The sequence below is a fragment of the Pseudorca crassidens genome, chromosome 17 (assembly GCF_039906515.1).
Source record: "Pseudorca crassidens isolate mPseCra1 chromosome 17, mPseCra1.hap1, whole genome shotgun sequence".
Lineage (NCBI taxonomy): Eukaryota > Metazoa > Chordata > Mammalia > Artiodactyla > Delphinidae > Pseudorca > Pseudorca crassidens.
In genome coordinates, this window is record NC_090312.1 from 49,693,517 (window position 1) to 49,764,420 (window position 70,904).

Below are 70,904 nucleotides of genomic sequence, written 5' to 3' on the forward strand. Positions count from 1 at the left end.
GGCAGACCACAACCGCGGCCACGGAAGCATCTGGCTCAGACAGAACAGACTCATACTTTTCAGCGAAGCATTCTTACAGGGTTGACAGGCCTGTCAAGAGCAGGGAATGTCAGGTAGCTTCAAGGCAGCATGAATGCAGCCTTCAAAATGGGAAAGCAAGGCTAGTTCCAGCAGGCCCCCGTTTCCATGGGCACATGCAGCAAACACCCGTGTGGTTTCTACCAAGTCTAAAGAGACACAGGTTACCCTGTGTTTCCTCCCCTGAATCAACTTCTCGAAGTAGGGTGTTCTGCATCAAGCGAACTGCCTCAACCAAGGAACGCCGCAGCTGCTCCTCTGGGCCTGTGGCTATCCAAAAGCCTGCAGTGTCACAGGAAGAGCAGGACTGTCTTAAATGGCAGTTAGAACGCACGCCCACTATCTCTGGGAGGCACGGTGACTTCAGGCAGGAGCTCCTAGATGGAATGCGAAGCCGAGGGTTACTCTGAGTTCAGCTCAGACTAGGGCAATGCGTCAGACTTCGACGCCATGAGGGAAGTGCCACAACGGTGTTCCTGAACGTGTGCGAGTGGTGAGGAAATTAAGCTGCTCCCAAAGAGAGTGCAGTGCGTTTCCCTACGCTCGGCATACACAGAGGGGCTGTAAAGGGCTACGGGCCTGAATGTTACTTAGCAGACCCAGGTGGGCCTGGGGGTACTCAGTGTTCCTGCCGGGAGCAGGGTGCCCACGCTAGCCTCCTAGGTGTCCAGAAAACTGTGCTGCCGTGGAAGTTACCCAGAGCAGAGGCCACCGCCTCATGGAAACTGCTGCACGCCTCCACTTCTGCACGGCAGGTCAGGGCCTTACTTCCAGGCATCTGTTCAGGCTGGGTGTGCCGTTAGCGACAACGCATGGTGAGATGCTGACTTTCTCCTCAGGCAGAGTGACTTCGGGTACGAGGTCCTCGAAGTACTCAAAGCACACTGTTTTCTCACGGAAGCTCACACAAGGGCCATGACAAAGTCGGACTCGCCATAAATGTTGTCCTGAGGCTGTTCGAAGACTGTGGAAATGTACCTCTCCTCAAGGAACGTACAGGGTGTTGCCCATCACGCGGCATGCACAGAGGGCCTCCGAGGGATCAACCAACGGGTCTCGAAGTGGCTCAGCAGGCCCACGGGGGTGTGGAGGTACTCAGTGAACTTGGAGGAAAGTGATACGTACCCGAGAGGCCTACAAGTCCTCAAAAGTGTACTTCCTTTCACATCAAGCATGTAAGCGACTAAGAACTGATGGAAACAGCTGCCTGCCTCCCTTTCTGCACGGCTACTAGTGACCTAACCTGGAGGCAAGTTTTCACGTTGAGATTCCCTTTAGCTCTAGAGCTTGTCAGGCAGACCACAACCGCGGCCACGGAAGCATCTGGCTCAGACAGAACAGACTCATACTTTTCAGCGAAGCATTCTTACAGGGTTGACAGGCCTGTCAAGAGCAGGGAATGTCAGGTAGCTTCAAGGCAGCATGAATGCAGCCTTCAAAATGGGAAAGCAAGGCTAGTTCCAGCAGGCCCCCGTTTCCATGGGCACATGCAGCAAACACCCGTGTGGTTTCTACCAAGTCTAAAGAGACACAGGTTACCCTGTGTTTCCTCCCCTGAATCAACTTCTCGAAGTAGGGTGTTCTGCATCAAGCGAACTGCCTCAACCAAGGAACGCCGCAGCTGCTCCTCTGGGCCTGTGGCTATCCAAAAGCCTGCAGTGTCACAGGAAGAGCAGGACTGTCTTAAATGGCAGTTAGAACGCACGCCCACTATCTCTGGGAGGCACGGTGACTTCAGGCAGGAGCTCCTAGATGGAATGCGAAGCCGAGGGTTACTCTGAGTTCAGCTCAGACTAGGGCAATGCGTCAGACTTCGACGCCATGAGGGAAGTGCCACAACGGTGTTCCTGAACGTGTGCGAGTGGTGAGGAAATTAAGCTGCTCCCAAAGAGAGTGCAGTGCGTTTCCCTACGCTCGGCATACACAGAGGGGCTGTAAAGGGCTACGGGCCTGAATGTTACTTAGCAGACCCAGGTGGGCCTGGGGGTACTCAGTGTTCCTGCCGGGAGCAGGGTGCCCACGCTAGCCTCCTAGGTGTCCAGAAAACTGTGCTGCCGTGGAAGTTACCCAGAGCAGAGGCCACCGCCTCATGGAAACTGCTGCACGCCTCCGCTTCTGCACGGCAGGTCAGGGCCTTACTTCCAGGCATCTGTTCAGGCTGGGTGTGCCGTTAGCGACACCGCATGGTGAGATGCTGACTTTCTCCTCAGGCAGAGTGACTTCGGGTACGAGGTCCTCGAAGTACTCAAAGCACACTCTTTTCTCACGGAAGTTCACACAAGGGCCATGACAAAGTCGGACTCGCCATAAATGTTGTCCTGAGGCTGTTCGAGGACTCCGGAAATGTAGCTCTCCTCAAGGAACATACAGGGTGTTGCCCATCAATCGGCAGGCACAGAGGGCCTCCGAGGGTTCAAGCAACGGGTCTCGAAGTGGCTCAGCCGGCCCACGGGGGTGTGGAGGTAGTCAGTGAACTTGGAGCGAAAGTGATGCATACCGGAGAGGCCTAAGAGTCCTCAAAAGTGTACTTCCTTTCACATCAAGCATATAAGCGACTAAGAACTCATGGAAACAGCTGCCCGCTTCCCTTTCTGCACGGCTACTAGGGGCCAAACCTGGAGGCAAGTTTTCACGTTGAGATTCCCTATAGCGCTAGAGCTTGTCAGGCGGACCACAACCGCGGCCACGGAAGCACCTGGTTCAGACAGAACGGACGCCTACTTTTCCGCAAAGCATTCTTACAGGGTTGACAGGCCTGTCAAGAGCAGGGAATGTCAGGTAGCTTCAAGGCAGCATGAATGCAGCCTTCAAAATGGGACAGCAAGGCTAGTTCCAGCAGGAACCCGTTTCCATGGGCACACTCAGCATACACTCCTGTGGTTTCTACCAAGTCTAAAGAGACACAGGTTACCCTGTGTTTCCTCCCCTGAATCAACTTCTCGAAGTAGGGTGTTCTGCATCAAGCGAACTGCCTCAACCAAGGAACGCCGCAGCTGCTCCTCTGGGCCTGTGGCTATCCAAAAGCCTGCAGTGTCACAGGAAGAGCAGGACTGTCTTAAATGGCAGTTAGAACGCACGCCCACTATCTCTGGGAGGCACGGTGACTTCAGGCAGGAGCTCCTGGATGGAATGCGAAGCCGAGGGTTACTCTGAGTTCAGGTCAGACTAGGGCAATGCGTCAGACTTCGACGCCATGAGGGACGTGCCACAACGGTGTTCGTGAACGTGTGCGAGTGCTGAGGAAATTAAGCTGCTCCCAAAGAGAGTGCAGTGCGTTTCCCTACTCTCGGCATACACAGAGGGGCTCTAAAGGGCTACGGGCCTGGATGTTGCTTAGCAGACCCAGGTGGGCCTGGGGGTACTCAGTGTTCCTGCCGGGAGCAGGGTGCCCACGCTAGCCTCCTAGGTGTCCAGAAAACTGTGCTGCCGTGGAAGTTACCCAGAGCAGAGGCCACCGCCTCATGGAAACTGCTGCACGCCTCCGCTTCTGCACGGCAAGTCAGGGCCTTACTTCCAGGCATCTGTTCAGGCTGGGTGTGCCGTTAGCGACACCGCATGGTGAGATGCTGACTTTCTCCTCAGGCAGAGTGACTTCGGGTACGAGGTCCTCGAAGTACTCAAAGCACACTGTTTTCTCACGGAAGCTCACACAAGGGCCATGACAAAGTCGGACTCGCCATAAATGTTGTCCTGAGGCTGTTCGAAGACTGTGGAAATGTACCTCTCCTCAAGGAACGTACAGGGTGTTGCCCATCACGCGGCATGCACAGAGGGCCTCCGAGGGATCAACCAACGGGTCTCGAAGTGGCTCAGCAGGCCCACGGGGGTGTGGAGGTACTCAGTGAACTTGGAGGAAAGTGATACGTACCCGAGAGGCCTACAAGTCCTCAAAAGTGTACTTCCTTTCACATCAAGCATGTAAGCGACTAAGAACTGATGGAAACAGCTGCCTGCCTCCCTTTCTGCACGGCTACTAGTGACCTAACCTGGAGGCAAGTTTTCACGTTGAGATTCCCTTTAGCTCTAGAGCTTGTCAGGCAGACCACAACCGCGGCCACGGAAGCATCTGGCTCAGACAGAACAGACTCATACTTTTCAGCGAAGCATTCTTACAGGGTTGACAGGCCTGTCAAGAGCAGGGAATGTCAGGTAGCTTCAAGGCAGCATGAATGCAGCCTTCAAAATGGGAAAGCAAGGCTAGTTCCAGCAGGCCCCCGTTTCCATGGGCACATGCAGCAAACACCCGTGTGGTTTCTACCAAGTCTAAAGAGACACAGGTTACCCTGTGTTTCCTCCCCTGAATCAACTTCTCGAAGTAGGGTGTTCTGCATCAAGCGAACTGCCTCAACCAAGGAACGCCGCAGCTGCTCCTCTGGGCCTGTGGCTATCCAAAAGCCTGCAGTGTCACAGGAAGAGCAGGACTGTCTTAAATGGCAGTTAGAACGCACGCCCACTATCTCTGGGAGGCACGGTGACTTCAGGCAGGAGCTCCTAGATGGAATGCGAAGCCGAGGGTTACTCTGAGTTCAGCTCAGACTAGGGCAATGCGTCAGACTTCGACGCCATGAGGGAAGTGCCACAACGGTGTTCCTGAACGTGTGCGAGTGGTGAGGAAATTAAGCTGCTCCCAAAGAGAGTGCAGTGCGTTTCCCTACGCTCGGCATACACAGAGGGGCTGTAAAGGGCTACGGGCCTGAATGTTACTTAGCAGACCCAGGTGGGCCTGGGGGTACTCAGTGTTCCTGCCGGGAGCAGGGTGCCCACGCTAGCCTCCTAGGTGTCCAGAAAACTGTGCTGCCGTGGAAGTTACCCAGAGCAGAGGCCACCGCCTCATGGAAACTGCTGCACGCCTCCGCTTCTGCACGGCAGGTCAGGGCCTTACTTCCAGGCATCTGTTCAGGCTGGGTGTGCCGTTAGCGACACCGCATGGTGAGATGCTGACTTTCTCCTCAGGCAGAGTGACTTCGGGTACGAGGTCCTCGAAGTACTCAAAGCACACTCTTTTCTCACGGAAGCTCACACAAGGGCCATGACAAAGTCGGACTCGCCATAAATGTTGTCCTGAGGCTGTTCGAGGACTCCGGAAATGTAGCTCTCCTCAAGGAACATACAGGGTGTTGCCCATCAATCGGCAGGCACAGAGGGCCTCCGAGGGTTCAAGCAACGGGTCTCGAAGTGGCTCAGCCGGCCCACGGGGGTGTGGAGGTAGTCAGTGAACTTGGAGCGAAAGTGATGCATACCGGAGAGGCCTAAGAGTCCTCAAAAGTGTACTTCCTTTCACATCAAGCATATAAGCGACTAAGAACTCATGGAAACAGCTGCCCGCTTCCCTTTCTGCACGGCTACTAGGGGCCAAACCTGGAGGCAAGTTTTCACGTTGAGATTCCCTATAGCGCTAGAGCTTGTCAGGCGGACCACAACCGCGGCCACGGAAGCACCTGGTTCAGACAGAACGGACGCCTACTTTTCCGCAAAGCATTCTTACAGGGTTGACAGGCCTGTCAAGAGCAGGGAATGTCAGGTAGCTTCAAGGCAGCATGAATGCAGCCTTCAAAATGGGACAGCAAGGCTAGTTCCAGCAGGAACCCGTTTCCATGGGCACACTCAGCATACACTCCTGTGGTTTCTACCAAGTCTAAAGAGACACAGGTTACCCTGTGTTTCCTCCCCTGAATCAACTTCTCGAAGTAGGGTGTTCTGCATCAAGCGAACTGCCTCAACCAAGGAACGCCGCAGCTGCTCCTCTGGGCCTGTGGCTATCCAAAAGCCTGCAGTGTCACAGGAAGAGCAGGACTGTCTTAAATGGCAGTTAGAACGCACGCCCACTATCTCTGGGAGGCACGGTGACTTCAGGCAGGAGCTCCTGGATGGAATGCGAAGCCGAGGGTTACTCTGAGTTCAGGTCAGACTAGGGCAATGCGTCAGACTTCGACGCCATGAGGGACGTGCCACAACGGTGTTCGTGAACGTGTGCGAGTGCTGAGGAAATTAAGCTGCTCCCAAAGAGAGTGCAGTGCGTTTCCCTACTCTCGGCATACACAGAGGGGCTCTAAAGGGCTACGGGCCTGGATGTTGCTTAGCAGACCCAGGTGGGCCTGGGGGTACTCAGTGTTCCTGCCGGGAGCAGGGTGCCCACGCTAGCCTCCTAGGTGTCCAGAAAACTGTGCTGCCGTGGAAGTTACCCAGAGCAGAGGCCACCGCCTCATGGAAACTGCTGCACGCCTCCGCTTCTGCACGGCAGGTCAGGGCCTTACTTCCAGGCATCTGTTCAGGCTGGGTGTGCCGTTAGCGACACCGCATGGTGAGATGCTGACTTTCTCCTCAGGCAGAGTGACTTCGGGTACGAGGTCCTCGAAGTACTCAAAGCACACTGTTTTCTCACGGAAGCTCACACAAGGGCCATGACAAAGTCGGACTCGCCATAAATGTTGTCCTGAGGCTGTTCGAAGACTGTGGAAATGTACCTCTCCTCAAGGAACGTACAGGGTGTTGCCCATCACGCGGCATGCACAGAGGGCCTCCGAGGGATCAACCAACGGGTCTCGAAGTGGCTCAGCAGGCCCACGGGGGTGTGGAGGTACTCAGTGAACTTGGAGGAAAGTGATACGTACCCGAGAGGCCTACAAGTCCTCAAAAGTGTACTTCCTTTCACATCAAGCATGTAAGCGACTAAGAACTGATGGAAACAGCTGCCTGCCTCCCTTTCTGCACGGCTACTAGTGACCTAACCTGGAGGCAAGTTTTCACGTTGAGATTCCCTTTAGCTCTAGAGCTTGTCAGGCAGACCACAACCGCGGCCACGGAAGCATCTGGCTCAGACAGAACAGACTCATACTTTTCAGCGAAGCATTCTTACAGGGTTGACAGGCCTGTCAAGAGCAGGGAATGTCAGGTAGCTTCAAGGCAGCATGAATGCAGCCTTCAAAATGGGAAAGCAAGGCTAGTTCCAGCAGGCCCCCGTTTCCATGGGCACATGCAGCAAACACCCGTGTGGTTTCTACCAAGTCTAAAGAGACACAGGTTACCCTGTGTTTCCTCCCCTGAATCAACTTCTCGAAGTAGGGTGTTCTGCATCAAGCGAACTGCCTCAACCAAGGAACGCCGCAGCTGCTCCTCTGGGCCTGTGGCTATCCAAAAGCCTGCAGTGTCACAGGAAGAGCAGGACTGTCTTAAATGGCAGTTAGAACGCACGCCCACTATCTCTGGGAGGCACGGTGACTTCAGGCAGGAGCTCCTAGATGGAATGCGAAGCCGAGGGTTACTCTGAGTTCAGCTCAGACTAGGGCAATGCGTCAGACTTCGACGCCATGAGGGAAGTGCCACAACGGTGTTCCTGAACGTGTGCGAGTGGTGAGGAAATTAAGCTGCTCCCAAAGAGAGTGCAGTGCGTTTCCCTACGCTCGGCATACACAGAGGGGCTGTAAAGGGCTACGGGCCTGAATGTTACTTAGCAGACCCAGGTGGGCCTGGGGGTACTCAGTGTTCCTGCCGGGAGCAGGGTGCCCACGCTAGCCTCCTAGGTGTCCAGAAAACTGTGCTGCCGTGGAAGTTACCCAGAGCAGAGGCCACCGCCTCATGGAAACTGCTGCACGCCTCCGCTTCTGCACGGCAGGTCAGGGCCTTACTTCCAGGCATCTGTTCAGGCTGGGTGTGCCGTTAGCGACACCGCATGGTGAGATGCTGACTTTCTCCTCAGGCAGAGTGACTTCGGGTACGAGGTCCTCGAAGTACTCAAAGCACACTCTTTTCTCACGGAAGCTCACACAAGGGCCATGACAAAGTCGGACTCGCCATAAATGTTGTCCTGAGGCTGTTCGAGGACTCCGGAAATGTAGCTCTCCTCAAGGAACATACAGGGTGTTGCCCATCAATCGGCAGGCACAGAGGGCCTCCGAGGGTTCAAGCAACGGGTCTCGAAGTGGCTCAGCCGGCCCACGGGGGTGTGGAGGTAGTCAGTGAACTTGGAGCGAAAGTGATGCATACCGGAGAGGCCTAAGAGTCCTCAAAAGTGTACTTCCTTTCACATCAAGCATATAAGCGACTAAGAACTCATGGAAACAGCTGCCCGCTTCCCTTTCTGCACGGCTACTAGGGGCCAAACCTGGAGGCAAGTTTTCACGTTGAGATTCCCTATAGCGCTAGAGCTTGTCAGGCGGACCACAACCGCGGCCACGGAAGCACCTGGTTCAGACAGAACGGACGCCTACTTTTCCGCAAAGCATTCTTACAGGGTTGACAGGCCTGTCAAGAGCAGGGAATGTCAGGTAGCTTCAAGGCAGCATGAATGCAGCCTTCAAAATGGGACAGCAAGGCTAGTTCCAGCAGGAACCCGTTTCCATGGGCACACTCAGCATACACTCCTGTGGTTTCTACCAAGTCTAAAGAGACACAGGTTACCCTGTGTTTCCTCCCCTGAATCAACTTCTCGAAGTAGGGTGTTCTGCATCAAGCGAACTGCCTCAACCAAGGAACGCCGCAGCTGCTCCTCTGGGCCTGTGGCTATCCAAAAGCCTGCAGTGTCACAGGAAGAGCAGGACTGTCTTAAATGGCAGTTAGAACGCACGCCCACTATCTCTGGGAGGCACGGTGACTTCAGGCAGGAGCTCCTGGATGGAATGCGAAGCCGAGGGTTACTCTGAGTTCAGGTCAGACTAGGGCAATGCGTCAGACTTCGACGCCATGAGGGACGTGCCACAACGGTGTTCGTGAACGTGTGCGAGTGCTGAGGAAATTAAGCTGCTCCCAAAGAGAGTGCAGTGCGTTTCCCTACTCTCGGCATACACAGAGGGGCTCTAAAGGGCTACGGGCCTGGATGTTGCTTAGCAGACCCAGGTGGGCCTGGGGGTACTCAGTGTTCCTGCCGGGAGCAGGGTGCCCACGCTAGCCTCCTAGGTGTCCAGAAAACTGTGCTGCCGTGGAAGTTACCCAGAGCAGAGGCCACCGCCTCATGGAAACTGCTGCACGCCTCCGCTTCTGCACGGCAAGTCAGGGCCTTACTTCCAGGCATCTGTTCAGGCTGGGTGTGCCGTTAGCGACACCGCATGGTGAGATGCTGACTTTCTCCTCAGGCAGAGTGACTTCGGGTACGAGGTCCTCGAAGTACTCAAAGCACACTGTTTTCTCACGGAAGCTCACACAAGGGCCATGACAAAGTCGGACTCGCCATAAATGTTGTCCTGAGGCTGTTCGAAGACTGTGGAAATGTACCTCTCCTCAAGGAACGTACAGGGTGTTGCCCATCACGCGGCATGCACAGAGGGCCTCCGAGGGATCAACCAACGGGTCTCGAAGTGGCTCAGCAGGCCCACGGGGGTGTGGAGGTACTCAGTGAACTTGGAGGAAAGTGATACGTACCCGAGAGGCCTACAAGTCCTCAAAAGTGTACTTCCTTTCACATAAAGCATGTAAGCGACTAAGAACTGATGGAAACAGCTGCCTGCCTCCCTTTCTGCACGGCTACTAGTGACCTAACCTGGAGGCAAGTTTTCACGTTGAGATTCCCTTTAGCTCTAGAGCTTGTCAGGCAGACCACAACCGCGGCCACGGAAGCATCTGGCTCAGACAGAACAGACTCATACTTTTCAGCGAAGCATTCTTACAGGGTTGACAGGCCTGTCAAGAGCAGGGAATGTCAGGTAGCTTCAAGGCAGCATGAATGCAGCCTTCAAAATGGGAAAGCAAGGCTAGTTCCAGCAGGCCCCCGTTTCCATGGGCACATGCAGCAAACACCCGTGTGGTTTCTACCAAGTCTAAAGAGACACAGGTTACCCTGTGTTTCCTCCCCTGAATCAACTTCTCGAAGTAGGGTGTTCTGCATCAAGCGAACTGCCTCAACCAAGGAACGCCGCAGCTGCTCCTCTGGGCCTGTGGCTATCCAAAAGCCTGCAGTGTCACAGGAAGAGCAGGACTGTCTTAAATGGCAGTTAGAACGCACGCCCACTATCTCTGGGAGGCACGGTGACTTCAGGCAGGAGCTCCTAGATGGAATGCGAAGCCGAGGGTTACTCTGAGTTCAGCTCAGACTAGGGCAATGCGTCAGACTTCGACGCCATGAGGGAAGTGCCACAACGGTGTTCCTGAACGTGTGCGAGTGCTGAGGAAATTAAGCTGCTCCCAAAGAGAGTGCAGTGCGTTTCCCTACGCTCGGCATACACAGAGGGGCTGTAAAGGGCTACGGGCCTGAATGTTACTTAGCAGACCCAGGTGGGCCTGGGGGTACTCAGTGTTCCTGCCGGGAGCAGGGTGCCCACGCTAGCCTCCTAGGTGTCCAGAAAACTGTGCTGCCGTGGAAGTTACCCAGAGCAGAGGCCACCGCCTCATGGAAACTGCTGCACGCCTCCGCTTCTGCACGGCAGGTCAGGGCCTTACTTCCAGGCATCTGTTCAGGCTGGGTGTGCCGTTAGCGACACCGCATGGTGAGATGCTGACTTTCTCCTCAGGCAGAGTGACTTCGGGTACGAGGTCCTCGAAGTACTCAAAGCACACTCTTTTCTCACGGAAGTTCACACAAGGGCCATGACAAAGTCGGACTCGCCATAAATGTTGTCCTGAGGCTGTTCGAGGACTCCGGAAATGTAGCTCTCCTCAAGGAACATACAGGGTGTTGCCCATCAATCGGCAGGCACAGAGGGCCTCCGAGGGTTCAAGCAACGGGTCTCGAAGTGGCTCAGCCGGCCCACGGGGGTGTGGAGGTAGTCAGTGAACTTGGAGCGAAAGTGATGCATACCGGAGAGGCCTAAGAGTCCTCAAAAGTGTACTTCCTTTCACATCAAGCATATAAGCGACTAAGAACTCATGGAAACAGCTGCCCGCTTCCCTTTCTGCACGGCTACTAGGGGCCAAACCTGGAGGCAAGTTTTCACGTTGAGATTCCCTATAGCGCTAGAGCTTGTCAGGCGGACCACAACCGCGGCCACGGAAGCACCTGGTTCAGACAGAACGGACGCCTACTTTTCCGCAAAGCATTCTTACAGGGTTGACAGGCCTGTCAAGAGCAGGGAATGTCAGGTAGCTTCAAGGCAGCATGAATGCAGCCTTCAAAATGGGACAGCAAGGCTAGTTCCAGCAGGAACCCGTTTCCATGGGCACACTCAGCATACACTCCTGTGGTTTCTACCAAGTCTAAAGAGACACAGGTTACCCTGTGTTTCCTCCCCTGAATCAACTTCTCGAAGTAGGGTGTTCTGCATCAAGCGAACTGCCTCAACCAAGGAACGCCGCAGCTGCTCCTCTGGGCCTGTGGCTATCCAAAAGCCTGCAGTGTCACAGGAAGAGCAGGACTGTCTTAAATGGCAGTTAGAACGCACGCCCACTATCTCTGGGAGGCACGGTGACTTCAGGCAGGAGCTCCTGGATGGAATGCGAAGCCGAGGGTTACTCTGAGTTCAGGTCAGACTAGGGCAATGCGTCAGACTTCGACGCCATGAGGGACGTGCCACAACGGTGTTCGTGAACGTGTGCGAGTGCTGAGGAAATTAAGCTGCTCCCAAAGAGAGTGCAGTGCGTTTCCCTACTCTCGGCATACACAGAGGGGCTCTAAAGGGCTACGGGCCTGGATGTTGCTTAGCAGACCCAGGTGGGCCTGGGGGTACTCAGTGTTCCTGCCGGGAGCAGGGTGCCCACGCTAGCCTCCTAGGTGTCCAGAAAACTGTGCTGCCGTGGAAGTTACCCAGAGCAGAGGCCACCGCCTCATGGAAACTGCTGCACGCCTCCGCTTCTGCACGGCAAGTCAGGGCCTTACTTCCAGGCATCTGTTCAGGCTGGGTGTGCCGTTAGCGACACCGCATGGTGAGATGCTGACTTTCTCCTCAGGCAGAGTGACTTCGGGTACGAGGTCCTCGAAGTACTCAAAGCACACTGTTTTCTCACGGAAGCTCACACAAGGGCCATGACAAAGTCGGACTCGCCATAAATGTTGTCCTGAGGCTGTTCGAAGACTGTGGAAATGTACCTCTCCTCAAGGAACGTACAGGGTGTTGCCCATCACGCGGCATGCACAGAGGGCCTCCGAGGGATCAACCAACGGGTCTCGAAGTGGCTCAGCAGGCCCACGGGGGTGTGGAGGTACTCAGTGAACTTGGAGGAAAGTGATACGTACCCGAGAGGCCTACAAGTCCTCAAAAGTGTACTTCCTTTCACATCAAGCATGTAAGCGACTAAGAACTGATGGAAACAGCTGCCTGCCTCCCTTTCTGCACGGCTACTAGTGACCTAACCTGGAGGCAAGTTTTCACGTTGAGATTCCCTTTAGCTCTAGAGCTTGTCAGGCAGACCACAACCGCGGCCACGGAAGCATCTGGCTCAGACAGAACAGACTCATACTTTTCAGCGAAGCATTCTTACAGGGTTGACAGGCCTGTCAAGAGCAGGGAATGTCAGGTAGCTTCAAGGCAGCATGAATGCAGCCTTCAAAATGGGAAAGCAAGGCTAGTTCCAGCAGGCCCCCGTTTCCATGGGCACATGCAGCAAACACCCCTGTGGTTTCTACCAAGTCTAAAGAGACACAGGTTACCCTGTGTTTCCTCCCCTGAATCAACTTCTCGAAGTAGGGTGTTCTGCATCAAGCGAACTGCCTCAACCAAGGAACGCCGCAGCTGCTCCTCTGGGCCTGTGGCTATCCAAAAGCCTGCAGTGTCACAGGAAGAGCAGGACTGTCTTAAATGGCAGTTAGAACGCACGCCCACTATCTCTGGGAGGCACGGTGACTTCAGGCAGGAGCTCCTAGATGGAATGCGAAGCCGAGGGTTACTCTGAGTTCAGCTCAGACTAGGGCAATGCGTCAGACTTCGACGCCATGAGGGAAGTGCCACAACGGTGTTCCTGAACGTGTGCGAGTGGTGAGGAAATTAAGCTGCTCCCAAAGAGAGTGCAGTGCGTTTCCCTACGCTCGGCATACACAGAGGGGCTGTAAAGGGCTACGGGCCTGAATGTTACTTAGCAGACCCAGGTGGGCCTGGGGGTACTCAGTGTTCCTGCCGGGAGCAGGGTGCCCACGCTAGCCTCCTAGGTGTCCAGAAAACTGTGCTGCCGTGGAAGTTACCCAGAGCAGAGGCCACCGCCTCATGGAAACTGCTGCACGCCTCCGCTTCTGCACGGCAGGTCAGGGCCTTACTTCCAGGCATCTGTTCAGGCTGGGTGTGCCGTTAGCGACACCGCATGGTGAGATGCTGACTTTCTCCTCAGGCAGAGTGACTTCGGGTACGAGGTCCTCGAAGTACTCAAAGCACACTCTTTTCTCACGGAAGCTCACACAAGGGCCATGACAAAGTCGGACTCGCCATAAATGTTGTCCTGAGGCTGTTCGAGGACTCCGGAAATGTAGCTCTCCTCAAGGAACATACAGGGTGTTGCCCATCAATCGGCAGGCACAGAGGGCCTCCGAGGGTTCAAGCAACGGGTCTCGAAGTGGCTCAGCCGGCCCACGGGGGTGTGGAGGTAGTCAGTGAACTTGGAGCGAAAGTGATGCATACCGGAGAGGCCTAAGAGTCCTCAAAAGTGTACTTCCTTTCACATCAAGCATATAAGCGACTAAGAACTCATGGAAACAGCTGCCCGCTTCCCTTTCTGCACGGCTACTAGGGGCCAAACCTGGAGGCAAGTTTTCACGTTGAGATTCCCTATAGCGCTAGAGCTTGTCAGGCGGACCACAACCGCGGCCACGGAAGCACCTGGTTCAGACAGAACGGACGCCTACTTTTCCGCAAAGCATTCTTACAGGGTTGACAGGCCTGTCAAGAGCAGGGAATGTCAGGTAGCTTCAAGGCAGCATGAATGCAGCCTTCAAAATGGGACAGCAAGGCTAGTTCCAGCAGGAACCCGTTTCCATGGGCACACTCAGCATACACTCCTGTGGTTTCTACCAAGTCTAAAGAGACACAGGTTACCCTGTGTTTCCTCCCCTGAATCAACTTCTCGAAGTAGGGTGTTCTGCATCAAGCGAACTGCCTCAACCAAGGAACGCCGCAGCTGCTCCTCTGGGCCTGTGGCTATCCAAAAGCCTGCAGTGTCACAGGAAGAGCAGGACTGTCTTAAATGGCAGTTAGAACGCACGCCCACTATCTCTGGGAGGCACGGTGACTTCAGGCAGGAGCTCCTGGATGGAATGCGAAGCCGAGGGTTACTCTGAGTTCAGGTCAGACTAGGGCAATGCGTCAGACTTCGACGCCATGAGGGACGTGCCACAACGGTGTTCGTGAACGTGTGCGAGTGCTGAGGAAATTAAGCTGCTCCCAAAGAGAGTGCAGTGCGTTTCCCTACTCTCGGCATACACAGAGGGGCTCTAAAGGGCTACGGGCCTGGATGTTGCTTAGCAGACCCAGGTGGGCCTGGGGGTACTCAGTGTTCCTGCCGGGAGCAGGGTGCCCACGCTAGCCTCCTAGGTGTCCAGAAAACTGTGCTGCCGTGGAAGTTACCCAGAGCAGAGGCCACCGCCTCATGGAAACTGCTGCACGCCTCCGCTTCTGCACGGCAAGTCAGGGCCTTACTTCCAGGCATCTGTTCAGGCTGGGTGTGCCGTTAGCGACACCGCATGGTGAGATGCTGACTTTCTCCTCAGGCAGAGTGACTTCGGGTACGAGGTCCTCGAAGTACTCAAAGCACACTGTTTTCTCACGGAAGCTCACACAAGGGCCATGACAAAGTCGGACTCGCCATAAATGTTGTCCTGAGGCTGTTCGAAGACTGTGGAAATGTACCTCTCCTCAAGGAACGTACAGGGTGTTGCCCATCACGCGGCATGCACAGAGGGCCTCCGAGGGATCAACCAACGGGTCTCGAAGTGGCTCAGCAGGCCCACGGGGGTGTGGAGGTACTCAGTGAACTTGGAGGAAAGTGATACGTACCCGAGAGGCCTACAAGTCCTCAAAAGTGTACTTCCTTTCACATAAAGCATGTAAGCGACTAAGAACTGATGGAAACAGCTGCCTGCCTCCCTTTCTGCACGGCTACTAGTGACCTAACCTGGAGGCAAGTTTTCACGTTGAGATTCCCTTTAGCTCTAGAGCTTGTCAGGCAGACCACAACCGCGGCCACGGAAGCATCTGGCTCAGACAGAACAGACTCATACTTTTCAGCGAAGCATTCTTACAGGGTTGACAGGCCTGTCAAGAGCAGGGAATGTCAGGTAGCTTCAAGGCAGCATGAATGCAGCCTTCAAAATGGGAAAGCAAGGCTAGTTCCAGCAGGCCCCCGTTTCCATGGGCACATGCAGCAAACACCCGTGTGGTTTCTACCAAGTCTAAAGAGACACAGGTTACCCTGTGTTTCCTCCCCTGAATCAACTTCTCGAAGTAGGGTGTTCTGCATCAAGCGAACTGCCTCAACCAAGGAACGCCGCAGCTGCTCCTCTGGGCCTGTGGCTATCCAAAAGCCTGCAGTGTCACAGGAAGAGCAGGACTGTCTTAAATGGCAGTTAGAACGCACGCCCACTATCTCTGGGAGGCACGGTGACTTCAGGCAGGAGCTCCTAGATGGAATGCGAAGCCGAGGGTTACTCTGAGTTCAGCTCAGACTAGGGCAATGCGTCAGACTTCGACGCCATGAGGGAAGTGCCACAACGGTGTTCCTGAACGTGTGCGAGTGCTGAGGAAATTAAGCTGCTCCCAAAGAGAGTGCAGTGCGTTTCCCTACGCTCGGCATACACAGAGGGGCTGTAAAGGGCTACGGGCCTGAATGTTACTTAGCAGACCCAGGTGGGCCTGGGGGTACTCAGTGTTCCTGCCGGGAGCAGGGTGCCCACGCTAGCCTCCTAGGTGTCCAGAAAACTGTGCTGCCGTGGAAGTTACCCAGAGCAGAGGCCACCGCCTCATGGAAACTGCTGCACGCCTCCGCTTCTGCACGGCAGGTCAGGGCCTTACTTCCAGGCATCTGTTCAGGCTGGGTGTGCCGTTAGCGACACCGCATGGTGAGATGCTGACTTTCTCCTCAGGCAGAGTGACTTCGGGTACGAGGTCCTCGAAGTACTCAAAGCACACTCTTTTCTCACGGAAGTTCACACAAGGGCCATGACAAAGTCGGACTCGCCATAAATGTTGTCCTGAGGCTGTTCGAGGACTCCGGAAATGTAGCTCTCCTCAAGGAACATACAGGGTGTTGCCCATCAATCGGCAGGCACAGAGGGCCTCCGAGGGTTCAAGCAACGGGTCTCGAAGTGGCTCAGCCGGCCCACGGGGGTGTGGAGGTAGTCAGTGAACTTGGAGCGAAAGTGATGCATACCGGAGAGGCCTAAGAGTCCTCAAAAGTGTACTTCCTTTCACATCAAGCATATAAGCGACTAAGAACTCATGGAAACAGCTGCCCGCTTCCCTTTCTGCACGGCTACTAGGGGCCAAACCTGGAGGCAAGTTTTCACGTTGAGATTCCCTATAGCGCTAGAGCTTGTCAGGCGGACCACAACCGCGGCCACGGAAGCACCTGGTTCAGACAGAACGGACGCCTACTTTTCCGCAAAGCATTCTTACAGGGTTGACAGGCCTGTCAAGAGCAGGGAATGTCAGGTAGCTTCAAGGCAGCATGAATGCAGCCTTCAAAATGGGACAGCAAGGCTAGTTCCAGCAGGAACCCGTTTCCATGGGCACACTCAGCATACACTCCTGTGGTTTCTACCAAGTCTAAAGAGACACAGGTTACCCTGTGTTTCCTCCCCTGAATCAACTTCTCGAAGTAGGGTGTTCTGCATCAAGCGAACTGCCTCAACCAAGGAACGCCGCAGCTGCTCCTCTGGGCCTGTGGCTATCCAAAAGCCTGCAGTGTCACAGGAAGAGCAGGACTGTCTTAAATGGCAGTTAGAACGCACGCCCACTATCTCTGGGAGGCACGGTGACTTCAGGCAGGAGCTCCTGGATGGAATGCGAAGCCGAGGGTTACTCTGAGTTCAGGTCAGACTAGGGCAATGCGTCAGACTTCGACGCCATGAGGGACGTGCCACAACGGTGTTCGTGAACGTGTGCGAGTGCTGAGGAAATTAAGCTGCTCCCAAAGAGAGTGCAGTGCGTTTCCCTACTCTCGGCATACACAGAGGGGCTCTAAAGGGCTACGGGCCTGGATGTTGCTTAGCAGACCCAGGTGGGCCTGGGGGTACTCAGTGTTCCTGCCGGGAGCAGGGTGCCCACGCTAGCCTCCTAGGTGTCCAGAAAACTGTGCTGCCGTGGAAGTTACCCAGAGCAGAGGCCACCGCCTCATGGAAACTGCTGCACGCCTCCGCTTCTGCACGGCAAGTCAGGGCCTTACTTCCAGGCATCTGTTCAGGCTGGGTGTGCCGTTAGCGACACCGCATGGTGAGATGCTGACTTTCTCCTCAGGCAGAGTGACTTCGGGTACGAGGTCCTCGAAGTACTCAAAGCACACTGTTTTCTCACGGAAGCTCACACAAGGGCCATGACAAAGTCGGACTCGCCATAAATGTTGTCCTGAGGCTGTTCGAAGACTGTGGAAATGTACCTCTCCTCAAGGAACGTACAGGGTGTTGCCCATCACGCGGCATGCACAGAGGGCCTCCGAGGGATCAACCAACGGGTCTCGAAGTGGCTCAGCAGGCCCACGGGGGTGTGGAGGTACTCAGTGAACTTGGAGGAAAGTGATACGTACCCGAGAGGCCTACAAGTCCTCAAAAGTGTACTTCCTTTCACATCAAGCATGTAAGCGACTAAGAACTGATGGAAACAGCTGCCTGCCTCCCTTTCTGCACGGCTACTAGTGACCTAACCTGGAGGCAAGTTTTCACGTTGAGATTCCCTTTAGCTCTAGAGCTTGTCAGGCAGACCACAACCGCGGCCACGGAAGCATCTGGCTCAGACAGAACAGACTCATACTTTTCAGCGAAGCATTCTTACAGGGTTGACAGGCCTGTCAAGAGCAGGGAATGTCAGGTAGCTTCAAGGCAGCATGAATGCAGCCTTCAAAATGGGAAAGCAAGGCTAGTTCCAGCAGGCCCCCGTTTCCATGGGCACATGCAGCAAACACCCCTGTGGTTTCTACCAAGTCTAAAGAGACACAGGTTACCCTGTGTTTCCTCCCCTGAATCAACTTCTCGAAGTAGGGTGTTCTGCATCAAGCGAACTGCCTCAACCAAGGAACGCCGCAGCTGCTCCTCTGGGCCTGTGGCTATCCAAAAGCCTGCAGTGTCACAGGAAGAGCAGGACTGTCTTAAATGGCAGTTAGAACGCACGCCCACTATCTCTGGGAGGCACGGTGACTTCAGGCAGGAGCTCCTAGATGGAATGCGAAGCCGAGGGTTACTCTGAGTTCAGCTCAGACTAGGGCAATGCGTCAGACTTCGACGCCATGAGGGAAGTGCCACAACGGTGTTCCTGAACGTGTGCGAGTGGTGAGGAAATTAAGCTGCTCCCAAAGAGAGTGCAGTGCGTTTCCCTACGCTCGGCATACACAGAGGGGCTGTAAAGGGCTACGGGCCTGAATGTTACTTAGCAGACCCAGGTGGGCCTGGGGGTACTCAGTGTTCCTGCCGGGAGCAGGGTGCCCACGCTAGCCTCCTAGGTGTCCAGAAAACTGTGCTGCCGTGGAAGTTACCCAGAGCAGAGGCCACCGCCTCATGGAAACTGCTGCACGCCTCCGCTTCTGCACGGCAGGTCAGGGCCTTACTTCCAGGCATCTGTTCAGGCTGGGTGTGCCGTTAGCGACACCGCATGGTGAGATGCTGACTTTCTCCTCAGGCAGAGTGACTTCGGGTACGAGGTCCTCGAAGTACTCAAAGCACACTCTTTTCTCACGGAAGTTCACACAAGGGCCATGACAAAGTCGGACTCGCCATAAATGTTGTCCTGAGGCTGTTCGAGGACTCCGGAAATGTAGCTCTCCTCAAGGAACATACAGGGTGTTGCCCATCAATCGGCAGGCACAGAGGGCCTCCGAGGGTTCAAGCAACGGGTCTCGAAGTGGCTCAGCCGGCCCACGGGGGTGTGGAGGTAGTCAGTGAACTTGGAGCGAAAGTGATGCATACCGGAGAGGCCTAAGAGTCCTCAAAAGTGTACTTCCTTTCACATCAAGCATATAAGCGACTAAGAACTCATGGAAACAGCTGCCCGCTTCCCTTTCTGCACGGCTACTAGGGGCCAAACCTGGAGGCAAGTTTTCACGTTGAGATTCCCTATAGCGCTAGAGCTTGTCAGGCGGACCACAACCGCGGCCACGGAAGCACCTGGTTCAGACAGAACGGACGCCTACTTTTCCGCAAAGCATTCTTACAGGGTTGACAGGCCTGTCAAGAGCAGGGAATGTCAGGTAGCTTCAAGGCAGCATGAATGCAGCCTTCAAAATGGGACAGCAAGGCTAGTTCCAGCAGGAACCCGTTTCCATGGGCACACTCAGCATACACTCCTGTGGTTTCTACCAAGTCTAAAGAGACACAGGTTACCCTGTGTTTCCTCCCCTGAATCAACTTCTCGAAGTAGGGTGTTCTGCATCAAGCGAACTGCCTCAACCAAGGAACGCCGCAGCTGCTCCTCTGGGCCTGTGGCTATCCAAAAGCCTGCAGTGTCACAGGAAGAGCAGGACTGTCTTAAATGGCAGTTAGAACGCACGCCCACTATCTCTGGGAGGCACGGTGACTTCAGGCAGGAGCTCCTGGATGGAATGCGAAGCCGAGGGTTACTCTGAGTTCAGGTCAGACTAGGGCAATGCGTCAGACTTCGACGCCATGAGGGACGTGCCACAACGGTGTTCGTGAACGTGTGCGAGTGCTGAGGAAATTAAGCTGCTCCCAAAGAGAGTGCAGTGCGTTTCCCTACTCTCGGCATACACAGAGGGGCTCTAAAGGGCTACGGGCCTGGATGTTGCTTAGCAGACCCAGGTGGGCCTAGGGGTACTCAGTGTTCCTGCCGGGAGCAGGGTACCCACGCTAGCCTCCTAGGTGTCCAGAAAACTGTGCTGCCGTGGAAGTTACCCAGAGCAGAGGCCACCGCCTCATGGAAACTGCTGCACGCCTCCGCTTCTGCACGGCAAGTCAGGGCCTTACTTCCAGGCATCTGTTCAGGCTGGGTGTGCCGTTAACGACACCGCATGGTGAGATGCTGACTTTCTCCTCAGGCAGAGTGACTTCGGGTACGAGGTCCTCGAAGTACTCAAAGCACACTGTTTTCTCACGGAAGCTCACACAAGGGCCATGACAAAGTCGGGCTCGCCATAAATGTTGTCCTGAGGCTGTTCGAAGACTGTGGAAATGTACCTCTCCTCAAGGAACGTACAGGGTGTTGCCCATCACGCGGCATGCACAGAGGGCCTCCGAGGGATCAACCAACGGGTCTCGAAGTGGCTCAGCAGGCCCACGGGGGTGTGGAGGTACTCAGTGAACTTGGAGGAAAGTGATACGTACCCGAGAGGCCTACAAGTCCTCAAAAGTGTACTTCCTTTCACATCAAGCATGTAAGCGACTAAGAACTGATGGAAACAGCTGCCTGCCTCCCTTTCTGCACGGCTACTAGTGACCTAACCTGGAGGCAAGTTTTCACGTTGAGATTCCCTTTAGCTCTAGAGCTTGTCAGGCAGACCACAACCGCGGCCACGGAAGCATCTGGCTCAGACAGAACAGACTCATACTTTTCAGCGAAGCATTCTTACAGGGTTGACAGGCCTGTCAAGAGCAGGGAATGTCAGGTAGCTTCAAGGCAGCATGAATGCAGCCTTCAAAATGGGAAAGCAAGGCTAGTTCCAGCAGGCCCCCGTTTCCATGGGCACATGCAGCAAACACCCGTGTGGTTTCTACCAAGTCTAAAGAGACACAGGTTACCCTGTGTTTCCTCCCCTGAATCAACTTCTCGAAGTAGGGTGTTCTGCATCAAGCGAACTGCCTCAACCAAGGAACGCCGCAGCTGCTCCTCTGGGCCTGTGGCTATCCAAAAGCCTGCAGTGTCACAGGAAGAGCAGGACTGTCTTAAATGGCAGTTAGAACGCACGCCCACTATCTCTGGGAGGCACGGTGACTTCAGGCAGGAGCTCCTAGATGGAATGCGAAGCCGAGGGTTACTCTGAGTTCAGCTCAGACTAGGGCAATGTGTCAGACTTCGACGCCATGAGGGAAGTGCCACAACGGTGTTCCTGAACGTGTGCGAGTGGTGAGGAAATTAAGCTGCTCCCAAAGAGAGTGCAGTGCGTTTCCCTACGCTCGGCATACACAGAGGGGCTGTAAAGGGCTACGGGCCTGAATGTTACTTAGCAGACCCAGGTGGGCCTGGGGGTACTCAGTGTTCCTGCCGGGAGCAGGGTGCCCACGCTAGCCTCCTAGGTGTCCAGAAAACTGTGCTGCCGTGGAAATTACCCAGAGCAGAGGCCACCGCCTCATGGAAACTGCTGCACGCCTCCGCTTCTGCACGGCAGGTCAGGGCCTTACTTCCAGGCATCTGTTCAGGCTGGGTGTGCCGTTAGCGACACCGCATGGTGAGATGCTGACTTTCTCCTCAGGCAGAGTGACTTCGGGTACGAGGTCCTCGAAGTACTCAAAGCACACTGTTTTCTCACGGAAGCTCACACAAGGGCCATGACAAAGTCGGACTCGCCATAAATGTTGTCCTGAGGCTGTTCGAAGACTGTGGAAATGTACCTCTCCTCAAGGAACGTACAGGGTGTTGCCCATCACGCGGCATGCACAGAGGGCCTCCGAGGGATCAACCAACGGGTCTCGAAGTGGCTCAGCAGGCCCACGGGGGTGTGGAGGTACTCAGTGAACTTGGAGGAAAGTGATACGTACCCGAGAGGCCTACAAGTCCTCAAAAGTGTACTTCCTTTCACATCAAGCATGTAAGCGACTAAGAACTGATGGAAACAGCTGCCTGCCTCCCTTTCTGCACGGCTACTAGTGACCTAACCTGGAGGCAAGTTTTCACGTTGAGATTCCCTTTAGCTCTAGAGCTTGTCAGGCAGACCACAACCGCGGCCACGGAAGCATCTGGCTCAGACAGAACAGACTCATACTTTTCAGCGAAGCATTCTTACAGGGTTGACAGGCCTGTCAAGAGCAGGGAATGTCAGGTAGCTTCAAGGCAGCATGAATGCAGCCTTCAAAATGGGAAAGCAAGGCTAGTTCCAGCAGGCCCCCGTTTCCATGGGCACATGCAGCAAACACCCGTGTGGTTTCTACCAAGTCTAAAGAGACACAGGTTACCCTGTGTTTCCTCCCCTGAATCAACTTCTCGAAGTAGGGTGTTCTGCATCAAGCGAACTGCCTCAACCAAGGAACGCCGCAGCTGCTCCTCTGGGCCTGTGGCTATCCAAAAGCCTGCAGTGTCACAGGAAGAGCAGGACTGTCTTAAATGGCAGTTAGAACGCACGCCCACTATCTCTGGGAGGCACGGTGACTTCAGGCAGGAGCTCCTAGATGGAATGCGAAGCCGAGGGTTACTCTGAGTTCAGCTCAGACTAGGGCAATGCGTCAGACTTCGACGCCATGAGGGAAGTGCCACAACGGTGTTCCTGAACGTGTGCGAGTGGTGAGGAAATTAAGCTGCTCCCAAAGAGAGTGCAGTGCGTTTCCCTACGCTCGGCATACACAGAGGGTCTGTAAAGGGCTACGGGCCTGAATGTTACTTAGCAGACCCAGGTGGGCCTAGGGGTACTCAGTGTTCCTGCCGGGAGCAGGGTGCCCACGCTAGCCTCCTAGGTGTCCAGAAAACTGTGCTGCCGTGGAAGTTACCCAGAGCAGAGGCCACCGCCTCATGGAAACTGCTGCACGCCTCCGCTTCTGCACGGCAGGTCAGGGCCTTACTTCCAGGCATCTGTTCAGGCTGGGTGTGCCGTTAGCGACACCGCATGGTGAGATGCTGACTTTCTCCTCAGGCAGAGTGACTTCGGGTACGAGGTCCTCGAAGTACTCAAAGCACACTCTTTTCTCACGGAAGCTCACACAAGGGCCATGACAAAGTCGGACTCGCCATAAATGTTGTCCTGAGGCTGTTCGAGGACTCCGGAAATGTAGCTCTCCTCAAGGAACATACAGGGTGTTGCCCATCAATCGGCAGGCACAGAGGGCCTCCGAGGGTTCAAGCAACGGGTCTCGAAGTGGCTCAGCCGGCCCACGGGGGTGTGGAGGTAGTCAGTGAACTTGGAGCGAAAGTGATGCATACCGGAGAGGCCTAAGAGTCCTCAAAAGTGTACTTCCTTTCACATCAAGCATATAAGCGACTAAGAACTCATGGAAACAGCTGCCCGCTTCCCTTTCTGCACGGCTACTAGGGGCCAAACCTGGAGGCAAGTTTTCACGTTGAGATTCCCTATAGCGCTAGAGCTTGTCAGGCGGACCACAACCGCGGCCACGGAAGCACCTGGTTCAGACAGAACGGACGCCTACTTTTCCGCAAAGCATTCTTACAGGGTTGACAGGCCTGTCAAGAGCAGGGAATGTCAGGTAGCTTCAAGGCAGCATGAATGCAGCCTTCAAAATGGGACAGCAAGGCTAGTTCCAGCAGGAACCCGTTTCCATGGGCACACTCAGCATACACTCCTGTGGTTTCTACCAAGTCTAAAGAGACACAGGTTACCCTGTGTTTCCTCCCCTGAATCAACTTCTCGAAGTAGGGTGTTCTGCATCAAGCGAACTGCCTCAACCAAGGAACGCCGCAGCTGCTCCTCTGGGCCTGTGGCTATCCAAAAGCCTGCAGTGTCACAGGAAGAGCAGGACTGTCTTAAATGGCAGTTAGAACGCACGCCCACTATCTCTGGGAGGCACGGTGACTTCAGGCAGGAGCTCCTGGATGGAATGCGAAGCCGAGGGTTACTCTGAGTTCAGGTCAGACTAGGGCAATGCGTCAGACTTCGACGCCATGAGGGACGTGCCACAACGGTGTTCGTGAACGTGTGCGAGTGCTGAGGAAATTAAGCTGCTCCCAAAGAGAGTGCAGTGCGTTTCCCTACTCTCGGCATACACAGAGGGGCTCTAAAGGGCTACGGGCCTGGATGTTGCTTAGCAGACCCAGGTGGGCCTGGGGGTACTCAGTGTTCCTGCCGGGAGCAGGGTGCCCACGCTAGCCTCCTAGGTGTCCAGAAAACTGTGCTGCCGTGGAAGTTACCCAGAGCAGAGGCCACCGCCTCATGGAAACTGCTGCACGCCTCCGCTTCTGCACGGCAAGTCAGGGCCTTACTTCCAGGCATCTGTTCAGGCTGGGTGTGCCGTTAGCGACACCGCATGGTGAGATGCTGACTTTCTCCTCAGGCAGAGTGACTTCGGGTACGAGGTCCTCGAAGTACTCAAAGCACACTGTTTTCTCACGGAAGCTCACACAAGGGCCATGACAAAGTCGGACTCGCCATAAATGTTGTCCTGAGGCTGTTCGAAGACTGTGGAAATGTACCTCTCCTCAAGGAACGTACAGGGTGTTGCCCATCACGCGGCATGCACAGAGGGCCTCCGAGGGATCAACCAACGGGTCTCGAAGTGGCTCAGCAGGCCCACGGGGGTGTGGAGGTACTCAGTGAACTTGGAGGAAAGTGATACGTACCCGAGAGGCCTACAAGTCCTCAAAAGTGTACTTCCTTTCACATCAAGCATGTAAGCGACTAAGAACTGATGGAAACAGCTGCCTGCCTCCCTTTCTGCACGGCTACTAGTGACCTAACCTGGAGGCAAGTTTTCACGTTGAGATTCCCTTTAGCTCTAGAGCTTGTCAGGCAGACCACAACCGCGGCCACGGAAGCATCTGGCTCAGACAGAACAGACTCATACTTTTCAGCGAAGCATTCTTACAGGGTTGACAGGCCTGTCAAGAGCAGGGAATGTCAGGTAGTTTCAAGGCAGCATGAATGCAGCCTTCAAAATGGGAAAGCAAGGCTAGTTCCAGCAGGCCCCCGTTTCCATGGGCACATGCAGCAAACACCCGTGTGGTTTCTACCAAGTCTAAAGAGACACAGGTTACCCTGTGTTTCCTCCCCTGAATCAACTTCTCGAAGTAGGGTGTTCTGCATCAAGCGAACTGCCTCAACCAAGGAACGCCGCAGCTGCTCCTCTGGGCCTGTGGCTATCCAAAAGCCTGCAGTGTCACAGGAAGAGCAGGACTGTCTTAAATGGCAGTTAGAACGCACGCCCACTATCTCTGGGAGGCACGGTGACTTCAGGCAGGAGCTCCTAGATGGAATGCGAAGCCGAGGGTTACTCTGAGTTCAGCTCAGACTAGGGCAATGCGTCAGACTTCGACGCCATGAGGGAAGTGCCACAACGGTGTTCCTGAACGTGTGCGAGTGGTGAGGAAATTAAGCTGCTCCCAAAGAGAGTGCAGTGCGTTTCCCTACGCTCGGCATACACAGAGGGGCTGTAAAGGGCTACGGGCCTGAATGTTACTTAGCAGACCCAGGTGGGCCTGGGGGTACTCAGTGTTCCTGCCGGGAGCAGGGTGCCCACGCTAGCCTCCTAGGTGTCCAGAAAACTGTGCTGCCGTGGAAGTTACCCAGAGCAGAGGCCACCGCCTCATGGAAACTGCTGCACGCCTCCGCTTCTGCACGGCAGGTCAGGGCCTTACTTCCAGGCATCTGTTCAGGCTGGGTGTGCCGTTAGCGACACCGCATGGTGAGATGCTGACTTTCTCCTCAGGCAGAGTGACTTCGGGTACGAGGTCCTCGAAGTACTCAAAGCACACTCTTTTCTCACGGAAGTTCACACAAGGGCCATGACAAAGTCGGACTCGCCATAAATGTTGTCCTGAGGCTGTTCGAGGACTCCGGAAATGTAGCTCTCCTCAAGGAACATACAGGGTGTTGCCCATCAATCGGCAGGCACAGAGGGCCTCCGAGGGTTCAAGCAACGGGTCTCGAAGTGGCTCAGCCGGCCCACGGGGGTGTGGAGGTAGTCAGTGAACTTGGAGCGAAAGTGATGCATACCGGAGAGGCCTAAGAGTCCTCAAAAGTGTACTTCCTTTCACATCAAGCATATAAGCGACTAAGAACTCATGGAAACAGCTGCCCGCTTCCCTTTCTGCACGGCTACTAGGGGCCAAACCTGGAGGCAAGTTTTCACGTTGAGATTCCCTATAGCGCTAGAGCTTGTCAGGCGGACCACAACCGCGGCCACGGAAGCACCTGGTTCAGACAGAACGGACGCCTACTTTTCCGCAAAGCATTCTTACAGGGTTGACAGGCCTGTCAAGAGCAGGGAATGTCAGGTAGCTTCAAGGCAGCATGAATGCAGCCTTCAAAATGGGACAGCAAGGCTAGTTCCAGCAGGAACCCGTTTCCATGGGCACACTCAGCATACACTCCTGTGGTTTCTACCAAGTCTAAAGAGACACAGGTTACCCTGTGTTTCCTCCCCTGAATCAACTTCTCGAAGTAGGGTGTTCTGCATCAAGCGAACTGCCTCAACCAAGGAACGCCGCAGCTGCTCCTCTGGGCCTGTGGCTATCCAAAAGCCTGCAGTGTCACAGGAAGAGCAGGACTGTCTTAAATGGCAGTTAGAACGCACGCCCACTATCTCTGGGAGGCACGGTGACTTCAGGCAGGAGCTCCTGGATGGAATGCGAAGCCGAGGGTTACTCTGAGTTCAGGTCAGACTAGGGCAATGCGTCAGACTTCGACGCCATGAGGGACGTGCCACAACGGTGTTCGTGAACGTGTGCGAGTGCTGAGGAAATTAAGCTGCTCCCAAAGAGAGTGCAGTGCGTTTCCCTACTCTCGGCATACACAGAGGGGCTCTAAAGGGCTACGGGCCTGGATGTTGCTTAGCAGACCCAGGTGGGCCTGGGGGTACTCAGTGTTCCTGCCGGGAGCAGGGTGCCCACGCTAGCCTCCTAGGTGTCCAGAAAACTGTGCTGCCGTGGAAGTTACCCAGAGCAGAGGCCACCGCCTCATGGAAACTGCTGCACGCCTCCGCTTCTGCACGGCAAGTCAGGGCCTTACTTCCAGGCATCTGTTCAGGCTGGGTGTGCCGTTAGCGACACCGCATGGTGAGATGCTGACTTTCTCCTCAGGCAGAGTGACTTCGGGTACGAGGTCCTCGAAGTACTCAAAGCACACTGTTTTCTCACGGAAGCTCACACAAGGGCCATGACAAAGTCGGACTCGCCATAAATGTTGTCCTGAGGCTGTTCGAAGACTGTGGAAATGTACCTCTCCTCAAGGAACGTACAGGGTGTTGCCCATCACGCGGCATGCACAGAGGGCCTCCGAGGGATCAACCAACGGGTCTCGAAGTGGCTCAGCAGGCCCACGGGGGTGTGGAGGTACTCAGTGAACTTGGAGGAAAGTGATACGTACCCGAGAGGCCTACAAGTCCTCAAAAGTGTACTTCCTTTCACATCAAGCATGTAAGCGACTAAGAACTGATGGAAACAGCTGCCTGCCTCCCTTTCTGCACGGCTACTAGTGACCTAACCTGGAGGCAAGTTTTCACGTTGAGATTCCCTTTAGCTCTAGAGCTTGTCAGGCAGACCACAACCGCGGCCACGGAAGCATCTGGCTCAGACAGAACAGACTCATACTTTTCAGCGAAGCATTCTTGCAGGGTTGACAGGCCTGTCAAGAGCAGGGAATGTCAGGTAGCTTCAAGGCAGCATGAATGCAGCCTTCAAAATGGGAAAGCAAGGCTAGTTCCAGCAGGCCCCCGTTTCCATGGGCACATGCAGCAAACACCCGTGTGGTTTCTACCAAGTCTAAAGAGACACAGGTTACCCTGTGTTTCCTCCCCTGAATCAACTTCTCGAAGTAGGGTGTTCTGCATCAAGCGAACTGCCTCAACCAAGGAACGCCGCAGCTGCTCCTCTGGGCCTGTGGCTATCCAAAAGCCTGCAGTGTCACAGGAAGAACAGGACTGTCTTAAATGGCAGTTAGAACGCACGCCCACTATCTCTGGGAGGCACGGTGACTTCAGGCAGGAGCTCCTAGATGGAATGCGAAGCCGAGGGTTACTCTGAGTTCAGCTCAGACTAGGGCAATGCGTCAGACTTCGACGCCATGAGGGAAGTGCCACAACGGTGTTCCTGAACGTGTGCGAGTGGTGAGGAAATTAAGCTGCTCCCAAAGAGAGTGCAGTGCGTTTCCCTACGCTCGGCATACACAGAGGGGCTGTAAAGGGCTACGGGCCTGAATGTTACTTAGCAGACCCAGGTGGGCCTGGGGGTACTCAGTGTTCCTGCCGGGAGCAGGGTGCCCACGCTAGCCTCCTAGGTGTCCAGAAAACTGTGCTGCCGTGGAAGTTACCCAGAGCAGAGGCCACCGCCTCATGGAAACTGCTGCACGCCTCCGCTTCTGCACGGCAGGTCAGGGCCTTACTTCCAGGCATCTGTTCAGGCTGGGTGTGCCGTTAGCGACACCGCATGGTGAGATGCTGACTTTCTCCTCAGGCAGAGTGACTTCGGGTACGAGGTCCTCGAAGTACTCAAAGCACACTCTTTTCTCACGGAAGTTCACACAAGGGCCATGACAAAGTCGGACTCGCCATAAATGTTGTCCTGAGGCTGTTCGAGGACTCCGGAAATGTAGCTCTCCTCAAGGAACATACAGGGTGTTGCCCATCAATCGGCAGGCACAGAGGGCCTCCGAGGGTTCAAGCAACGGGTCTCGAAGTGGCTCAGCCGGCCCACGGGGGTGTGGAGGTAGTCAGTGAACTTGGAGCGAAAGTGATGCATACCGGAGAGGCCTAAGAGTCCTCAAAAGTGTACTTCCTTTCACATCAAGCATATAAGCGACTAAGAACTCATGGAAACAGCTGCCCGCTTCCCTTTCTGCACGGCTACTAGGGGCCAAACCTGGAGGCAAGTTTTCACGTTGAGATTCCCTATAGCGCTAGAGCTTGTCAGGCGGACCACAACCGCGGCCACGGAAGCACCTGGTTCAGACAGAACGGACGCCTACTTTTCCGCAAAGCATTCTTACAGGGTTGACAGGCCTGTCAAGAGCAGGGAATGTCAGGTAGCTTCAAGGCAGCATGAATGCAGCCTTCAAAATGGGACAGCAAGGCTAGTTCCAGCAGGAACCCGTTTCCATGGGCACACTCAGCATACACTCCTGTGGTTTCTACCAAGTCTAAAGAGACACAGGTTACCCTGTGTTTCCTCCCCTGAATCAACTTCTCGAAGTAGGGTGTTCTGCATCAAGCGAACTGCCTCAACCAAGGAACGCCGCAGCTGCTCCTCTGGGCCTGTGGCTATCCAAAAGCCTGCAGTGTCACAGGAAGAGCAGGACTGTCTTAAATGGCAGTTAGAACGCACGCCCACTATCTCTGGGAGGCACGGTGACTTCAGGCAGGAGCTCCTGGATGGAATGCGAAGCCGAGGGTTACTCTGAGTTCAGGTCAGACTAGGGCAATGCGTCAGACTTCGACGCCATGAGGGACGTGCCACAACGGTGTTCGTGAACGTGTGCGAGTGCTGAGGAAATTAAGCTGCTCCCAAAGAGAGTGCAGTGCGTTTCCCTACTCTCGGCATACACAGAGGGGCTCTAAAGGGCTACGGGCCTGGATGTTGCTTAGCAGACCCAGGTGGGCCTGGGGGTACTCAGTGTTCCTGCCGGGAGCAGGGTGCCCACGCTAGCCTCCTAGGTGTCCAGAAAACTGTGCTGCCGTGGAAGTTACCCAGAGCAGAGGCCACCGCCTCATGGAAACTGCTGCACGCCTCCGCTTCTGCACGGCAAGTCAGGGCCTTACTTCCAGGCATCTGTTCAGGCTGGGTGTGCCGTTAGCGACACCGCATGGTGAGATGCTGACTTTCTCCTCAGGCAGAGTGACTTCGGGTACGAGGTCCTCGAAGTACTCAAAGCACACTGTTTTCTCACGGAAGCTCACACAAGGGCCATGACAAAGTCGGACTCGCCATAAATGTTGTCCTGAGGCTGTTCGAAGACTGTGGAAATGTACCTCTCCTCAAGGAACGTACAGGGTGTTGCCCATCACGCGGCATGCACAGAGGGCCTCCGAGGGATCAACCAACGGGTCTCGAAGTGGCTCAGCAGGCCCACGGGGGTGTGGAGGTACTCAGTGAACTTGGAGGAAAGTGATACGTACCCGAGAGGCCTACAAGTCCTCAAAAGTGTACTTCCTTTCACATCAAGCATGTAAGCGACTAAGAACTGATGGAAACAGCTGCCTGCCTCCCTTTCTGCACGGCTACTAGTGACCTAACCTGGAGGCAAGTTTTCACGTTGAGATTCCCTTTAGCTCTAGAGCTTGTCAGGCAGACCACAACCGCGGCCACGGAAGCATCTGGCTCAGACAGAACAGACTCATACTTTTCAGCGAAGCATTCTTACAGGGTTGACAGGCCTGTCAAGAGCAGGGAATGTCAGGTAGTTTCAAGGCAGCATGAATGCAGCCTTCAAAATGGGAAAGCAAGGCTAGTTCCAGCAGGCCCCCGTTTCCATGGGCACATGCAGCAAACACCCGTGTGGTTTCTACCAAGTCTAAAGAGACACAGGTTACCCTGTGTTTCCTCCCCTGAATCAACTTCTCGAAGTAGGGTGTTCTGCATCAAGCGAACTGCCTCAACCAAGGAACGCCGCAGCTGCTCCTCTGGGCCTGTGGCTATCCAAAAGCCTGCAGTGTCACAGGAAGAGCAGGACTGTCTTAAATGGCAGTTAGAACGCACGCCCACTATCTCTGGGAGGCACGGTGACTTCAGGCAGGAGCTCCTAGATGGAATGCGAAGCCGAGGGTTACTCTGAGTTCAGCTCAGACTAGGGCAATGCGTCAGACTTCGACGCCATGAGGGAAGTGCCACAACGGTGTTCCTGAACGTGTGCGAGTGGTGAGGAAATTAAGCTGCTCCCAAAGAGAGTGCAGTGCGTTTCCCTACGCTCGGCATACACAGAGGGGCTGTAAAGGGCTACGGGCCTGAATGTTACTTAGCAGACCCAGGTGGGCCTGGGGGTACTCAGTGTTCCTGCCGGGAGCAGGGTGCCCACGCTAGCCTCCTAGGTGTCCAGAAAACTGTGCTGCCGTGGAAGTTACCCAGAGCAGAGGCCACCGCCTCATGGAAACTGCTGCACGCCTCCGCTTCTGCACGGCAGGTCAGGGCCTTACTTCCAGGCATCTGTTCAGGCTGGGTGTGCCGTTAGCGACACCGCATGGTGAGATGCTGACTTTCTCCTCAGGCAGAGTGACTTCGGGTACGAGGTCCTCGAAGTACTCAAAGCACACTCTTTTCTCACGGAAGTTCACACAAGGGCCATGACAAAGTCGGACTCGCCATAAATGTTGTCCTGAGGCTGTTCGAGGACTCCGGAAATGTAGCTCTCCTCAAGGAACATACAGGGTGTTGCCCATCAATCGGCAGGCACAGAGGGCCTCCGAGGGTTCAAGCAACGGGTCTCGAAGTGGCTCAGCCGGCCCACGGGGGTGTGGAGGTAGTCAGTGAACTTGGAGCGAAAGTGATGCATACCGGAGAGGCCTAAGAGTCCTCAAAAGTGTACTTCCTTTCACATCAAGCATATAAGCGACTAAGAACTCATGGAAACAGCTGCCCGCTTCCCTTTCTGCACGGCTACTAGGGGCCAAACCTGGAGGCAAGTTTTCACGTTGAGATTCCCTATAGCGCTAGAGCTTGTCAGGCGGACCACAACCGCGGCCACGGAAGCACCTGGTTCAGACAGAACGGACGCCTACTTTTCCGCAAAGCATTCTTACAGGGTTGACAGGCCTGTCAAGAGCAGGGAATGTCAGGTAGCTTCAAGGCAGCATGAATGCAGCCTTCAAAATGGGACAGCAAGGCTAGTTCCAGCAGGAACCCGTTTCCATGGGCACACTCAGCATACACTCCTGTGGTTTCTACCAAGTCTAAAGAGACACAGGTTACCCTGTGTTTCCTCCCCTGAATCAACTTCTCGAAGTAGGGTGTTCTGCATCAAGCGAACTGCCTCAACCAAGGAACGCCGCAGCTGCTCCTCTGGGCCTGTGGCTATCCAAAAGCCTGCAGTGTCACAGGAAGAGCAGGACTGTCTTAAATGGCAGTTAGAACGCACGCCCACTATCTCTGGGAGGCACGGTGACTTCAGGCAGGAGCTCCTGGATGGAATGCGAAGCCGAGGGTTACTCTGAGTTCAGGTCAGACTAGGGCAATGCGTCAGACTTCGACGCCATGAGGGACGTGCCACAACGGTGTTCGTGAACGTGTGCGAGTGCTGAGGAAATTAAGCTGCTCCCAAAGAGAGTGCAGTGCGTTTCCCTACTCTCGGCATACACAGAGGGGCTCTAAAGGGCTACGGGCCTGGATGTTGCTTAGCAGACCCAGGTGGGCCTGGGGGTACTCAGTGTTCCTGCCGGGAGCAGGGTGCCCACGCTAGCCTCCTAGGTGTCCAGAAAACTGTGCTGCCGTGGAAGTTACCCAGAGCAGAGGCCACCGCCTCATGGAAACTGCTGCACGCCTCCGCTTCTGCACGGCAAGTCAGGGCCTTACTTCCAGGCATCTGTTCAGGCTGGGTGTGCCGTTAGCGACAACGCATGGTGAGATGCTGACTTTCTCCTCAGGCAGAGTGACTTCGGGTACGAGGTCCTCGAAGTACTCAAAGCACACTGTTTTCTCACGGAAGCTCACACAAGGGCCATGACAAAGTCGGACTCGCCATAAATGTTGTCCTGAGGCTGTTCGAAGACTGTGGAAATGTACCTCTCCTCAAGGAACGTACAGGGTGTTGCCCATCACGCGGCATGCACAGAGGGCCTCCGAGGGATCAACCAACGGGTCTCGAAGTGGCTCAGCAGGCCCACGGGGGTGTGGAGGTACTCAGTGAACTTGGAGGAAAGTGATACGTACCCGAGAGGCCTACAAGTCCTCAAAAGTGTACTTCCTTTCACATCAAGCATGTAAGCGACTAAGAACTGATGGAAACAGCTGCCTGCCTCCCTTTCTGCACGGCTACTAGTGACCTAACCTGGAGGCAAGTTTTCACGTTGAGATTCCCTTTAGCTCTAGAGCTTGTCAGGCAGACCACAACCGCGGCCACGGAAGCATCTGGCTCAGACAGAACAGACTCATACTTTTCAGCGAAGCATTCTTGCAGGGTTGACAGGCCTGTCAAGAGCAGGGAATGTCAGGTAGCTTCAAGGCAGCATGAATGCAGCCTTCAAAATGGGAAAGCAAGGCTAGTTCCAGCAGGCCCCCGTTTCCATGGGCACATGCAGCAAACACCCGTGTGGTTTCTACCAAGTCTAAAGAGACACAGGTTACCCTGTGTTTCCTCCCCTGAATCAACTTCTCGAAGTAGGGTGTTCTGCATCAAGCGAACTGCCTCAACCAAGGAACGCCGCAGCTGCTCCTCTGGGCCTGTGGCTATCCAAAAGCCTGCAGTGTCACAGGAAGAACAGGACTGTCTTAAATGGCAGTTAGAACGCACGCCCACTATCTCTGGGAGGCACGGTGACTTCAGGCAGGAGCTCCTAGATGGAATGCGAAGCCGAGGGTTACTCTGAGTTCAGCTCAGACTAGGGCAATGCGTCAGACTTCGACGCCATGAGGGAAGTGCCACAACGGTGTTCCTGAACGTGTGCGAGTGGTGAGGAAATTAAGCTGCTCCCAAAGAGAGTGCAGTGCGTTTCCCTACGCTCGGCATACACAGAGGGGCTGTAAAGGGCTACGGGCCTGAATGTTACTTAGCAGACCCAGGTGGGCCTGGGGGTACTCAGTGTTCCTGCCGGGAGCAGGGTGCCCACGCTAGCCTCCTAGGTGTCCAGAAAACTGTGCTGCCGTGGAAGTTACCCAGAGCAGAGGCCACCGCCTCATGGAAACTGCTGCACGCCTCCGCTTCTGCACGGCAGGTCAGGGCCTTACTTCCAGGCATCTGTTCAGGCTGGGTGTGCCGTTAGCGACACCGCATGGTGAGATGCTGACTTTCTCCTCAGGCAGAGTGACTTCGGGTACGAGGTCCTCGAAGTACTCAAAGCACACTCTTTTCTCACGGAAGTTCACACAAGGGCCATGACAAAGTCGGACTCGCCATAAATGTTGTCCTGAGGCTGTTCGAGGACTCCGGAAATGTAGCTCTCCTCAAGGAACATACAGGGTGTTGCCCATCAATCGGCAGGCACAGAGGGCCTCCGAGGGTTCAAGCAACGGGTCTCGAAGTGGCTCAGCCGGCCCACGGGGGTGTGGAGGTAGTCAGTGAACTTGGAGCGAAAGTGATGCATACCGGAGAGGCCTAAGAGTCCTCAAAAGTGTACTTCCTTTCACATCAAGCATATAAGCGACTAAGAACTCATGGAAACAGCTGCCCGCTTCCCTTTCTGCACGGCTACTAGGGGCCAAACCTGGAGGCAAGTTTTCACGTTGAGATTCCCTATAGCGCTAGAGCTTGTCAGGCGGACCACAACCGCGGCCACGGAAGCACCTGGTTCAGACAGAACGGACGCCTACTTTTCCGCAAAGCATTCTTACAGGGTTGACAGGCCTGTCAAGAGCAGGGAATGTCAGGTAGCTTCAAGGCAGCATGAATGCAGCCTTCAAAATGGGACAGCAAGGCTAGTTCCAGCAGGAACCCGTTTCCATGGGCACACTCAGCATACACTCCTGTGGTTTCTACCAAGTCTAAAGAGACACAGGTTACCCTGTGTTTCCTCCCCTGAATCAACTTCTCGAAGTAGGGTGTTCTGCATCAAGCGAACTGCCTCAACCAAGGAACGCCGCAGCTGCTCCTCTGGGCCTGTGGCTATCCAAAAGCCTGCAGTGTCACAGGAAGAGCAGGACTGTCTTAAATGGCAGTTAGAACGCACGCCCACTATCTCTGGGAGGCACGGTGACTTCAGGCAGGAGCTCCTGGATGGAATGCGAAGCCGAGGGTTACTCTGAGTTCAGGTCAGACTAGGGCAATGCGTCAGACTTCGACGCCATGAGGGACGTGCCACAACGGTGTTCGTGAACGTGTGCGAGTGCTGAGGAAATTAAGCTGCTCCCAAAGAGAGTGCAGTGCGTTTCCCTACTCTCGGCATACACAGAGGGGCTCTAAAGGGCTACGGGCCTGGATGTTGCTTAGCAGACCCAGGTGGGCCTGGGGGTACTCAGTGTTCCTGCCGGGAGCAGGGTGCCCACGCTAGCCTCCTAGGTGTCCAGAAAACTGTGCTGCCGTGGAAGTTACCCAGAGCAGAGGCCACCGCCTCATGGAAACTGCTGCACGCCTCCGCTTCTGCACGGCAAGTCAGGGCCTTACTTCCAGGCATCTGTTCAGGCTGGGTGTGCCGTTAGCGACACCGCATGGTGAGATGCTGACTTTCTCCTCAGGCAGAGTGACTTCGGGTACGAGGTCCTCGAAGTACTCAAAGCACACTGTTTTCTCACGGAAGCTCACACAAGGGCCATGACAAAGTCGGACTCGCCATAAATGTTGTCCTGAGGCTGTTCGAAGACTGTGGAAATGTACCTCTCCTCAAGGAACGTACAGGGTGTTGCCCATCACGCGGCATGCACAGAGGGCCTCCGAGGGATCAACCAACGGGTCTCGAAGTGGCTCAGCAGGCCCACGGGGGTGTGGAGGTACTCAGTGAACTTGGAGGAAAGTGATACGTACCCGAGAGGCCTACAAGTCCTCAAAAGTGTACTTCCTTTCACATCAAGCATGTAAGCGACTAAGAACTGATGGAAACAGCTGCCTGCCTCCCTTTCTGCACGGCTACTAGTGACCTAACCTGGAGGCAAGTTTTCACGTTGAGATTCCCTTTAGCTCTAGAGCTTGTCAGGCAGACCACAACCGCGGCCACGGAAGCATCTGGCTCAGACAGAACAGACTCATACTTTTCAGCGAAGCATTCTTACAGGGTTGACAGGCCTGTCAAGAGCAGGGAATGTCAGGTAGTTTCAAGGCAGCATGAATGCAGCCTTCAAAATGGGAAAGCAAGGCTAGTTCCAGCAGGCCCCCGTTTCCATGGGCACATGCAGCAAACACCCGTGTGGTTTCTACCAAGTCTAAAGAGACACAGGTTACCCTGTGTTTCCTCCCCTGAATCAACTTCTCGAAGTAGGGTGTTCTGCATCAAGCGAACTGCCTCAACCAAGGAACGCCGCAGCTGCTCCTCTGGGCCTGTGGCTATCCAAAAGCCTGCAGTGTCACAGGAAGAGCAGGACTGTCTTAAATGGCAGTTAGAACGCACGCCCACTATCTCTGGGAGGCACGGTGACTTCAGGCAGGAGCTCCTAGATGGAATGCGAAGCCGAGGGTTACTCTGAGTTCAGCTCAGACTAGGGCAATGCGTCAGACTTCGACGCCATGAGGGAAGTGCCACAACGGTGTTCCTGAACGTGTGCGAGTGCTGAGGAAATTAAGCTGCTCCCAAAGAGAGTGCAGTGCGTTTCCCTACGCTCGGCATACACAGAGGGGCTGTAAAGGGCTACGGGCCTGAATGTTACTTAGCAGACCCAGGTGGGCCTGGGGGTACTCAGTGTTCCTGCCGGGAGCAGGGTGCCCACGCTAGCCTCCTAGGTGTCCAGAAAACTGTGCTGCCGTGGAAGTTACCCAGAGCAGAGGCCACCGCCTCATGGAAACTGCTGCACGCCTCCGCTTCTGCACGGCAGGTCAGGGCCTTACTTCCAGGCATCTGTTCAGGCTGGGTGTGCCGTTAGCGACACCGCATGGTGAGATGCTGACTTTCTCCTCAGGCAGAGTGACTTCGGGTACGAGGTCCTCGAAGTACTCAAAGCACACTCTTTTCTCACGGAAGTTCACACAAGGGCCATGACAAAGTCGGACTCGCCATAAATGTTGTCCTGAGGCTGTTCGAAGACTGTGGAAATGTACCTCTCCTCAAGGAACATACAGGGTGTTGCCCATCAATCGGCAGGCACAGAGGGCCTCCGAGGGTTCAAGCAACGGGTCTCGAAGTGGCTCAGCCGGCCCACGGGGGTGTGGAGGTAGTCAGTGAACTTGGAGCGAAAGTGATGCATACCGGAGAGGCCTAAGAGTCCTCAAAAGTGTACTTCCTTTCACATCAAGCATATAAGCCACTAAGAACTCATGGAAACAGCTGCCCGCTTCCCTTTCTGCACGGCTACTAGGGGCCAAACCTGGAGGCAAGTTTTCACGTTGAGATTCCCTATAGCGCTAGAGCTTGTCAGGCGGACCACAACCGCGGCCACGGAAGCACCTGGTTCAGACAGAACGGACGCCTACTTTTCCGCAAAGCATTCTTACAGGGTTGACAGGCCTGTCAAGAGCAGGGAATGTCAGGTAGCTTCAAGGCAGCATGAATGCAGCCTTCAAAATGGGACAGCAAGGCTGGTTCCAGCAGGAACCCGTTTCCATGGGCACACTCAGCATACACTCCTGTGGTTTCTACCAAGTCTAAAGAGACACAGGTTACCCTGTGTTTCCTCCCCTGAATCAACTTCTCGAAGTAGGGTGTTCTGCATCAAGCGAACTGCCTCAACCAAGGAACGCCGCAGCTGCTCCTCTGGGCCTGTGGCTATCCAAAAGCCTGCAGTGTCACAGGAAGAGCAGGACTGTCTTAAATGGCAGTTAGAACGCACGCCCACTATCTCTGGGAGGCACGGTGACTTCAGGCAGGAGCTCCTGGATGGAATGCAAAGCCGAGGGTTACTCTGAGTTCAGGTCAGACTAGGGCAATGCGTCAGACTTCGACGCCATGAGGGACGTGCCACAACGGTGTTCGTGAACGTGTGCGAGTGCTGAGGAAATTAAGCTGCTCCCAAAGAGAGTGCAGTGCGTTTCCCTACTCTCGGCATACACAGAGGGGCTCTAAAGGGCTACGGGCCTGGATGTTGCTTAGCAGACCCAGGTGGGCCTGGGGGTACTCAGTGTTCCTGCCGGGAGCAGGGTGCCCACGCTAGCCTCCTAGGTGTCCAGAAAACTGTGCTGCCGTGGAAGTTACCCAGAGCAGAGGCCACCGCCTCATGGAAACTGCTGCACGCCTCCGCTTCTGCACGGCAAGTCAGGGCCTTACTTCCAGGCATCTGTTCAGGCTGGGTGTGCCGTTAACGACAACGCATGGTGAGATGCTGACTTTCTCCTCAGGCAGAGTGACTTCGGGTACGAGGTCCTCGAAGTACTCAAAGCACACTGTTTTCTCACGGAAGCTCACACAAGGGCCATGACAAAGTCGGACTCGCCATAAATGTTGTCCTGAGGCTGTTCGAAGACTGTGGAAATGTACCTCTCCTCAAGGAACGTACAGGGTGTTGCCCATCACGCGGCATGCACAGAGGGCCTCCGAGGGATCAACCAACGGGTCTCGAAGTGGCTCAGCAGGCCCACGGGGGTGTGGAGGTACTCAGTGAACTTGGAGGAAAGTGATACGTACCCGAGAGGCCTACAAGTCCTCAAAAGTGTACTTCCTTTCACATCAAGCATGTAAGCGACTAAGAACTGATGGAAACAGCTGCCTGCCTCCCTTTCTGCACGGCTACTAGTGACCTAACCTGGAGGCAAGTTTTCACGTTGAGATTCCCTTTAGCTCTAGAGCTTGTCAGGCAGACCACAACCGCGGCCACGGAAGCATCTGGCTCAGACAGAACAGACTCATACTTTTCAGCGAAGCATTCTTACAGGGTTGACAGGCCTGTCAAGAGCAGGGAATGTCAGGTAGTTTCAAGGCAGCATGAATGCAGCCTTCAAAATGGGAAAGCAAGGCTAGTTCCAGCAGGCCCCCGTTTCCATGGGCACATGCAGCAAACACCCGTGTGGTTTCTACCAAGTCTAAAGAGACACAGGTTACCCTGTGTTTCCTCCCCTGAATCAACTTCTCGAAGTAGGGTGTTCTGCATCAAGCGAACTGCCTCAACCAAGGAACGCCGCAGCTGCTCCTCTGGGCCTGTGGCTATCCAAAAGCCTGCAGTGTCACAGGAAGAGCAGGACTGTCTTAAATGGCAGTTAGAACGCACGCCCACTATCTCTGGGAGGCACGGTGACTTCAGGCAGGAGCTCCTAGATGGAATGCGAAGCCGAGGGTTACTCTGAGTTCAGCTCAGACTAGGGCAATGCGTCAGACTTCGACGCCATGAGGGAAGTGCCACAACGGTGTTCCTGAACGTGTGCGAGTGGTGAGGAAATTAAGCTGCTCCCAAAGAGAGTGCAGTGCGTTTCCCTACGCTCGGCATACACAGAGGGGCTGTAAAGGGCTACGGGCCTGAATGTTACTTAGCAGACCCAGGTGGGCCTGGGGGTACTCAGTGTTCCTGCCGGGAGCAGGGTGCCCACGCTAGCCTCCTAGGTGTCCAGAAAACTGTGCTGCCGTGGAAGTTACCCAGAGCAGAGGCCACCGCCTCATGGAAACTGCTGCACGCCTCCGCTTCTGCACGGCAGGTCAGGGCCTTACTTCCAGGCATCTGTTCAGGCTGGGTGTGCCGTTAGCGACACCGCATGGTGAGATGCTGACTTTCTCCTCAGGCAGAGTGACTTCGGGTACGAGGTCCTCGAAGTACTCAAAGCACACTCTTTTCTCACGGAAGCTCACACAAGGGCCATGACAAAGTCGGACTCGCCATAAATGTTGTCCTGAGGCTGTTCGAGGACTCCGGAAATGTAGCTCTCCTCAAGGAACATACAGGGTGTTGCCCATCAATCGGCAGGCACAGAGGGCCTCCGAGGGTTCAAGCAACGGGTCTCGAAGTGGCTCAGCCGGCCCACGGGGGTGTGGAGGTAGTCAGTGAACTTGGAGCGAAAGTGATGCATACCGGAGAGGCCTAAGAGTCCTCAAAAGTGTACTTCCTTTCACATCAAGCATATAAGCGACTAAGAACTCATGGAAACAGCTGCCCGCTTCCCTTTCTGCACGGCTACTAGGGGCCAAACCTGGAGGCAAGTTTTCACGTTGAGATTCCCTATAGCGCTAGAGCTTGTCAGGCGGACCACAACCGCGGCCACGGAAGCACCTGGTTCAGACAGAACGGACGCCTACTTTTCCGCAAAGCATTCTTACAGGGTTGACAGGCCTGTCAAGAGCAGGGAATGTCAGGTAGCTTCAAGGCAGCATGAATGCAGCCTTCAAAATGGGACAGCAAGGCTAGTTCCAGCAGGAACCCGTTTCCATGGGCACACTCAGCATACACTCCTGTGGTTTCTACCAAGTCTAAAGAGACACAGGTTACCCTGTGTTTCCTCCCCTGAATCAACTTCTCGAAGTAGGGTGTTCTGCATCAAGCGAACTGCCTCAACCAAGGAACGCCGCAGCTGCTCCTCTGGGCCTGTGGCTATCCAAAAGCCTGCAGTGTCACAGGAAGAGCAGGACTGTCTTAAATGGCAGTTAGAACGCACGCCCACTATCTCTGGGAGGCACGGTGACTTCAGGCAGGAGCTCCTGGATGGAATGCGAAGCCGAGGGTTACTCTGAGTTCAGGTCAGACTAGGGCAATGCGTCAGACTTCGACGCCATGAGGGACGTGCCACAACGGTGTTCGTGAACGTGTGCGAGTGCTGAGGAAATTAAGCTGCTCCCAAAGAGAGTGCAGTGCGTTTCCCTACTCTCGGCATACACAGAGGGGCTCTAAAGGGCTACGGGCCTGGATGTTGCTTAGCAGACCCAGGTGGGCCTGGGGGTACTCAGTGTTCCTGCCGGGAGCAGGGTGCCCACGCTAGCCTCCTAGGTGTCCAGAAAACTGTGCTGCCGTGGAAGTTACCCAGAGCAGAGGCCACCGCCTCATGGAAACTGCTGCACGCCTCCGCTTCTGCACGGCAAGTCAGGGCCTTACTTCCAGGCATCTGTTCAGGCTGGGTGTGCCGTTAGCGACACCGCATGGTGAGATGCTGACTTTCTCCTCAGGCAGAGTGACTTCGGGTACGAGGTCCTCGAAGTACTCAAAGCACACTGTTTTCTCACGGAAGCTCACACAAGGGCCATGACAAAGTCGGACTCGCCATAAATGTTGTCCTGAGGCTGTTCGAAGACTGTGGAAATGTACCTCTCCTCAAGGAACGTACAGGGTGTTGCCCATCACGCGGCATGCACAGAGGGCCTCCGAGGGATCAACCAACGGGTCTCGAAGTGGCTCAGCAGGCCCACGGGGGTGTGGAGGTACTCAGTGAACTTGGAGGAAAGTGATACGTACCCGAGAGGCCTACAAGTCCTCAAAAGTGTACTTCCTTTCACATCAAGCATGTAAGCGACTAAGAACTGATGGAAACAGCTGCCTGCCTCCCTTTCTGCACGGCTACTAGTGACCTAACCTGGAGGCAAGTTTTCACGTTGAGATTCCCTTTAGCTCTAGAGCTTGTCAGGCAGACCACAACCGCGGCCACGGAAGCATCTGGCTCAGACAGAACAGACTCATACTTTTCAGCGAAGCATTCTTACAGGGTTGACAGGCCTGTCAAGAGCAGGGAATGTCAGGTAGCTTCAAGGCAGCATGAATGCAGCCTTCAAAATGGGAAAGCAAGGCTAGTTCCAGCAGGCCCCCGTTTCCATGGGCACATGCAGCAAACACCCGTGTGGTTTCTACCAAGTCTAAAGAGACACAGGTTACCCTGTGTTTCCTCCCCTGAATCAACTTCTCGAAGTAGGGTGTTCTGCATCAAGCGAACTGCCTCAACCAAGGAACGCCGCAGCTGCTCCTCTGGGCCTGTGGCTATCCAAAAGCCTGCAGTGTCACAGGAAGAGCAGGACTGTCTTAAATGGCAGTTAGAACGCACGCCCACTATCTCTGGGAGGCACGGTGACTTCAGGCAGGAGCTTCTAGATGGAATGCGAAGCCGAGGGTTACTCTGAGTTCAGCTCAGACTAGGGCAATGCGTCAGACTTCGACGCCATGAGGGAAGTGCCACAACGGTGTTCCTGAACGTGTGCGAGTGGTGAGGAAATTAAGCTGCTCCCAAAGAGAGTGCAGTGCGTTTCCCTACGCTCGGCATACACAGAGGGGCTGTAAAGGGCTACGGGCCTGAATGTTACTTAGCAGACCCAGGTGGGCCTGGGGGTACTCAGTGTTCCTGCCGGGAGCAGGGTGCCCACGTTAGCCTCCTAGGTGTCCAGAAAACTGTGCTGCCGTGGAAGTTACCCAGAGCAGAGGCCACCGCCTCATGGAAACTGCTGCATGCCTCCGCTTCTGCACGGCAAGTCAGGGCCTTACTTCCAGGCATCTGTTCAGGCTGGGTGTGCCGTTAGCGACAACGCATGGTGAGATGCTGACTTTCTCCTCAGGCAGAGTGACTTCGGGTACGAGGTCCTCGAAGTACTCAAAGCACACTGTTTTCTCACGGAAGCTCACACAAGGGCCATGACAAAGTCGGACTCGCCATAAATGTTGTCCTGAGGCTGTTCGAAGACTGTGGAAATGTACCTCTCCTCAAGGAACGTACAGGGTGTTGCCCATCACGCGGCATGCACAGAGGGCCTCCGAGGGATCAACCAACGGGTCTCGAAGTGGCTCAGCAGGCCCACGGGGGTGTGGAGGTACTCAGTGAACTTGGAGGAAAGTGATACGTACCCGAGAGGCCTACAAGTCCTCAAAAGTGTACTTCCTTTCACATCAAGCATGTAAGCGACTAAGAACTGATGGAAACAGCTGCCTGCCTCCCTTTCTGCACGGCTACTAGTGACCTAACCTGGAGGCAAGTTTTCACGTTGAGATTCCCTTTAGCTCTAGAGCTTGTCAGGCAGACCACAACCGCGGCCACGGAAGCATCTGGCTCAGACAGAACAGACTCATACTTTTCAGCGAAGCATTCTTACAGGGTTGACAGGCCTGTCAAGAGCAGGGAATGTCAGGTAGCTTCAAGGCAGCATGAATGCAGCCTTCAAAATGGGAAAGCAAGGCTAGTTCCAGCAGGCCCCCGTTTCCATGGGCACATGCAGCAAACACCCGTGTGGTTTCTACCAAGTCTAAAGAGACACAGGTTACCCTGTGTTTCCTCCCCTGAATCAACTTCTCGAAGTAGGGTGTTCTGCATCAAGCGAACTGCCTCAACCAAGGAACGCCGCAGCTGCTCCTCTGGGCCTGTGGCTATCCAAAAGCCTGCAGTGTCACAGGAAGAGCAGGACTGTCTTAAATGGCAGTTAGAACGCACGCCCACTATCTCTGGGAGGCACGGTGACTTCAGGCAGGAGCTTCTAGATGGAATGCGAAGCCGAGGGTTACTCTGAGTTCAGCTCAGACTAGGGCAATGCGTCAGACTTCGACGCCATGAGGGAAGTGCCACAACGGTGTTCCTGAACGTGTGCGAGTGGTGAGGAAATTAAGCTGCTCCCAAAGAGAGTGCAGTGCGTTTCCCTACGCTCGGCATACACAGAGGGGCTGTAAAGGGCTACGGGCCTGAATGTTACTTAGCAGACCCAGGTGGGCCTGGGGGTACTCAGTGTTCCTGCCGGGAGCAGGGTGCCCACGCTAGCCTCCTAGGTGTCCAGAAAACTGTGCTGCCGTGGAAGTTACCCAGAGCAGAGGCCACCGCCTCATGGAAACTGCTGCACGCCTCCGCTTCTGCACGGCAGGTCAGGGCCTTACTTCCAGGCATCTGTTCAGGCTGGGTGTGCCGTTAGCGACACCGCATGGTGAGATGCTGACTTTCTCCTCAGGCAGAGTGACTTCGGGTACGAGGTCCTCGAAGTACTCAAAGCACACTCTTTTCTCACGGAAGCTCACACAAGGGCCATGACAAAGTCGGACTCGCCATAAATGTTGTCCTGAGGCTGTTCGAGGACTCCGGAAATGTAGCTCTCCTCAAGGAACATACAGGGTGTTGCCCATCAATCGGCAGGCACAGAGGGCCTCCGAGGGTTCAAGCAACGGGTCTCGAAGTGGCTCAGCCGGCCCACGGGGGTGTGGAGGTAGTCAGTGAACTTGGAGCGAAAGTGATGCATACCGGAGAGGCCTAAGAGTCCTCAAAAGTGTACTTCCTTTCACATCAAGCATATAAGCGACTAAGAACTCATGGAAACAGCTGCCCGCTTCCCTTTCTGCACGGCTACTAGGGGCCAAACCTGGAGGCAAGTTTTCACGTTGAGATTCCCTATAGCGCTAGAGCTTGTCAGGCGGACCACAACCGCGGCCACGGAAGCACCTGGTTCAGACAGAACGGACGCCTACTTTTCCGCAAAGCATTCTTACAGGGTTGACAGGCCTGTCAAGAGCAGGGAATGTCAGGTAGCTTCAAGGCAGCATGAATGCAGCCTTCAAAATGGGACAGCAAGGCTAGTTCCAGCAGGAACCCGTTTCCATGGGCACACTCAGCATACACTCCTGTGGTTTCTACCAAGTCTAAAGAGACACAGGTTACCCTGTGTTTCCTCCCCTGAATCAACTTCTCGAAGTAGGGTGTTCTGCATCAAGCGAACTGCCTCAACCAAGGAACGCCGCAGCTGCTCCTCTGGGCCTGTGGCTATCCAAAAGCCTGCAGTGTCACAGGAAGAGCAGGACTGTCTTAAATGGCAGTTAGAACGCACGCCCACTATCTCTGGGAGGCACGGTGACTTCAGGCAGGAGCTCCTGGATGGAATGCGAAGCCGAGGGTTACTCTGAGTTCAGGTCAGACTAGGGCAATGCGTCAGACTTCGACGCCATGAGGGACGTGCCACAACGGTGTTCGTGAACGTGTGCGAGTGCTGAGGAAATTAAGCTGCTCCCAAAGAGAGTGCAGTGCGTTTCCCTACTCTCGGCATACACAGAGGGGCTCTAAAGGGCTACGGGCCTGGATGTTGCTTAGCAGACCCAGGTGGGCCTGGGGGTACTCAGTGTTCCTGCCGGGAGCAGGGTGCCCACGCTAGCCTCCTAGGTGTCCAGAAAACTGTGCTGCCGTGGAAGTTACCCAGAGCAGAGGCCACCGCCTCATGGAAACTGCTGCACGCCTCCGCTTCTGCACGGCAAGTCAGGGCCTTACTTCCAGGCATCTGTTCAGGCTGGGTGTGCCGTTAGCGACACCGCATGGTGAGATGCTGACTTTCTCCTCAGGCAGAGTGACTTCGGGTACGAGGTCCTCGAAGTACTCAAAGCACACTGTTTTCTCACGGAAGCTCACACAAGGGCCATGACAAAGTCGGACTCGCCATAAATGTTGTCCTGAGGCTGTTCGAAGACTGTGGAAATGTACCTCTCCTCAAGGAACGTACAGGGTGTTGCCCATCACGCGGCATGCACAGAGGGCCTCCGAGGGATCAACCAACGGGTCTCGAAGTGGCTCAGCAGGCCCACGGGGGTGTGGAGGTACTCAGTGAACTTGGAGGAAAGTGATACGTACCCGAGAGGCCTACAAGTCCTCAAAAGTGTACTTCCTTTCACATCAAGCATGTAAGCGACTAAGAACTGATGGAAACAGCTGCCTGCCTCCCTTTCTGCACGGCTACTAGTGACCTAACCTGGAGGCAAGTTTTCACGTTGAGATTCCCTTTAGCTCTAGAGCTTGTCAGGCAGACCACAACCGCGGCCACGGAAGCATCTGGCTCAGACAGAACAGACTCATACTTTTCAGCGAAGCATTCTTACAGGGTTGACAGGCCTGTCAAGAGCAGGGAATGTCAGGTAGTTTCAAGGCAGCATGAATGCAGCCTTCAAAATGGGAAAGCAAGGCTAGTTCCAGCAGGCCCCCGTTTCCATGGGCACATGCAGCAAACACCCGTGTGGTTTCTACCAAGTCTAAAGAGACACAGGTTACCCTGTGTTTCCTCCCCTGAATCAACTTCTCGAAGTAGGGTGTTCTGCATCAAGCGAACTGCCTCAACCAAGGAACGCCGCAGCTGCTCCTCTGGGCCTGTGGCTATCCAAAAGCCTGCAGTGTCACAGGAAGAGCAGGACTGTCTTAAATGGCAGTTAGAACGCACGCCCACTATCTCTGGGAGGCACGGTGACTTCAGGCAGGAGCTCCTAGATGGAATGCGAAGCCGAGGGTTACTCTGAGTTCAGCTCAGACTAGGGCAATGCGTCAGACTTCGACGCCATGAGGGAAGTGCCACAACGGTGTTCCTGAACGTGTGCGAGTGGTGAGGAAATTAAGCTGCTCCCAAAGAGAGTGCAGTGCGTTTCCCTACGCTCGGCATACACAGAGGGGCTGTAAAGGGCTACGGGCCTGAATGTTACTTAGCAGACCCAGGTGGGCCTGGGGGTACTCAGTGTTCCTGCCGGGAGCAGGGTGCCCACGCTAGCCTCCTAGGTGTCCAGAAAACTGTGCTGCCGTGGAAGTTACCCAGAGCAGAGGCCACCGCCTCATGGAAACTGCTGCACGCCTCCGCTTCTGCACGGCAGGTCAGGGCCTTACTTCCAGGCATCTGTTCAGGCTGGGTGTGCCGTTAGCGACACCGCATGGTGAGATGCTGACTTTCTCCTCAGGCAGAGTGACTTCGGGTACGAGGTCCTCGAAGTACTCAAAGCACACTCTTTTCTCACGGAAGTTCACACAAGGGCCATGACAAAGTCGGACTCGCCATAAATGTTGTCCTGAGGCTGTTCGAGGACTCCGGAAATGTAGCTCTCCTCAAGGAACATACAGGGTGTTGCCCATCAATCGGCAGGCACAGAGGGCCTCCGAGGGTTCAAGCAACGGGTCTCGAAGTGGCTCAGCCGGCCCACGGGGGTGTGGAGGTAGTCAGTGAACTTGGAGCGAAAGTGATGCATACCGGAGAGGCCTAAGAGTCCTCAAAAGTGTACTTCCTTTCACATCAAGCATATAAGCCACTAAGAACTCATGGAAACAGCTGCCCGCTTCCCTTTCTGCACGGCTACTAGGGGCCAAACCTGGAGGCAAGTTTTCACGTTGAGATTCCCTATAGCGCTAGAGCTTGTCAGGCGGACCACAACCGCGGCCACGGAAGCACCTGGTTCAGACAGAACGGACGCCTACTTTTCCGCAAAGCATTCTTACAGGGTTGACAGGCCTGTCAAGAGCAGGGAATGTCAGGTAGCTTCAAGGCAGCATGAATGCAGCCTTCAAAATGGGACAGCAAGGCTAGTTCCAGCAGGAACCCGTTTCCATGGGCACACTCAGCATACACTCCTGTGGTTTCTACCAAGTCTAAAGAGACACAGGTTACCCTGTGTTTCCTCCCCTGAATCAACTTCTCGAAGTAGGGTGTTCTGCATCAAGCGAACTGCCTCAACCAAGGAACGCCGCAGCTGCTCCTCTGGGCCTGTGGCTATCCAAAAGCCTGCAGTGTCACAGGAAGAGCAGGACTGTCTTAAATGGCAGTTAGAACGCACGCCCACTATCTCTGGGAGGCACGGTGACTTCAGGCAGGAGCTCCTGGATGGAATGCGAAGCCGAGGGTTACTCTGAGTTCAGGTCAGACTAGGGCAATGCGTCAGACTTCGACGCCATGAGGGACGTGCCACAACGGTGTTCGTGAACGTGTGCGAGTGCTGAGGAAATTAAGCTGCTCCCAAAGAGAGTGCAGTGCGTTTCCCTACTCTCGGCATACACAGAGGGGCTCTAAAGGGCTACGGGCCTGGATGTTGCTTAGCAGACCCAGGTGGGCCTGGGGGTACTCAGTGTTCCTGCCGGGAGCAGGGTGCCCACGCTAGCCTCCTAGGTGTCCAGAAAACTGTGCTGCCGTGGAAGTTACCCAGAGCAGAGGCCACCGCCTCATGGAAACTGCTGCACGCCTCCGCTTCTGCACGGCAAGTCAGGGCCTTACTTCCAGGCATCTGTTCAGGCTGGGTGTGCCGTTAGCGACACCGCATGGTGAGATGCTGACTTTCTCCTCAGGCAGAGTGACTTCGGGTACGAGGTCCTCGAAGTACTCAAAGCACACTGTTTTCTCACGGAAGCTCACACAAGGGCCATGACAAAGTCGGACTCGCCATAAATGTTGTCCTGAGGCTGTTCGAAGACTGTGGAAATGTACCTCTCCTCAAGGAACGTACAGGGTGTTGCCCATCACGCGGCATGCACAGAGGGCCTCCGAGGGATCAACCAACGGGTCTCGAAGTGGCTCAGCAGGCCCACGGGGGTGTGGAGGTACTCAGTGAACTTGGAGGAAAGTGATACGTACCCGAGAGGCCTACAAGTCCTCAAAAGTGTACTTCCTTTCACATCAAGCATGTAAGCGACTAAGAACTGATGGAAACAGCTGCCTGCCTCCCTTTCTGCACGGCTACTAGTGACCTAACCTGGAGGCAAGTTTTCACGTTGAGATTCCCTTTAGCTCTAGAGCTTGTCAGGCAGACCACAACCGCGGCCACGGAAGCATCTGGCTCAGACAGAACAGACTCATACTTTTCAGCGAAGCATTCTTACAGGGTTGACAGGCCTGTCAAGAGCAGGGAATGTCAGGTAGTTTCAAGGCAGCATGAATGCAGCCTTCAAAATGGGAAAGCAAGGCTAGTTCCAGCAGGCCCCCGTTTCCATGGGCACATGCAGCAAACACCCGTGTGGTTTCTACCAAGTCTAAAGAGACACAGGTTACCCTGTGTTTCCTCCCCTGAATCAACTTCTCGAAGTAGGGTGTTCTGCATCAAGCGAACTGCCTCAACCAAGGAACGCCGCAGCTGCTCCTCTGGGCCTGTGGCTATCCAAAAGCCTGCAGTGTCACAGGAAGAGCAGGACTGTCTTAAATGGCAGTTAGAACGCACGCCCACTATCTCTGGGAGGCACGGTGACTTCAGGCAGGAGCTCCTAGATGGAATGCGAAGCTGAGGGTTACTCTGAGTTCAGCTCAGACTAGGGCAATGCGTCAGACTTCGACGCCATGAGGGAAGTGCCACAACGGTGTTCCTGAACGTGTGCGAGTGGTGAGGAAATTAAGCTGCTCCCAAAGAGAGTGCAGTGCGTTTCCCTACGCTCGGCATACACAGAGGGGCTGTAAAGGGCTACGGGCCTGAATGTTACTTAGCAGACCCAGGTGGGCCTGGGGGTACTCAGTGTTCCTGCCGGGAGCAGGGTGCCCACGCTAGCCTCCTAGGTGTCCAGAAAACTGTGCTGCCGTGGAAGTTACCCAGAGCAGAGGCCACCGCCTCATGGAAACTGCTGCACGCCTCCGCTTCTGCACGGCAGGTCAGGGCCTTACTTCCAGGCATCTGTTCAGGCTGGGTGTGCCGTTAGCGACACCGCATGGTGAGATGCTGACTTTCTCCTCAGGCAGAGTGACTTCGGGTACGAGGTCCTCGAAGTACTCAAAGCACACTCTTTTCTCACGGAAGTTCACACAAGGGCCATGACAAAGTCGGACTCGCCATAAATGTTGTCCTGAGGCTGTTCGAGGACTCCGGAAATGTAGCTCTCCTCAAGGAACATACAGGGTGTTGCCCATCAATCGGCAGGCACAGAGGGCCTCCGAGGGTTCAAGCAACGGGTCTCGAAGTGGCTCAGCCGGCCCACGGGGGTGTGGAGGTAGTCAGTGAACTTGGAGCGAAAGTGATGCATACCGGAGAGGCCTAAGAGTCCTCAAAAGTGTACTTCCTTTCACATCAAGCATATAAGCCACTAAGAACTCATGGAAACAGCTGCCCGCTTCCCTTTCTGCACGGCTACTAGGGGCCAAACCTGGAGGCAAGTTTTCACGTTGAGATTCCCTATAGCGCTAGAGCTTGTCAGGCGGACCACAACCGCGGCCACGGAAGCATCTGGCTCAGACAGAACAGACTCATACTTTTCAGCGAAGCATTCTTACAGGGTTGACAGGCCTGTCAAGAGCAGGGAATGTCAGGTAGTTTCAAGGCAGCATGAATGCAGCCTTCAAAATGGGACAGCAAGGCTAGTTCCAGCAGGAACCCGTTTCCATGGGCACACTCAGCATACACTCCTGTGGTTTCTACCAAGTCTAAAGAGACACAGGTTACCCTGTGTTTCCTCCCCTGAATCAACTTCTCGAAGTAGGGTGTTCTGCATCAAGCGAACTGCCTCAACCAAGGAACGCCGCAGCTGCTCCTCTGGGCCTGTGGCTATCCAAAAGCCTGCAGTGTCACAGGAAGAGCAGGACTGTCTTAAATGGCAGTTAGAACGCACGCCCACTATCTCTGGGAGGCACGGTGACTTCAGGCAGGAGCTCCTGGATGGAATGCAAAGCCGAGGGTTACTCTGAGTTCAGGTCAGACTAGGGCAATGCGTCAGACTTCGACGCCATGAGGGACGTGCCACAACGGTGTTCGTGAACGTGTGCGAGTGCTGAGGAAATTAAGCTGCTCCCAAAGAGAGTGCAGTGCGTTTCCCTACTCTCGGCATACACAGAGGGGCTCTAAAGGGCTACGGGCCTGGATGTTGCTTAGCAGACCCAGGTGGGCCTGGGGGTACTCAGTGTTCCTGCCGGGAGCAGGGTGCCCACGCTAGCCTCCTAGGTGTCCAGAAAACTGTGCTGCCGTGGAAGTTACCCAGAGCAGAGGCCACCGCCTCATGGAAACTGCTGCACGCCTCCGCTTCTGCACGGCAAGTCAGGGCCTTACTTCCAGGCATCTGTTCAGGCTGGGTGTGCCGTTAACGACACCGCATGGTGAGATGCTGACTTTCTCCTCAGGCAGAGTGACTTCGGGTACGAGGTCCTCGAAGTACTCAAAGCACACTGTTTTCTCACGGAAGCTCACACAAGGGCCATGACAAAGTCGGACTCGCCATAAATGTTGTCCTGAGGCTGTTCGAAGACTGTGGAAATGTACCTCTCCTCAAGGAACGTACAGGGTGTTGCCCATCACGCGGCATGCACAGAGGGCCTCCGAGGGATCAACCAACGGGTCTCGAAGTGGCTCAGCAGGCCCACGGGGGTGTGGAGGTACTCAGTGAACTTGGAGGAAAGTGATACGTACCCGAGAGGCCTACAAGTCCTCAAAAGTGTACTTCCTTTCACATCAAGCATGTAAGCGACTAAGAACTGATGGAAACAGCTGCCTGCCTCCCTTTCTGCACGGCTACTAGTGACCTAACCTGGAGGCAAGTTTTCACGTTGAGATTCCCTTTAGCTCTAGAGCTTGTCAGGCAGACCACAACCGCGGCCACGGAAGCATCTGGCTCAGACAGAACAGACTCATACTTTTCAGCGAAGCATTCTTACAGGGTTGACAGGCCTGTCAAGAGCAGGGAATGTCAGGTAGCTTCAAGGCAGCATGAATGCAGCCTTCAAAATGGGAAAGCAAGGCTAGTTCCAGCAGGCCCCCGTTTCCATGGGCACATGCAGCAAACACCCGTGTGGTTTCTACCAAGTCTAAAGAGACACAGGTTACCCTGTGTTTCCTCCCCTGAATCAACTTCTCGAAGTAGGGTGTTCTGCATCAAGCGAACTGCCTCAACCAAGGAACGCCGCAGCTGCTCCTCTGGGCCTGTGGCTATCCAAAAGCCTGCAGTGTCACAGGAAGAGCAGGACTGTCTTAAATGGCAGTTAGAACGCACGCCCACTATCTCTGGGAGGCACGGTGACTTCAGGCAGGAGCTCCTAGATGGAATGCGAAGCCGAGGGTTACTCTGAGTTCAGCTCAGACTAGGGCAATGCGTCAGACTTCGACGCCATGAGGGAAGTGCCACAACGGTGTTCCTGAACGTGTGCGAGTGGTGAGGAAATTAAGCTGCTCCCAAAGAGAGTGCAGTGCGTTTCCCTACGCTCGGCATACACAGAGGGGCTGTAAAGGGCTACGGGCCTGAATGTTACTTAGCAGACCCAGGTGGGCCTGGGGGTACTCAGTGTTCCTGCCGGGAGCAGGGTGCCCACGCTAGCCTCCTAGGTGTCCAGAAAACTGTGCTGCCGTGGAAGTTACCCAGAGCAGAGGCCACCGCCTCATGGAAACTGCTGCACGCCTCCGCTTCTGCACGGCAGGTCAGGGCCTTACTTCCAGGCATCTGTTCAGGCTGGGTGTGCCGTTAGCGACACCGCATGGTGAGATGCTGACTTTCTCCTCAGGCAGAGTGACTTCGGGTACGAGGTCCTCGAAGTACTCAAAGCACACTGTTTTCTCACGGAAGTTCACACAAGGGCCATGACAAAGTCGGACTCGCCATAAATGTTGTCCTGAGGCTGTTCGAGGACTCCGGAAATGTAGCTCTCCTCAAGGAACATACAGGGTGTTGCCCATCAATCGGCAGGCACAGAGGGCCTCCGAGGGTTCAAGCAACGGGTCTCGAAGTGGCTCAGCCGGCCCACGGGGGTGTGGAGGTAGTCAGTGAACTTGGAGCGAAAGTGATGCATACCGGAGAGGCCTAAGAGTCCTCAAAAGTGTACTTCCTTTCACATCAAGCATATAAGCGACTAAGAACTCATGGAAACAGCTGCCCGCTTCCCTTTCTGCACGGCTACTAGGGGCCAAACCTGGAGGCAAGTTTTCACGTTGAGATTCCCTATAGCGCTAGAGCTTGTCAGGCGGACCACAACCGCGGCCACGGAAGCACCTGGTTCAGACAGAACGGACGCCTACTTTTCCGCAAAGCATTCTTACAGGGTTGACAGGCCTGTCAAGAGCAGGGAATGTCAGGTAGCTTCAAGGCAGCATGAATGCAGCCTTCAAAATGGGACAGCAAGGCTAGTTCCAGCAGGAACCCGTTTCCATGGGCACACTCAGCATACACTCCTGTGGTTTCTACCAAGTCTAAAGAGACACAGGTTACCCTGTGTTTCCTCCCCTGAATCAACTTCTCGAAGTAGGGTGTTCTGCATCAAGCGAACTGCCTCAACCAAGGAACGCCGCAGCTGCTCCTCTGGGCCTGTGGCTATCCAAAAGCCTGCAGTGTCACAGGAAGAGCAGGACTGTCTTAAATGGCAGTTAGAACGCACGCCCACTATCTCTGGGAGGCACGGTGACTTCAGGCAGGAGCTCCTGGATGGAATGCGAAGCCGAGGGTTACTCTGAGTTCAGGTCAGACTAGGGCAATGCGTCAGACTTCGACGCCATGAGGGACGTGCCACAACGGTGTTCGTGAACGTGTGCGAGTGCTGAGGAAATTAAGCTGCTCCCAAAGAGAGTGCAGTGCGTTTCCCTACTCTCGGCATACACAGAGGGGCTCTAAAGGGCTACGGGCCTGGATGTTGCTTAGCAGACCCAGGTGGGCCTGGGGGTACTCAGTGTTCCTGCCGGGAGCAGGGTGCCCACGCTAGCCTCCTAGGTGTCCAGAAAACTGTGCTGCCGTGGAAGTTACCCAGAGCAGAGGCCACCGCCTCATGGAAACTGCTGCACGCCTCCGCTTCTGCACGGCAAGTCAGGGCCTTACTTCCAGGCATCTGTTCAGGCTGGGTGTGCCGTTAACGACACCGCATGGTGAGATGCTGACTTTCTCCTCAGGCAGAGTGACTTCGGGTACGAGGTCCTCGAAGTACTCAAAGCACACTGTTTTCTCACGGAAGCTCACACAAGGGCCATGACAAAGTCGGACTCGCCATAAATGTTGTCCTGAGGCTGTTCGAAGACTGTGGAAATGTACCTCTCCTCAAGGAACGTACAGGGTGTTGCCCATCACGCGGCATGCACAGAGGGCCTCCGAGGGATCAACCAACGGGTCTCGAAGTGGCTCAGCAGGCCCACGGGGGTGTGGAGGTACTCAGTGAACTTGGAGGAAAGTGATACGTACCCGAGAGGCCTACAAGTCCTCAAAAGTGTACTTCCTTTCACATCAAGCATGTAAGCGACTAAGAACTGATGGAAACAGCTGCCTGCCTCCCTTTCTGCACGGCTACTAGTGACCTAACCTGGAGGCAAGTTTTCACGTTGAGATTCCCTTTAGCTCTAGAGCTTGTCAGGCAGACCACAACCGCGGCCACGGAAGCATCTGGCTCAGACAGAACAGACTCATATTTTTCAGCGAAGCATTCTTACAGGGTTGACAGGCCTGTCAAGAGCAGGGAATGTCAGGTAGCTTCAAGGCAGCATGAATGCAGCCTTCAAAATGGGAAAGCAAGGCTAGTTCCAGCAGGCCCCCGTTTCCATGGGCACATGCAGCAAACACCCGTGTGGTTTCTACCAAGTCTAAAGAGACACAGGTTACCCTGTGTTTCCTCCCCTGAATCAACTTCTCGAAGTAGGGTGTTCTGCATCAAGCGAACTGCCTCAACCAAGGAACGCCGCAGCTGCTCCTCTGGGCCTGTGGCTATCCAAAAGCCTGCAGTGTCACAGGAAGAGCAGGACTGTCTTAAATGGCAGTTAGAACGCACGCCCACTATCTCTGGGAGGCACGGTGACTTCAGGCAGGAGCTTCTAGATGGAATGCGAAGCCGAGGGTTACTCTGAGTTCAGCTCAGACTAGGGCAATGCGTCAGACTTCGACGCCATGAGGGAAGTGCCACAACGGTGTTCCTGAACGTGTGCGAGTGGTGAGGAAATTAAGCTGCTCCCAAAGAGAGTGCAGTGCGTTTCCCTACGCTCGGCATACACAGAGGGGCTGTAAAGGGCTACGGGCCTGAATGTTACTTAGCAGACCCAGGTGGGCCTGGGGGTACTCAGTGTTCCTGCCGGGAGCAGGGTGCCCACGCTAGCCTCCTAGGTGTCCAGAAAACTGTGCTGCCGTGGAAGTTACCCAGAGCAGAGGCCACCGCCTCATGGAAACTGCTGCACGCCTCCGCTTCTGCACGGCAGGTCAGGGCCTTACTTCCAGGCATCTGTTCAGGCTGGGTGTGCCGTTAGCGACACCGCATGGTAAGATGCTGACTTTCTCCTCAGGCAGAGTGACTTCGGGTACGAGGTCCTCGAAGTACTCAAAGCACACTCTTTTCTCACGGAAGCTCACACAAGGGCCATGACAAAGTCGGACTCGCCATAAATGTTGTCCTGAGGCTGTTCGAGGACTCCGGAAATGTAGCTCTCCTCAAGGAACATACAGGGTGTTGCCCATCAATCGGCAGGCACAGAGGGCCTCCGAGGGTTCAAGCAACGGGTCTCGAAGTGGCTCAGCCGGCCCACGGGGGTGTGGAGGTAGTCAGTGAACTTGGAGCGAAAGTGATGCATACCGGAGAGGCCTAAGAGTCCTCAAAAGTGTACTTCCTTTCACATCAAGCATATAAGCGACTAAGAACTCATGGAAACAGCTGCCCGCTTCCCTTTCTGCACGGCTACTAGGGGCCAAACCTGGAGGCAAGTTTTCACGTTGAGATTCCCTATAGCGCTAGAGCTTGTCAGGCGGACCACAACCGCGGCCACGGAAGCACCTGGTTCAGACAGAACGGACGCCTACTTTTCCGCAAAGCATTCTTACAGGGTTGACAGGCCTGTCAAGAGCAGGGAATGTCAGGTAGCTTCAAGGCAGCATGAATGCAGCCTTCAAAATGGGACAGCAAGGCTAGTTCCAGCAGGAACCCGTTTCCATGGGCACACTCAGCATACACTCCTGTGGTTTCTACCAAGTCTAAAGAGACACAGGTTACCCTGTGTTTCCTCCCCTGAATCAACTTCTCGAAGTAGGGTGTTCTGCATCAAGCGAACTGCCTCAACCAAGGAACGCCGCAGCTGCTCCTCTGGGCCTGTGGCTATCCAAAAGCCTGCAGTGTCACAGGAAGAGCAGGACTGTCTTAAATGGCAGTTAGAACGCACGCCCACTATCTCTGGGAGGCACGGTGACTTCAGGCAGGAGCTCCTGGATGGAATGCAAAGCCGAGGGTTACTCTGAGTTCAGGTCAGACTAGGGCAATGCGTCAGACTTCGACGCCATGAGGGACGTGCCACAACGGTGTTCGTGAACGTGTGCGAGTGCTGAGGAAATTAAGCTGCTCCCAAAGAGAGTGCAGTGCGTTTCCCTACTCTCGGCATACACAGAGGGGCTCTAAAGGGCTACGGGCCTGGATGTTGCTTAGCAGACCCAGGTGGGCCTGGGGGTACTCAGTGTTCCTGCCGGGAGCAGGGTGCCCACGCTAGCCTCCTAGGTGTCCAGAAAACTGTGCTGCCGTGGAAGTTACCCAGAGCAGAGGCCACCGCCTCATGGAAACTGCTGCACGCCTCCGCTTCTGCACGGCAAGTCAGGGCCTTACTTCCAGGCATCTGTTCAGGCTGGGTGTGCCGTTAGCGACACCGCATGGTGAGATGCTGACTTTCTCCTCAGGCAGAGTGACTTCGGGTACGAGGTCCTCGAAGTACTCAAAGCACACTGTTTTCTCACGGAAGCTCACACAAGGGCCATGACAAAGTCGGACTCGCCATAAATGTTGTCCTGAGGCTGTTCGAAGACTGTGGAAATGTACCTCTCCTCAAGGAACGTACAGGGTGTTGCCCATCACGCGGCATGCACAGAGGGCCTCCGAGGGATCAACCAACGGGTCTCGAAGTGGCTCAGCAGGCCCACGGGGGTGTGGAGGTACTCAGTGAACTTGGAGGAAAGTGATACGTACCCGAGAGGCCTACAAGTCCTCAAAAGTGTACTTCCTTTCACATCAAGCATGTAAGCGACTAAGAACTGATGGAAACAGCTGCCTGCCTCCCTTTCTGCACGGCTACTAGTGACCTAACCTGGAGGCAAGTTTTCACGTTGAGATTCCCTTTAGCTCTAGAGCTTGTCAGGCAGACCACAACCGCGGCCACGGAAGCATCTGGCTCAGACAGAACAGACTCATACTTTTCAGCGAAGCATTCTTACAGGGTTGACAGGCCTGTCAAGAGCAGGGAATGTCAGGTAGCTTCAAGGCAGCATGAATGCAGCCTTCAAAATGGGAAAGCAAGGCTAGTTCCAGCAGGCCCCCGTTTCCATGGGCACATGCAGCAAACACCCGTGTGGTTTCTACCAAGTCTAAAGAGACACAGGTTACCCTGTGTTTCCTCCCCTGAATCAACTTCTCGAAGTAGGGTGTTCTGCATCAAGCGAACTGCCTCAACCAAGGAACGCCGCAGCTGCTCCTCTGGGCCTGTGGCTATCCAAAAGCCTGCAGTGTCACAGGAAGAGCAGGACTGTCTTAAATGGCAGTTAGAACGCACGCCCACTATCTCTGGGAGGCACGGTGACTTCAGGCAGGAGCTTCTAGATGGAATGCGAAGCCGAGGGTTACTCTGAGTTCAGCTCAGACTAGGGCAATGCGTCAGATTTCGACGCCATGAGGGAAGTGCCACAACGGTGTTCCTGAACGTGTGCGAGTGGTGAGGAAATTAAGCTGCTCCCAAAGAGAGTGCAGTGCGTTTCCCTACGCTCGGCATAAACAGAGGGGCTGTAAAGGGCTACGGGCCTGAATGTTACTTAGCAGACCCAGGTGGGCCTGGGGGTACTCAGTGTTCCTGCCGGGAGCAGGGTGCCCACGTTAGCCTCCTAGGTGTCCAGAAAACTGTGCTGCCGTGGAAGTTACCCAGAGCAGAGGCCACCGCCTCATGGAAACTGCTGCACGCCTCCGCTTCTGCACGGCAAGTCAGGGCCTTACTTCCAGGCATCTGTTCAGGCTGGGTGTGCCGTTAGCGACAACGCATGGTGAGATGCTGACTTTCTCCTCAGGCAGAGTGACTTCGGGTACGAGGTCCTCGAAGTACTCAAAGCACACTGTTTTCTCACGGAAGCTCACACAAGGGCCATGACAAAGTCGGACTCGCCATAAATGTTGTCCTGAGGCTGTTCGAAGACTGTGGAAATGTACCTCTCCTCAAGGAACGTACAGGGTGTTGCCCATCACGCGGCATGCACAGAGGGCCTCCGAGGGATCAACCAACGGGTCTCGAAGTGGCTCAGCAGGCCCACGGGGGTGTGGAGGTACTCAGTGAACTTGGAGGAAAGTGATACGTACCCGAGAGGCCTACAAGTCCTCAAAAGTGTACTTCCTTTCACATCAAGCATGTAAGCGACTAAGAACTGATGGAAACAGCTGCCTGCCTCCCTTTCTGCACGGCTACTAGTGACCTAACCTGGAGGCAAGTTTTCACGTTGAGATTCCCTTTAGCTCTAGAGCTTGTCAGGCAGACCACAACCGCGGCCACGGAAGCATCTGGCTCAGACAGAACAGACTCATACTTTTCAGCGAAGCATTCTTACAGGGTTGACAGGCCTGTCAAGAGCAGGGAATGTCAGGTAGCTTCAAGGCAGCATGAATGCAGCCTTCAAAATGGGAAAGCAAGGCTAGTTCCAGCAGGCCCCCGTTTCCATGGGCACATGCAGCAAACACCCGTGTGGTTTCTACCAAGTCTAAAGAGACACAGGTTACCCTGTGTTTCCTCCCCTGAATCAACTTCTCGAAGTAGGGTGTTCTGCATCAAGCGAACTGCCTCAACCAAGGAACGCCGCAGCTGCTCCTCTGGGCCTGTGGCTATCCAAAAGCCTGCAGTGTCACAGGAAGAGCAGGACTGTCTTAAATGGCAGTTAGAACGCACGCCCACTATCTCTGGGAGGCACGGTGACTTCAGGCAGGAGCTTCTAGATGGAATGCGAAGCCGAGGGTTACTCTGAGTTCAGCTCAGACTAGGGCAATGCGTCAGACTTCGACGCCATGAGGGAAGTGCCACAACGGTGTTCCTGAACGTGTGCGAGTGGTGAGGAAATTAAGCTGCTCCCAAAGAGAGTGCAGTGCGTTTCCCTACGCTCGGCATACACAGAGGGGCTGTAAAGGGCTACGGGCCTGAATGTTACTTAGCAGACCCAGGTGGGCCTGGGGGTACTCAGTGTTCCTGCCGGGAGCAGGGTGCCCACGCTAGCCTCCTAGGTGTCCAGAAAACTGTGCTGCCGTGGAAGTTACCCAGAGCAGAGGCCACCGCCTCATGGAAACTGCTGCACGCCTCCGCTTCTGCACGGCAGGTCAGGGCCTTACTTCCAGGCATCTGTTCAGGCTGGGTGTGCCGTTAGCGACACCGCATGGTGAGATGCTGACTTTCTCCTCAGGCAGAGTGACTTCGGGTACGAGGTCCTCGAAGTACTCAAAGCACACTCTTTTCTCACGGAAGCTCACACAAGGGCCATGACAAAGTCGGACTCGCCATAAATGTTGTCCTGAGGCTGTTCGAGGACTCCGGAAATGTAGCTCTCCTCAAGGAACATACAGGGTGTTGCCCATCAATCGGCAGGCACAGAGGGCCTCCGAGGGTTCAAGCAACGGGTCTCGAAGTGGCTCAGCCGGCCCACGGGGGTGTGGAGGTAGTCAGTGAACTTGGAGCGAAAGTGATGCATACCGGAGAGGCCTAAGAGTCCTCAAAAGTGTACTTCCTTTCACATCAAGCATATAAGCGACTAAGAACTCATGGAAACAGCTGCCCGCTTCCCTTTCTGCACGGCTACTAGGGGCCAAACCTGGAGGCAAGTTTTCACGTTGAGATTCCCTATAGCGCTAGAGCTTGTCAGGCGGACCACAACCGCGGCCACGGAAGCACCTGGTTCAGACAGAACGGACGCCTACTTTTCCGCAAAGCATTCTTACAGGGTTGACAGGCCTGTCAAGAGCAGGGAATGTCAGGTAGCTTCAAGGCAGCATGAATGCAGCCTTCAAAATGGGACAGCAAGGCTAGTTCCAGCAGGAACCCGTTTCCATGGGCACACTCAGCATACACTCCTGTGGTTTCTACCAAGTCTAAAGAGACACAGGTTACCCTGTGTTTCCTCCCCTGAATCAACTTCTCGAAGTAGGGTGTTCTGCATCAAGCGAACTGCCTCAACCAAGGAACGCCGCAGCTGCTCCTCTGGGCCTGTGGCTATCCAAAAGCCTGCAGTGTCACAGGAAGAGCAGGACTGTCTTAAATGGCAGTTAGAACGCACGCCCACTATCTCTGGGAGGCACGGTGACTTCAGGCAGGAGCTCCTGGATGGAATGCGAAGCCGAGGGTTACTCTGAGTTCAGGTCAGACTAGGGCAATGCGTCAGACTTCGACGCCATGAGGGACGTGCCACAACGGTGTTCGTGAACGTGTGCGAGTGCTGAGGAAATTAAGCTGCTCCCAAAGAGAGTGCAGTGCGTTTCCCTACTCTCGGCATACACAGAGGGGCTCTAAAGGGCTACGGGCCTGGATGTTGCTTAGCAGACCCAGGTGGGCCTGGGGGTACTCAGTGTTCCTGCCGGGAGCAGGGTGCCCACGCTAGCCTCCTAGGTGTCCAGAAAACTGTGCTGCCGTGGAAGTTACCCAGAGCAGAGGCCACCGCCTCATGGAAACTGCTGCACGCCTCCGCTTCTGCACGGCAAGTCAGGGCCTTACTTCCAGGCATCTGTTCAGGCTGGGTGTGCCGTTAACGACACCGCATGGTGAGATGCTGACTTTCTCCTCAGGCAGAGTGACTTCGGGTACGAGGTCCTCGAAGTACTCAAAGCACACTCTTTTCTCACGGAAGCTCACACAAGGGCCATGACAAAGTCGGACTCGCCATAAATGTTGTCCTGAGGCTGTTCGAGGACTCCGGAAATGTAGCTCTCCTCAAGGAACGTACAGGGTGTTGCCCATCACGCGGCATGCACAGAGGGCCTCCGAGGGATCAACCAACGGGTCTCGAAGTGGCTCAGCAGGCCCACGGGGGTGTGGAGGTACTCAGTGAACTTGGAGGAAAGTGATACGTACCCGAGAGGCCTACAAGTCCTCAAAAGTGTACTTCCTTTCACATCAAGCATGTAAGCGACTAAGAACTGATGGAAACAGCTGCCTGCCTCCCTTTCTGCACGGCTACTAGTGACCTAACCTGGAGGCAAGTTTTCACGTTGAGATTCCCTTTAGCTCTAGAGCTTGTCAGGCAGACCACAACCGCGGCCACGGAAGCATCTGGCTCAGACAGAACAGACTCATACTTTTCAGCGAAGCATTCTTACAGGGTTGACAGGCCTGTCAAGAGCAGGGAATGTCAGGTAGCTTCAAGGCAGCATGAATGCAGCCTTCAAAATGGGAAAGCAAGGCTAGTTCCAGCAGGCCCCCGTTTCCATGGGCACATGCAGCAAACACCCGTGTGGTTTCTACCAAGTCTAAAGAGACACAGGTTACCCTGTGTTTCCTCCCCTGAATCAACTTCTCGAAGTAGGGTGTTCTGCATCAAGCGAACTGCCTCAACCAAGGAACGCCGCAGCTGCTCCTCTGGGCCTGTGGCTATCCAAAAGCCTGCAGTGTCACAGGAAGAGCAGGACTGTCTTAAATGGCAGTTAGAACGCACGCCCACTATCTCTGGGAGGCACGGTGACTTCAGGCAGGAGCTCCTAGATGGAATGCGAAGCCGAGGGTTACTCTGAGTTCAGCTCAGACTAGGGCAATGCGTCAGACTTCGACGCCATGAGGGAAGTGCCACAACGGTGTTCCTGAACGTGTGCGAGTGGTGAGGAAATTAAGCTGCTCCCAAAGAGAGTGCAGTGCGTTTCCCTACGCTCGGCATACACAGAGGGGCTGTAAAGGGCTACGGGCCTGAATGTTACTTAGCAGACCCAGGTGGGCCTGGGGGTACTCAGTGTTCCTGCCGGGAGCAGGGTGCCCACGCTAGCCTCCTAGGTGTCCAGAAAACTGTGCTGCCGTGGAAGTTACCCAGAGCAGAGGCCACCGCCTCATGGAAACTGCTGCACGCCTCCGCTTCTGCACGGCAGGTCAGGGCCTTACTTCCAGGCATCTGTTCAGGCTGGGTGTGCCGTTAGCGACACCGCATGGTGAGATGCTGACTTTCTCCTCAGGCAGAGTGACTTCGGGTACGAGGTCCTCGAAGTACTCAAAGCACACTCTTTTCTCACGGAAGCTCACACAAGGGCCATGACAAAGTCGGACTCGCCATAAATGTTGTCCTGAGGCTGTTCGAGGACTCCGGAAATGTAGCTCTCCTCAAGGAACATACAGGGTGTTGCCCATCAATCGGCAGGCACAGAGGGCCTCCGAGGGTTCAAGCAACGGGTCTCGAAGTGGCTCAGCCGGCCCACGGGGGTGTGGAGGTAGTCAGTGAACTTGGAGCGAAAGTGATGCATACCGGAGAGGCCTAAGAGTCCTCAAAAGTGTACTTCCTTTCACATCAAGCATATAAGCGACTAAGAACTCATGGAAACAGCTGCCCGCTTCCCTTTCTGCACGGCTACTAGGGGCCAAACCTGGAGGCAAGTTTTCACGTTGAGATTCCCTATAGCGCTAGAGCTTGTCAGGCGGACCACAACCGCGGCCACGGAAGCACCTGGTTCAGACAGAACGGACGCCTACTTTTCCGCAAAGCATTCTTACAGGGTTGACAGGCCTGTCAAGAGCAGGGAATGTCAGGTAGCTTCAAGGCAGCATGAATGCAGCCTTCAAAATGGGACAGCAAGGCTAGTTCCAGCAGGAACCCGTTTCCATGGGCACACTCAGCATACACTCCTGTGGTTTCTACCAAGTCTAAAGAGACACAGGTTACCCTGTGTTTCCTCCCCTGAATCAACTTCTCGAAGTAGGGTGTTCTGCATCAAGCGAACTGCCTCAACCAAGGAACGCCGCAGCTGCTCCTCTGGGCCTGTGGCTATCCAAAAGCCTGCAGTGTCACAGGAAGAGCAGGACTGTCTTAAATGGCAGTTAGAACGCACGCCCACTATCTCTGGGAGGCACGGTGACTTCAGGCAGGAGCTCCTGGATGGAATGCGAAGCCGAGGGTTACTCTGAGTTCAGGTCAGACTAGGGCAATGCGTCAGACTTCGACGCCATGAGGGACGTGCCACAACGGTGTTCGTGAACGTGTGCGAGTGCTGAGGAAATTAAGCTGCTCCCAAAGAGAGTGCAGTGCGTTTCCCTACTCTCGGCATACACAGAGGGGCTCTAAAGGGCTACGGGCCTGGATGTTGCTTAGCAGACCCAGGTGGGCCTGGGGGTACTCAGTGTTCCTGCCGGGAGCAGGGTGCCCACGCTAGCCTCCTAGGTGTCCAGAAAACTGTGCTGCCGTGGAAGTTACCCAGAGCAGAGGCCACCGCCTCATGGAAACTGCTGCACGCCTCCGCTTCTGCACGGCAAGTCAGGGCCTTACTTCCAGGCATCTGTTCAGGCTGGGTGTGCCGTTAACGACACCGCATGGTGAGATGCTGACTTTCTCCTCAGGCAGAGTGACTTCGGGTACGAGGTCCTCGAAGTACTCAAAGCACACTCTTTTCTCACGGAAGCTCACACAAGGGCCATGACAAAGTCGGACTCGCCATAAATGTTGTCCTGAGGCTGTTCGAGGACTCCGGAAATGTAGCTCTCCTCAAGGAACGTACAGGGTGTTGCCCATCACGCGGCATGCACAGAGGGCCTCCGAGGGATCAACCAACGGGTCTCGAAGTGGCTCAGCAGGCCCACGGGGGTGTGGAGGTACTCAGTGAACTTGGAGGAAAGTGATACGTACCCGAGAGGCCTACAAGTCCTCAAAAGTGTACTTCCTTTCACATCAAGCATGTAAGCGACTAAGAACTGATGGAAACAGCTGCCTGCCTCCCTTTCTGCACGGCTACTAGTGACCTAACCTGGAGGCAAGTTTTCACGTTGAGATTCCCTTTAGCTCTAGAGCTTGTCAGGCAGACCACAACCGCGGCCACGGAAGCATCTGGCTCAGACAGAACAGACTCATACTTTTCAGCGAAGCATTCTTACAGGGTTGACAGGCCTGTCAAGAGCAGGGAATGTCAGGTAGCTTCAAGGCAGCATGAATGCAGCCTTCAAAATGGGAAAGCAAGGCTAGTTCCAGCAGGCCCCCGTTTCCATGGGCACATGCAGCAAACACCCGTGTGGTTTCTACCAAGTCTAAAGAGACACAGGTTACCCTGTGTTTCCTCCCCTGAATCAACTTCTCGAAGTAGGGTGTTCTGCATCAAGCGAACTGCCTCAACCAAGGAACGCCGCAGCTGCTCCTCTGGGCCTGTGGCTATCCAAAAGCCTGCAGTGTCACAGGAAGAGCAGGACTGTCTTAAATGGCAGTTAGAACGCACGCCCACTATCTCTGGGAGGCACGGTGACTTCAGGCAGGAGCTCCTAGATGGAATGCGAAGCCGAGGGTTACTCTGAGTTCAGGTCAGACTAGGGCAATGCGTCAGACTTCGACGCCATGAGGGACGTGCCACAACGGTGTTCGTGAACGTGTGCGAGTGCTGAGGAAATTAAGCTGCTCCCAAAGAGAGTGCAGTGCGTTTCCCTACTCTCGGCATACACAGAGGGGCTCTAAAGGGCTACGGGCCTGGATGTTGCTTAGCAGACCCAGGTGGGCCTGGGGGTACTCAGTGTTCCTGCCGGGAGCAGGGTGCCCACGCTAGCCTCCTAGGTGTCCAGAAAACTGTGCTGCCGTGGAAGTTACCCAGAGCAGAGGCCACCGCCTCATGGAAACTGCTGCACGCCTCCGCTTCTGCACGGCAAGTCAGGGCCTTACTTCCAGGCATCTGTTCAGGCTGGGTGTGCCGTTAACGACACCGCATGGTGAGATGCTGACTTTCTCCTCAGGCAGAGTGACTTCGGGTACGAGGTCCTCGAAGTACTCAAAGCACACTCTTTTCTCACGGAAGCTCACACAAGGGCCATGACAAAGTCGGACTCGCCATAAATGTTGTCCTGAGGCTGTTCGAGGACTCCGGAAATGTAGCTCTCCTCAAGGAACGTACAGGGTGTTGCCCATCACGCGGCATGCACAGAGGGCCTCCGAGGGATCAACCAACGGGTCTCGAAGTGGCTCAGCAGGCCCACGGGGGTGTGGAGGTACTCAGTGAACTTGGAGGAAAGTGATACGTACCCGAGAGGCCTACAAGTCCTCAAAAGTGTACTTCCTTTCACATCAAGCATGTAAGCGACTAAGAACTGATGGAAACAGCTGCCTGCCTCCCTTTCTGCACGGCTACTAGTGACCTAACCTGGAGGCAAGTTTTCACGTTGAGATTCCCTTTAGCTCTAGAGCTTGTCAGGCAGACCACAACCGCGGCCACGGAAGCATCTGGCTCAGACAGAACAGACTCATACTTTTCAGCGAAGCATTCTTACAGGGTTGACAGGCCTGTCAAGAGCAGGGAATGTCAGGTAGCTTCAAGGCAGCATGAATGCAGCCTTCAAAATGGGAAAGCAAGGCTAGTTCCAGCAGGCCCCCGTTTCCATGGGCACATGCAGCAAACACCCGTGTGGTTTCTACCAAGTCTAAAGAGACACAGGTTACCCTGTGTTTCCTCCCCTGAATCAACTTCTCGAAGTAGGGTGTTCTGCATCAAGCGAACTGCCTCAACCAAGGAACGCCGCAGCTGCTCCTCTGGGCCTGTGGCTATCCAAAAGCCTGCAGTGTCACAGGAAGAGCAGGACTGTCTTAAATGGCAGTTAGAACGCACGCCCACTATCTCTGGGAGGCACGGTGACTTCAGGCAGGAGCTCCTGGATGGAATGCGAAGCCGAGGGTTACTCTGAGTTCAGGTCAGACTAGGGCAATGCGTCAGACTTCGACGCCATGAGGGACGTGCCACAACGGTGTTCGTGAACGTGTGCGAGTGCTGAGGAAATTAAGCTGCTCCCAAAGAGAGTGCAGTGCGTTTCCCTACTCTCGGCATACACAGAGGGGCTCTAAAGGGCTACGGGCCTGGATGTTGCTTAGCAGACCCAGGTGGGCCTGGGGGTACTCAGTGTTCCTGCCGGGAGCAGGGTGCCCACGCTAGCCTCCTAGGTGTCCAGAAAACTGTGCTGCCGTGGAAGTTACCCAGAGCAGAGGCCACCGCCTCATGGAAACTGCTGCACGCCTCCGCTTCTGCACGGCAAGTCAGGGCCTTACTTCCAGGCATCTGTTCAGGCTGGGTGTGCCGTTAACGACACCGCATGGTGAGATGCTGACTTTCTCCTCAGGCAGAGTGACTTCGGGTACGAGGTCCTCGAAGTACTCAAAGCACACTCTTTTCTCACGGAAGCTCACACAAGGGCCATGACAAAGTCGGACTCGCCATAAATGTTGTCCTGAGGCTGTTCGAGGACTCCGGAAATGTAGCTCTCCTCAAGGAACGTACAGGGTGTTGCCCATCACGCGGCATGCACAGAGGGCCTCCGAGGGATCAACCAACGGGTCTCGAAGTGGCTCAGCAGGCCCACGGGGGTGTGGAGGTACTCAGTGAACTTGGAGGAAAGTGATACGTACCCGAGAGGCCTACAAGTCCTCAAAAGTGTACTTCCTTTCACATCAAGCATGTAAGCGACTAAGAACTGATGGAAACAGCTGCCTGCCTCCCTTTCTGCACGGCTACTAGTGACCTAACCTGGAGGCAAGTTTTCACGTTGAGATTCCCTTTAGCTCTAGAGCTTGTCAGGCAGACCACAACCGCGGCCACGGAAGCATCTGGCTCAGACAGAACAGACTCATACTTTTCAGCGAAGCATTCTTACAGGGTTGACAGGCCTGTCAAGAGCAGGGAATGTCAGGTAGCTTCAAGGCAGCATGAATGCAGCCTTCAAAATGGGAAAGCAAGGCTAGTTCCAGCAGGCCCCCGTTTCCATGGGCACATGCAGCAAACACCCGTGTGGTTTCTACCAAGTCTAAAGAGACACAGGTTACCCTGTGTTTCCTCCCCTGAATCAACTTCTCGAAGTAGGGTGTTCTGCATCAAGCGAACTGCCTCAACCAAGGAACGCCGCAGCTGCTCCTCTGGGCCTGTGGCTATCCAAAAGCCTGCAGTGTCACAGGAAGAGCAGGACTGTCTTAAATGGCAGTTAGAACGCACGCCCACTATCTCTGGGAGGCACGGTGACTTCAGGCAGGAGCTCCTGGATGGAATGCGAAGCCGAGGGTTACTCTGAGTTCAGGTCAGACTAGGGCAATGCGTCAGACTTCGACGCCATGAGGGACGTGCCACAACGGTGTTCGTGAACGTGTGCGAGTGCTGAGGAAATTAAGCTGCTCCCAAAGAGAGTGCAGTGCGTTTCCCTACTCTCGGCATACACAGAGGGGCTCTAAAGGGCTACGGGCCTGGATGTTGCTTAGCAGACCCAGGTGGGCCTGGGGGTACTCAGTGTTCCTGCCGGGAGCAGGGTGCCCACGCTAGCCTCCTAGGTGTCCAGAAAACTGTGCTGCCGTGGAAGTTACCCAGAGCAGAGGCCACCGCCTCATGGAAACTGCTGCACGCCTCCGCTTCTGCACGGCAAGTCAGGGCCTTACTTCCAGGCATCTGTTCAGGCTGGGTGTGCCGTTAACGACACCGCATGGTGAGATGCTGACTTTCTCCTCAGGCAGAGTGACTTCGGGTACGAGGTCCTCGAAGTACTCAAAGCACACTCTTTTCTCACGGAAGCTCACACAAGGGCCATGACAAAGTCGGACTCGCCATAAATGTTGTCCTGAGGCTGTTCGAGGACTCCGGAAATGTAGCTCTCCTCAAGGAACGTACAGGGTGTTGCCCATCACGCGGCATGCACAGAGGGCCTCCGAGGGATCAACCAACGGGTCTCGAAGTGGCTCAGCAGGCCCACGGGGGTGTGGAGGTACTCAGTGAACTTGGAGGAAAGTGATACGTACCCGAGAGGCCTACAAGTCCTCAAAAGTGTACTTCCTTTCACATCAAGCATGTAAGCGACTAAGAACTGATGGAAACAGCTGCCTGCCTCCCTTTCTGCACGGCTACTAGTGACCTAACCTGGAGGCAAGTTTTCACGTTGAGATTCCCTTTAGCTCTAGAGCTTGTCAGGCAGACCACAACCGCGGCCACGGAAGCATCTGGCTCAGACAGAACAGACTCATACTTTTCAGCGAAGCATTCTTACAGGGTTGACAGGCCTGTCAAGAGCAGGGAATGTCAGGTAGCTTCAAGGCAGCATGAATGCAGCCTTCAAAATGGGAAAGCAAGGCTAGTTCCAGCAGGCCCCCGTTTCCATGGGCACATGCAGCAAACACCCGTGTGGTTTCTACCAAGTCTAAAGAGACACAGGTTACCCTGTGTTTCCTCCCCTGAATCAACTTCTCGAAGTAGGGTGTTCTGCATCAAGCGAACTGCCTCAACCAAGGAACGCCGCAGCTGCTCCTCTGGGCCTGTGGCTATCCAAAAGCCTGCAGTGTCACAGGAAGAGCAGGACTGTCTTAAATGGCAGTTAGAACGCACGCCCACTATCTCTGGGAGGCACGGTGACTTCAGGCAGGAGCTTCTAGATGGAATGCGAAGCCGAGGGTTACTCTGAGTTCAGCTCAGACTAGGGCAATGCGTCAGACTTCGACGCCATGAGGGAAGTGCCACAACGGTGTTCCTGAACGTGTGCGAGTGGTGAGGAAATTAAGCTGCTCCCAAAGAGAGTGCAGTGCGTTTCCCTACGCTCGGCATACACAGAGGGGCTCTAAAGGGCTACGGGCCTGGATGTTGCTTAGCAGACCCAGGTGGGCCTGGGGGTACTCAGTGTTCCTGCCGGGAGCAGGGTGCCCACGCTAGCCTCCTAGGTGTCCAGAAAACTGTGCTGCCGTGGAAGTTACCCAGAGCAGAGGCCACCGCCTCATGGAAACTGCTGCACGCCTCCGCTTCTGCACGGCAAGTCAGGGCCTTACTTCCAGGCATCTGTTCAGGCTGGGTGTGCCGTTAACGACACCGCATGGTGAGATGCTGACTTTCTCCTCAGGCAGAGTGACTTCGGGTACGAGGTCCTCGAAGTACTCAAAGCACACTCTTTTCTCACGGAAGCTCACACAAGGGCCATGACAAAGTCGGACTCGCCATAAATGTTGTCCTGAGGCTGTTCGAGGACTCCGGAAATGTAGCTCTCCTCAAGGAACGTACAGGGTGTTGCCCATCACGCGGCATGCACAGAGGGCCTCCGAGGGATCAACCAACGGGTCTCGAAGTGGCTCAGCAGGCCCACGGGGGTGTGGAGGTACTCAGTGAACTTGGAGGAAAGTGATACGTACCCGAGAGGCCTACAAGTCCTCAAAAGTGTACTTCCTTTCACATCAAGCATGTAAGCGACTAAGAACTGATGGAAACAGCTGCCTGCCTCCCTTTCTGCACGGCTACTAGTGACCTAACCTGGAGGCAAGTTTTCACGTTGAGATTCCCTTTAGCTCTAGAGCTTGTCAGGCAGACCACAACCGCGGCCACGGAAGCATCTGGCTCAGACAGAACAGACTCATACTTTTCAGCGAAGCATTCTTACAGGGTTGACAGGCCTGTCAAGAGCAGGGAATGTCAGGTAGCTTCAAGGCAGCATGAATGCAGCCTTCAAAATGGGAAAGCAAGGCTAGTTCCAGCAGGCCCCCGTTTCCATGGGCACATGCAGCAAACACCCGTGTGGTTTCTACCAAGTCTAAAGAGACACAGGTTACCCTGTGTTTCCTCCCCTGAATCAACTTCTCGAAGTAGGGTGTTCTGCATCAAGCGAACTGCCTCAACCAAGGAACGCCGCAGCTGCTCCTCTGGGCCTGTGGCTATCCAAAAGCCTGCAGTGTCACAGGAAGAGCAGGACTGTCTTAAATGGCAGTTAGAACGCACGCCCACTATCTCTGGGAGGCACGGTGACTTCAGGCAGGAGCTTCTAGATGGAATGCGAAGCCGAGGGTTACTCTGAGTTCAGCTCAGACTAGGGCAATGCGTCAGACTTCGACGCCATGAGGGAAGTGCCACAACGGTGTTCCTGAACGTGTGCGAGTGGTGAGGAAATTAAGCTGCTCCCAAAGAGAGTGCAGTGCGTTTCCCTACGCTCGGCATACACAGAGGGGCTCTAAAGGGCTACGGGCCTGGATGTTGCTTAGCAGACCCAGGTGGGCCTGGGGGTACTCAGTGTTCCTGCCGGGAGCAGGGTGCCCACGCTAGCCTCCTAGGTGTCCAGAAAACTGTGCTGCCGTGGAAGTTACCCAGAGCAGAGGCCACCGCCTCATGGAAACTGCTGCACGCCTCCGCTTCTGCACGGCAAGTCAGGGCCTTACTTCCAGGCATCTGTTCAGGCTGGGTGTGCCGTTAACGACACCGCATGGTGAGATGCTTTCTCCTCAGGCAGAGTGACTTCGGGTACGAGGTCCTCGAAGTACTCAAAGCACACTCTTTTCTCACGGAAGCTCACACAAGGGCCATGACAAAGTCGGACTCGCCATAAATGTTGTCCTGAGGCTGTTCGAGGACTCCGGAAATGTAGCTCTCCTCAAGGAACGTACAGGGTGTTGCCCATCACGCGGCATGCACAGAGGGCCTCCGAGGGATCAACCAACGGGTCTCGAAGTGGCTCAGCAGGCCCACGGGGGTGTGGAGGTACTCAGTGAACTTGGAGGAAAGTGATACGTACCCGAGAGGCCTACAAGTCCTCAAAAGTGTACTTCCTTTCACATCAAGCATGTAAGCGACTAAGAACTGATGGAAACAGCTGCCTGCCTCCCTTTCTGCACGGCTACTAGTGACCTAACCTGGAGGCAAGTTTTCACGTTGAGATTCCCTTTAGCTCTAGAGCTTGTCAGGCAGACCACAACCGCGGCCACGGAAGCATCTGGCTCAGACAGAACAGACTCATACTTTTCAGCGAAGCATTCTTACAGGGTTGACAGGCCTGTCAAGAGCAGGGAATGTCAGGTAGCTTCAAGGCAGCATGAATGCAGCCTTCAAAATGGGAAAGCAAGGCTAGTTCCAGCAGGCCCCCGTTTCCATGGGCACATGCAGCAAACACCCGTGTGGTTTCTACCAAGTCTAAAGAGACACAGGTTACCCTGTGTTTCCTCCCCTGAATCAACTTCTCGAAGTAGGGTGTTCTGCATCAAGCGAACTGCCTCAACCAAGGAACGCCGCAGCTGCTCCTCTGGGCCTGTGGCTATCCAAAAGCCTGCAGTGTCACAGGAAGAGCAGGACTGTCTTAAATGGCAGTTAGAACGCACGCCCACTATCTCTGGGAGGCACGGTGACTTCAGGCAGGAGCTCCTGGATGGAATGCGAAGCCGAGGGTTACTCTGAGTTCAGGTCAGACTAGGGCAATGCGTCAGACTTCGACGCCATGAGGGACGTGCCACAACGGTGTTCGTGAACGTGTGCGAGTGCTGAGGAAATTAAGCTGCTCCCAAAGAGAGTGCAGTGCGTTTCCCTACTCTCGGCATACACAGAGGGGCTCTAAAGGGCTACGGGCCTGGATGTTGCTTAGCAGACCCAGGTGGGCCTGGGGGTACTCAGTGTTCCTGCCGGGAGCAGGGTGCCCACGCTAGCCTCCTAGGTGTCCAGAAAACTGTGCTGCCGTGGAAGTTACCCAGAGCAGAGGCCACCGCCTCATGGAAACTGCTGCACGCCTCCGCTTCTGCACGGCAAGTCAGGGCCTTACTTCCAGGCATCTGTTCAGGCTGGGTGTGCCGTTAACGACACCGCATGGTGAGATGCTGACTTTCTCCTCAGGCAGAGTGACTTCGGGTACGAGGTCCTCGAAGTACTCAAAGCACACTCT